The following is a 63,002-nucleotide window of genomic DNA, read 5'->3' on the forward strand; positions in this document are numbered from 1 at the left end:
CGGCAGCCATTTCTGTGGCAGTTAATTCACCTTCTACAATTGAAACTTTGTAGCCTTAAGCGGGTGAGCCCGGCCAGGGTGTGCAGAAAGCTTTGCTTCCCCTGTTGCCGCCGGCAACCCTGGCCTGCTCTCTCAAGCTCCATTCTGCCACCATTTGTTTCAATTTGTTTACCTTCTACAATTGAAACTTTGTAGCTTGAGTGGAGGCTTAGGCCTGCAACGGCTATGGAAAGCTTGGCTTGCTCTGTTACCTGGGAAACCTTGCTCTCTGTGGCTGTAGCCATCTTGGATTGGGGTTAATTTGCATACTCGCCCTGATTGGCTGGTGGGCGTGGCTTGGCTGGTGGGCGTGGCTTATGTAGCGGAGTGATGGTTAATTTGCATATTACCATTTTATTAGAGAGGATTTTTCCATTGATCTTTTAGAGAGAGGGGAAGAGAGAAAGAAAGACAGAAATATCAATGTGAGAGAAACGCATCCTGCACCAGCCCCCACCAGGGCCCAGGGACGATAGGAGCCTGCAACCAAGGTAAGTGCCCTTGACCGGAATGGAACCAGGGACCCTTAGGTCAGTAGAACCACACTCTATCCACTGAGCCAAACCGGCTAGGGCCTTAACAAGCATTTTGTTGTGATTGATCAGTGAGGACAAACAGACCATCTAAGCGTTTATGAGGTGAGAATTGGAATTTGGAGTCTGTCTATTGTCATAGGTAAACAAGGGGGTGCCCATAAGTTTCATCTGTCACAGAAGGGTGTTTCTTTGCAGTAACCTATGTTTCAGAACCCAGAAGGGTGGGAGGGGCTTCATAACCTTCCCTATTTTCCAGGATCACAGGGTTGGTAAAGTGAAACAACGTTAATAGATGTCCTGATAAACATAAGCAAGAATTTATTTAAAGTATCCTATCTAATAAAAGAGTAATGTGCAAATTGACCATCATTCCAACACAAGAGGGCTGCCCCATGTGGAAACAAGATGGCCACCACAAGATGGCCAGCAGAGGAGGGCAGTTGGGAGGGACCAGGATTGTACAGGAGGGAAGTTGGGGCGACCGGGCCTGAAGAGAAGGGCAGTTGTGGGGGACTCAGGCCTGCAGGGGAGAGCAGTTGGGGGTGACCAGGCCTGCAGGGGAGGGCAGTTAGGGGTGACCAGGCCTGCAGGGGAGGGCAATTAGGGGTGACCAGGCCTGCAGGGGAGGGCAGTTAGGGGTGACCAGGCCTGCAAGGGAGGGCAGTTAGGGGCAAACAGGCTGGCAGGGGAACAGTTAGGCATCAATCAGGCTGGCAGGGGCGTGGTTAGGGGGTGTTTAAGCTGGCAGGCAGAAGTGGTTAGGGGCAATCAGGAAGGCGGGCAGGTGAGCAATTGGGAGCCAGCAGTATTGGATTGTGAGAGGGATGTCCGACTGCCCGTTTAGGCTCGATCCTACTGGGATGGAGCCTAAACGGGCAGTCGGACATCCTTGAGGGGTCCCAGATTGGAGAGGGTGCAGGTTGGGCTGAGGGACACACACCCCTGTGCACAAATTTCGTGCACCGGGCCTCTAGTATACTTATAAGTGAATTGCTGGATCAAAAGATATGTGTAACTTCACTTTTATTGGGCAATGCCAAATTGTTTTCAAAGTGGTTGTACCAGTTCACACTTCCACTAACAGTGTATGGTATCTCCACTTGCTCCACATTATCACCAACACTTAAGGATTAAAATATTTTTTGCCAATCTGGTGGATATGACGTGGGTCTTATCGCCTTTCCTTGATTAATGAGATTAAACATGTTTAAGTCTCTTCTGTGAAGTGACTTCGGCCCACTTTGCAACTGGATTATCTTTTCTTACTGATTTGTGTAGGTCCACTAATATGTCTTGGAAGATAAATGGATGAACGACCTTAAAGTCTCTAAAAGGAGATTAGGTTTGGAAGATCCCCAACAACTAAAAATCTTGAAAACTACGCGCCTCCCACAGGCTTCTAATTTGATTCTCAAGAGTTTATGAAAATCACCCCACTTCTCAGGTGATCTTTCCCATCATCATCGTCTTCTCTCTGTAGAAAAAGTACCCGAACAACTTATCCGGCACCTCTCCAGTTCCAGGTTCCACATCCACATCCACCTCCACAGCCTCGGCAGCCAGATCGGGGATTACACAATTGTGACACAGATCCCAGCGTCACTAGTGCCGTTCTCGCGAGAATTGGTTCAGTGGATCATGTGACAGTCCAAGATGGCGGTGCCCGGCGAGGCGGAAGAAGATGCGGCAGTTTACTTAATAGTGAGTGGCATCCCCTCGGAGTTGCGCTCGGCCCAGCTACGGAGCTACTTCAGCCAGTTCCGGGAACAGAGCGACTGTGGCTTCCTTTGTTTCCATTACCGGCATCGTCCTGAGCGGGCCCCTCCACAGGCCACTCCCGCATCTGCCCTAACTCCTATCGGCCAGAGTCTTGCCCAGACTTCAGTCACCGGTGGCCGCACTCGGGACGCTGTCCCGGTCCAGACCCGCACCTGCTGCTGTGTAGTCTCCGTACGAGGGACCGCTCAAGCCCAGAAGTTTCTTCGCATGTATTCCGGCCGCCAGTGGCTAGATTCTCAGGGGACTTGGTTGCCCAGTCGTTGTTTCATCCGCAGACTTCGGCTACCTACTGAGGCAGCAGGTACGGTTGGGAAAGATATAGACTGGATCTGGAACGCGGGCACGTTTCTCTCCTTCTTTTTAAATATATTTTTATTTATTTCAGAGAGGAAGGAAGAGGGAGAGAGATATAGAAACATCAATGACGAGAGAGAATCATTGATCGGCTCCCTCCTGCAAGCCCCACACCGGGGATCGAGCCCGTAACCGGCCATGTGCCCTGACCTTATTATGTCCCCTTCCAGACCCCTTTCTCTATCTAAGGGGTTGATTTTGCACTGACACAGAAAGGTAAAAAGGAAGTCAGGTTTCCAATCCTCTTATTATCTTTATCTCGCTCTCCTCCTGCTCCCCACCCAGTCCTCTCTTGGCAAGATACAAATGAAGAGACAGTTTTTCTCAGGACAGCTCCCATTTTCATTGGAAATCACTTCGATGGGGAACAGGAAACAGTGCGGAGCCTTTAATTCATTCAACAAACCTAGCTTATATCGTTAGGCCTAGTGTTACTCTAGCTGGTAGGCAGAGAATTGGACACGTTCTTGTGCACAGAGTCCAGAGATTTGTAATAAGGTAATTGTCACAAAGATGCCATTCTCGTTGTTAATATTTACTGAGCACTTCCTGTGTACTTCTTATGCACTGTTCTAAGCCTTTCTTTTTTTTTTATTGATTCCTCACAGCAATACTATAAGGTAGGATCTATTGTTACTCCTGTTTTATATGTGAGGAAACGGGGGTGCAGAAGTTATGTTGCTTGCCTAAGGTTAGAGCTAGTAAATGGCAGAATCACAATACAAACCCAAGCATTTTACTTCAGAGCCTATGCTGTTTGTCACCAAGTGCTATGAGAAGATAGAGGAGGGAGAACCCGATTTCCAATAGGGATCAGGCTTTTCCTCTGGATCTTGAGAAAGATAAGTTTGTGGGGAAGAATGGTGTTCAAAGTAAATGGTATTTGCAAAGACACAGATAGAGATGTGAAAGCCCATGAGACTTTCAGGGCGTGTTAAACTGTTTCATGTGGCTGGAGCACATGATAGGAAGGTGTGCAGGGGCTGATGGTTGGTGGTAGTTGAGGATCAAAAGATCAACAGGAACCAGATCAGGAAGAAACGTGTGCTCAGCTGAAGTGATGAGAAATAGCATGAAATTACTAGTTGGTTCTGGTCAGGGAATGGAGGAAGGGATTCTGGGAATTTGAAAGGGACGAACAACATTGGACTAAAGGATTTAAACCTTGACCGACTTCTGGCTCAAGTGTTCCTGGAGGCTTCTAGGTTTCAAGCGCCATTCTTCTCTCTGCTTCCCAAGGTTTGGGCTCCTTTCCCTTCAAGACCCGGAAGGAACTGCAGAGTCGGAAGGCTAAGAGTGAAGCCTTCACTCTCGATGACCTGAGGCAACTGCCAGAGCTGAACCCACCAGTGCTAATGCCCAATGGGAATGTGGGGACGCCCCTGCAGGTCTTTTTGGAGTTGATCCGGGCCTGCCGCCTGCCCCCTCGGATCATCACCCAGCTGCAGCTCCAGTTCCCCAAGACAGGCTCCTCCCGACGCTACGGCAATGTACCATTCAGGTATGAGGACTCAGAGACTGTGGAGCAGGAAGAGCTTGTGTACACGGCTGAGGGTGAGGAAATACCCCAGGGAACCTGCCTGACATACATACCAGCCAGCCTCTGTGGAGAGCCCGAGGAAGAAGGGGAAAAGGAGGAGGAAGAAGAATCACACTCAGATGACGTGAGTACATTGAGCCATCCTTCCTTGCTGGCAGCTTAGAGAGGCCAAGGCATTAAGAATATCACTCTCACCCAGTGTGGCTCAGTGGTTGAGCATCAACCTATGAACTGGGAGGTCAAGGTTCAATTCCCGATCAGGGTACATGCCCGGGTTGCAGGTTCCATCCCCATTAGGGGTTGTGCAATAGGCAGCCGATTGATGATTCTCTCTCATCATTAATGTTTCTGTCCCTCTCTCCTTTCCTCTCTGAAATCAGTTTAAAAAATAATAATTCATCTATGTCCCCAAAGCTCCAAGCAGTGTTGCTAACACATCTGGACCACATCCTTGTGTGGTACTGTCTTGACTTTTCTCCAGCACCTGTTCTGCAACAGTGATTCCTGAGGTCTCTTGAAATTTAACCCGGACAGGGCCCCCCAAGATTTCAAACCATGAGTCATCTTATCATTCTATAAGTCCAGTCAAGCAATTGTAAACATAGCAACTATCATAGGATTCCAAAGTTAGTCTAAGACCATTTCCTGCCTTCAAAAAGCTTGAAATCTCCCTGAAAAGAGAGAGGCAGCATCTGGAAAGGCTGTATGGGGTGGCAAGCTGGGTTTGAATGCTGGCTCTGCCACTCTCTTGGTGTATCTTGGGCAAATCACTTTATTCCTCTGAACCCAAGTTTCCTCATCTGTAGACTGGGGATAATGGTACTTACCTCACAGCGTTGTTGGGGTGATTAAAGGAGCTAAATTATGTGAAGAGCCTGACACACAGTAGATAGTAGGTATTACTTCTTGTCCCTTCTTTCTTTGTGATAGCCTATATAAGGCTAATATGCAAATCGACCTAATGGTTGACGCTATGATGCACACTAACCACCAGAGGGCAGACGACCAATGAGACTGCTGTGGGCCTCAGTGTGGCCAGCTCCATGTAGGCTGTAGAACTTGAGGGATGAGGAGGATTTTACCAAGTAAAGAGAAGGTGGTGAGAAAGAAGAGCAGATATTTCAGGCAGGGGGAACAGTATGACCAAAAACACAGAAATAAGAGTGAATTAGGTTTGTCAGGGGAAAGAGCCATGTTGAGAAACAGATGGAGAGATGTGTTTGTCAAGACCTCAAGGGCCTAATATGTGTTGCATCTTGGAAAAACTTGGAGGAATGATGCTGAGGGCTCATCTCATGGGCCTCCTGTACCTTGAGCTGCCCTCCTTGTGGGCATAAGGTCAGGAAGCTAAACAGGCAAGTCACCTCTCCCCTTTCTCCAGGACGATGACCGGTGTGAGGAGTGGGAACGGCATGAAGCGCTGCATGAGGATGTGACCGGGCAGGAGCGTACCACTGAGCGGCTCTTTGAGGAGGAGATCGAGCTCAAGTGGGAGAAGGGCGGCTCTGGCCTGGTGTTCTACACAGATGCCCAGTTCTGGCAGGAGGAAGAAGGAGGTAATGCTGGCACCAGACTAGGGCAGGAGTGTTCCCTGCTGCATTTGCTCTGGGCTTTATGTTCCACAGGGTGGAATCCCTGACAGTGGGTCCAATAAAAGGCTAGGAAAGTGGCTAACCTTAACTGTATCTGAGACCAGTCATCCTTTTTAGGGGTGGGGGGATCAGTGGAGTGGAGAGAAAGTACCCTCCCACAATCAAAAGCCCCAAGTTCTTGAACATATGTCTAAGTCTAGATTTAACTCTCAACAGAACTGAGAGTCCTTAAGCTGACTCTGCTTGATGCTTTTATACCTGCAGACTTCGATGAACAGACAGCCGATGACTGGGATGTGGACATGAGTGTGTACTACGACAGAGGTACTGGGCCAGGGGTTGCGTTACTGGGAGGTGGAACTGGTGGTCTTGCAGTGCCACTTTATCAGACCTGCTTAGCAAAGGCTGAGACAGAACATCAGTTCCCTTGGGGTAGCTCACTGAGAGGGTTCCTCTCTTAAGATATCTCTAGTTGAGTGCCTTAAGTGCTGGTTGTAGGCAGAGCCTTCTTTTTCTTTGTGGAGCAAGGACAAGTAGGGATAGCCCTTAGGGAACTCTGCTTCTGGTAGGCAGACCCTGGAATTGTGGGCATTGGTAAGAATTTAGATTCTAGAGTCAAAAATGACCTGGTAGGGAGAGGAGGGGAAGACCTGGGCTCTAAATCTCTCTCTTTGTTGGCTCTATGACTTTTCTGCACCATAATTTTCTCATTTGTAAGATGGGAGAACCATGGTTCTATTCTGGGTAAGCTCCCATCTAATGAGAGAGAGAATTTATAAGGTAATAAAATCATCATAAAGATGAATATGTAAATCTTGTGAGGGTCTTAGACACCTGATTTCCCCCCTTCTGCAAACTGGGCTCTGCTTCTTCAGATGGTGGAGACAAGGATGCCCGAGACTCTGTCCAAATGCGCCTGGAACGGAGACTCCGTGATGGCCAGGAGGACGGCTCTGTGACTGAAGGCCAGGTGGGCACCTTTGAGCGCCACACCAAGGTGAGGATTTTGCCCAATCCATTGACCTCTCTTTTCCTTCTCTACCCCATTCTTTCTCTTCCCCCCCACCCCTGCCCTCCATAAGAGCTCTATCTCTTGAGTCTTTTCCCTTTCCTCTGCAGGGCATTGGACGGAAGGTGATGGAGCGACAGGGTTGGGCTGAGGGCCAGGGCCTGGGCAGCCGGTGCTCAGGGGTGCCTGAGGCCCTGGATAATGATGGCCAACACCCCAGATGTAAGCGTGGACTGGGGTGAGTATGACTGGGTGATTTCCCTGGGGGTCCAAGCTAGCCTTTCACCTGGTTCCCCCTTCCCTCTGGCTTTGGGGTGGATGCTGGAGTGTCCTAGAGAGTGAACTTCAAAGTAGAGTTAGAAGGAAAAAGTAGGTCTGGATCTCCTGGTGGGATCATTACTCCTAGTCTGAGGAGTTAGGACTTGATGATTGCCTTTGGGGAGTGACTGTAAGTCACAGAGTGGTGACAGTTGTTCTAAACTTTGTGCACTATTTAAAATGAAAGCATTGAGGCCCCTGGTTACTGCCACTGTCAATGAATGGATAAAGCAAAAGTTCAGATTTAAAGGCTCTGTCTTGGGGACAAACCAGATATGCAGTAGCTATTTCCCTGTCCTTTCCCAACTCCTTAACTGGGGTTTGAGAGAGAGCAGTCCTCTCACCGAGGGCCTTTTTTAATCCAGGTACCACGGAGAGAAGCTACAGCCATTTGGGCAACTGAAGAGGCCCCGTAGAAGTGGTTTGGGACTCATCTCCACCATCTATGATGAACCCCTGCCCCAGGACCAAGGGGAGTTGCTGCTCCGACGCCAACCACCCACCAGCATGAAGTTTCGGACAGATATGACCTTTGTGAGGGGTTCCAGCTCTGCCTTTGACAGCTTCTCAGAGCCTGAGTGACTTCCTTAGTTAGGATCACGCATAACTGCCCTGGCCTTTTCTCCCACCGAAGCAGGAAGAAGTCTGGGAGCAGTAACTTGCTGCACTCCTTCAGGGTGCTTTGTTCTGAACTTGCCTTCTGGCTTTCTACCTCAGGGGCATTTTTCAAAAAGCCCCCTATTCTCTCCTTTGATATTAGGGCTTAATGACCGCTCTTCGTTGATCTCCTAATCCTGGTCCGTTTGGGCTTGCCCCTGTCACCTCCCCCAGTACCTTGAAAAGCTGGATTGATTGAGGTTATTAACGCAACCTTCTTTGGGTGGTGTCACCTTGAAGGCCAGAAAGAATGAGAAAGGGACCTGGAAGAGAAGAGGATTTATGGTGCTCGGAACAGATGGTCTCGGGACGGGCCTTCCACTGCCTGTCCCCCTGACAGGCTGGGACTAGACGGCAGAGAATCTGCGGGAGGTGGTCCGGATCTGCGATTGAATGGTAGAATAAAGAAGTTTATGCCCTGACTGGTTTGGCTCAGTGGATAGAGCATCGGCCTGCAGACTGAAAGGTCCCAGGTTCGATTCCGGTCAAGGGCATGTACCTTGGTTGCAGGCACATCCCCAGTGGGAGGTGTGCAGGAAGCAGCTGATAGGTGTTTCTCATCTATGCTTCTAACTCTCTATTCCGCTCCCTTCCTCTCTGTATAAAATCAATAAAATATATATATATATATATATATATATATATATATATATATATATATATTTATTTATTTATTTATTTATTTTTAAAGAAGTTTATGACCGGATTTCTTTGTCTTCTAATTTGGGCCTTAGAGGAAGGTTGGGTAAATCCCGAAAGTTTCCTTGCCCCATACCCCAACCCATCTCCTCGCTGGTGGTGAAATGCAGCGCGCCGCCACGACCTTCGGCGCTAAGCTGTGTCGTCACCGTGAGGGCGGGACTTCCTCTCCGGGACCCTATCATTTCTGACGTCTTCCGGAAGTTGCTGGTTTGCTCAGTACCGGGCGGTTTACTCGGCGTTGCTGAGCTCCCTGCTATTCCACCGTAGGCAATTCCGGGGCTCCGCCACCGCGCCACCCCCCAAAGTGCACGTCGGGAATCCCGTCGCCCTTGGCTCTCGTCTCTGGCGCGGTCGCCCGCCTTGTTTCCCCGCCGAGTTTTCCTGCTGCGTACGGGGCCGAGTGCCACCCATGGCGGGAGCCGCTCGGACCCCGGCCTTTGGACAGGCTGTGATCGGCCCGCCCGGCTCGGGAAAGACCACATACTGCCTGGGCATGAGCGAGTTCCTGCGCGCGATGGGCCGGCGCGTGGCGGTAGTGAACTTGGACCCGGCCAACGAGGGGCTGCCGTACGAGTGCGCCGTGGACGTGAGCGAGCTGGTGGGTTTGGGCGACGTGATGGACGCGCTGCGGCTGGGGCCCAACGGCGGCCTGCTGTACTGCATGGAGTACCTGGAGGCCAATCTGGACTGGCTGCGTGCCAAGCTTGACCCCCTCCGTGGCCATTACTTCCTCTTCGACTGCCCAGGCCAAGTGGAGCTCTGCACGCACCATGGCTCCTTGCGCAGCATCTTCTCCCAGATGGCCCAGTGGGACCTCAGGGTGCGTCTTGGGTCGGGCAGGCCCATTTTGCAGATGAAGGAACTAAGACAGGGAGGGCATGCCACACCCCCATGTCACACAGCGAGGCAAGGGCAGAGTTGCTTTGGACTATAACTGGTATAATTTCGAATTCTGGCTCTGACACTGTGTGATCCTGGGCAAGTCAGTTGATCTTTCTGAATCTCAGTTTTCTCATCTGTAAATGGATGTGTTAGCACCCAGTTTGGGATTATTAGAAGTATGGAAGGAGTTATGTGGAAAATAGCATGGCGATTGTTGTTGTGAGTTGGGGGCAAAAGTAAGTGAAAGATTGTTGTCAGATGTAGTGGGAATTGAACCAGTTGCCCACTGGGAGGCTCAGCACAAGGCATCTTCTAAGAAAAATGCCCATATCTCCTGGGAGAAGGAAATGAGTTGTGGCCGTTAGAACGAAACAGAAGGAAAAGACTAATGGGGAAGACAGGCATCCCCAATCTGATGGGGGAGGTATATAGGCCCTGATGTTCCCTGCCTCCCCAGGCCACTCTCATCCTGTCTCTCCCTCCCCTCCCAGCTGACTGCTGTCCACCTGGTAGATTCTCACTACTGCACAGACCCTGCCAAGTTCATTTCAGTACTATGTACCTCCCTGGCCACCATGCTGCATGTAGAGCTGCCCCACGTCAACCTCCTCTCCAAGATGGACCTCATTGAGCACTATGGGAAGCTAGGTAAGTGCTCCTGTTTGGGCCAGGCAAGGTGTAGGGCAGTGGCTGGGCTGAGTGATGCAGAGATCTGAGCTGAAGGAAGCTTCCTCAGGGACCTGGTGATCATGGCCTGGTGATCATAGCCACAGTCAGGTGCTGACCCCTCCCCATTTACTTTGTTCCACTTACTGTTCTGGGTTTTGGGGACAAGAAAACTATAGATGGTAATATGTATTATGAAGGAATTAAAACGAAATGATGGACAGTGAGTGGTGGGGAGTGAGCAGTGCCATCTGAGCTGAGACCTGAATGGTGAGGTGCTAGCTAAGGGAGAACTGTTCTAAGCAGAGGGACCAGTAGTGAGTAAAGGCCCTCAGGTAGCAAAGCGTTTATTTGTTTCCAAGGAAGGTGGGGGCAGGGTAGCTGAGATAGCGTTTAGGGGAAGGGTGGTAGGAAATGAGGTCAGAGAGGTTGGCAGGGGCCAAAACTTGTACTATTTAAACACAGGAAAATCATTGATGAATATTAAGCAAGGGAATAGCACGAACTGAAAAGGTCGTTCTGGCTGCTTTGGGAATGAATTGAAAAGGGCAAGAATGAAAACAGCTCCTTTCGTATTTTTGCAGCAGCCCAAGCAGTGGTGGTGGGAATGGAGAAAGTGAGATTCAAAACTTGCTCAAGAAATAGGATTTATTTGTGGATTGGACCTGGAGACAGAGAAATTAAGAATGACACTCAGGTTTTTCTGACGGAGCCAGTGTACAAATAAGGGTGCCATTTGTCAAGGTGGAGAAGATTGAGGGAAAAGCAGGCTGCTGAGGCAGGGGAGTTGCATAAGGACCCTATGGCTAGCATTTCTTTCCTGCAATGTTAGTGCTCTGCTGAGCTGGGGCATCAGTTCCCTAAATAGCATCTCTAGCCACAAAGAAGAACAGCTGAAGTGAGCAGTAAGGGAAGTCATTGGGAGAGTGATTGTAAGGGCCTTGTCCAGCGAAGGCAGGACATGGAGGAATGGCAGCACTTCCTGGTCAATCAGAGTCCTGGTCCATCTCTGGGCAAGCCCAGAAGCCCCATTTTACCTATGTGCAGATTTGTAGTCATCCAGAGCTTCTCACTCCCTTCACAGCCTCCACCAGGTGGCTACATGGTGGTCTTGAACCTTCCTAGCCCTGACTCTTGATGGGCGTCCTCACAAAAGGCTGATCAGCAAATCAGATGAGGCCATTGAGGCCCAGAGTCCTTACATGAATCACACAGCTAGTATGTTAGTTGAGGTGAAATCTAAACCCAAATGTATCTGGCTCTAGTTTCTTAATTCTCATTGAGAAACCTACCTGTCAAGCAACCCAAGAAGTTTGTTGGAATGCTTAGACATTCTTCCTTGTAGGGGTGTCAGTTTCTAATTAGAGCTGATTAGAGCGTGGAAGTCAGAGCACACGAGTGAGTTGATCAATCTCTGACAGCCTGTTTCCTCAGCTCACCTGCCGAATAGCCCAACCACTTGAGTTTTCCAGGCTGAAATGGACAGTGCAAGCCCACTTTACTTCTCTTAGTGGGAAGTTTGTAGACATAGAACTGAGTCAGAAACCCCAGAGTCATTTAGTCTGGTTTGCTCGTTTTACATTAAGAAGGAACTGGCCCAGAAAGGGAAAGAGATTTACCCAGATTCCACCCTGCTAAAGTCCTTACAGTGTGTGCTGGGTCTTGGGGGTACTACCTGACTCTGAGCTTCATGAGGGCAGCACCAAGCACTGTACTTGGTACATGTTCGGTATTATTATTTGCTACCACTGATCAAGTACTTCTTTGTACCAGGCACAAGGGTTCATAGCATTTAATCCTCACAGCAGCCCCATGAGGTGGGTATCTGTCCATAGAGCTAGTAAATGACAGAACCAGCCGGTGAGAGAATGAAGGCAGAGGAAGGAAGAAAAAATATGGTCTCTGTCCTTGGGGTTTTAGCCTGATGCCACCTGCTCCTGACTGGTTTCTCTCCTTAGCCTTCAACCTGGACTACTACACAGAGGTCCTGGACCTCTCCTACTTGCTTGACCACCTGGCTTCTGACCCTTTCTTCCGCCACTATCGTCAGCTCAATGAGAAATTGGTGCAGCTCATTGAAGACTACAGCCTGGTCTCCTTCATTCCTCTCAACATCCAGGTACCATGGACTAAGAGGCCTATTCCCTTGGTATAGGCTCTGACAGTGCCTTGGACCTCTCCAAGCCAAGAGTACAGGAGGCTTTGAGGCTCAAACAGTAGTCTTTATCCTAGGTCATGCTATCATTCGGTCCTCCTTGGTTTTGGTAGCGGGGACTCTGGTGGGCAGGATTCCACTAAAGAGGTTGGACCAAACTTTGGCCCTATCTATTTTGTGTTGTTGGGTCCTCTCCACAAATGTTCCCTGAAAGTCACCAGCAAGGGACTGGACCAAGGTCAGGGATAAGTCTGTCGGGCTCCTTCAAGATGAGCAACTGCTTATTGACTTTGCAAAGTAGTATCAACCCCTGTGCCTCTCACCTTCACCCTGCAAAGATAACCTGGGAGACACCCGTGCATGTTTGAGTCCTTTCTGCAGTATGTGGACTTGAGCAAACTTGTCTCTTCCCTTTTTAATGCCACACTCTTCTCTAAAAATGAGGTTAAACCTATGATATTAATCTTAACTACCACTTACTGCAGGTTTTCTTTTTTTTTAAATATATTTTTATTGATTTCAGAGAGGAAAGGAGAGAAACATCAATGATGAGAGAGAATCATTGATCGGCTGCCTCTTGCACACCCCACACTGGGGATTGAACCCGCAACCCAGGCATATGCCCTTGACCAGATTCGAACCTGGGACCCTTCAGTCCACAGGCCGATGCTCTATCCACTGAGCCAAACAGGCTAGGGCAGTTTTTTTTTGTGTTTTTTTTTTAATACTTTCATTTATTTTTATTGATTTCAGAGAGCGAGGGAGAGAGAGATAGAAACATCAATGATAAGAGAGAATAATTGATCAGCTGCCTCCTGCATGCCCCCTACTGGGGATCAAGCGGCAACCTGGGTATGTGCCCTTGACCAGAATCGAACCCGGGACCCTTCAGTCCGCAGGCCAACGCTCTATCCACTGAACCAAACCGGCTAGGGCCAGGTTTTCTAAACTAGGCATTGTGGTAAGAACTGTAATACCTTGTTGTTATTAATCATCACCCAAGGATATTTTTTCCATTGATTTTTAGAGAGAGTGTACGGGAGGGAGGGAGGGGGAGACAAAGCGAAACATCAGTATAAGAAAGACATATCAATTATTTGCCTCCCGCACACCCCCCAACCGGGGCCAGGGATCAAACCTGCAACATGGGTATGTGCTCTTGCCCCAAAATCGAACCTGTGACCCTTCAGTGCGAGGGCTGACTCTCTAACAACTGAGAAACACCGGCCAGGGCTTTAATGCATTATTTTGATCTTTCCTTCCTATCATGTGATGTATGAATTGTTCTTATTACTTTTATGTGGATAAATAAATAGGTTACATGCATATTTATTCGGTGCCTACTGCTAGCTAAGTACTGTGCCAGACACTGGAAATACCTCGACCTTGAAGATCAGTCGAGTAGGGGAGGCAGATGAGTTAATAACTTACTAGTAGTTAGTAAGACGGTAGGATCAGAGCTACAATAGGAATAAATCCAGGGAACTATGGTTGTGCATAGAGGAACTTACCTGTTCTAAATTCGGTGGGGTGGTAGCCAGGCCTCTGGGAACATGTAGAACTACTTCAGGCCAGCGAAGCTGCATATACAGAGACTTCATGAGGCAAGATTGAGGTGGGGGTTGGGGACTGAAAGCAGTTTGGTATATCAATTCCACACCTCTGTTTCACTCACAGAGCTGTTTTCTCTCTTCCCTGCCCAGGACAAGGAGAGTATCCAACGGGTTCTGCAGGCTGTGGATAAAGCCAACGGCTACTGCTTCGGGGTCCAAGAGCAGCGAAGCCTGGAGGCCATGATGTCTGCTGCAATGGGAGCTGACTTCCATTTCTCCTCGTATCCTTGCTCTCTAGCCTCTTAGCCACAGCCAGTGGGGGTGGGGTGTGGGTAGTGTATGGGACTCAGGAATAGCTACTTATACCTTTGTAGATGACTGATTCATTTTGACCAATTGGGCCCCCCGGTGACTGTCTTTCATGTTCAAAGGCTGGCCCCTTAGACAGCTTCAGGGTTAGTTGTACCTTAGGACAAGGGAAGATATTGATCAGAAGGAGCAAAAATACAGAGACCAGGAATGAAAGGGCATTGGTCACTTGAAAGAGAGGTAAGGGGTTCAGTTTGCCTGATGTCTTGAGTGTGAAGGGGAAAGGAGGAGGTGCAGGCTGGCGATGGGGGTGCTTGAGTGCCCTGCTAAGGCATGTGGACTTCGGCTCATGGGCGAGCAGTAGGAACAGCATAGTGGTGTTGCTCAGGGCATGAACAAATGTACATTTTTGAAAAGCCTCTCCAAGTGTGGAAATGCATTTAAGGGATGTGATTGGGGGCAGGAGAGTGTTTACAGTTTCTAGAAAAGAAGAGATGAAACATTAGTAGTGAGAATAGAAAGAAGTGTGTGAGTTGGAAAAATATTAAGGTGATAGATGGTTAAAGGTAGAGGTAGAGCAGAATTTGGACTCTCGGTTTCCGGCTTAGATGGTATGGGTGGTTGTGCTAGTCACTGAGGTAAGAAAAGAAAGAGGAAGGTTTGTCAGTTTGTCATGGAGATGGAAGGGATGGGAGCTAGCAGGTGTGCTATGTTTGAGGGGGATCTGGGACCATCGGAGCTGTCTTGGAGGCAGCTAGACCTTCAAAACTGGGCCGGTGATGGTAGAGCTGAGGTCATGTGTAGGTGTCTCTCATGTCACAGAGGCTACTAGTACATGTGAGGTAGGACAGGCTTTCTAGGCTGGTTTCAGAGATTTGGCATCTACACGGGATTCTGGAGACAAGGCAGGGGTGGGGGAGGTACACTCCAGAGTCCTGTGTAGGGAGGAAAATAGTTCCAGCCAACACTTACTGTCAGGCCCTTTCACACGTGGGGAACAAAGTTCACAGGGAAGCAGACTAGTTACAGATGATGGCACTAGAGTGTGCAATAAGTACCTGAAGAAGGGATGAGGACCTGCCTCACACAACATGCTGTTAATGGCCAATTCAACTGCACGTACTCAGCAAAAAAGGGAAAGGGCACTTTAATAGGGCTGTGATATTTTGCACACTGTACATTACTTTATGCAGTCATATTCTCATAAAACCATGTATACCCAGCATGTCAAACTCAAAGGCTAACACGGGCGAAATAAACAAGGTTTAAGTTTATGTGGCCACAAAAAAAACAGCTTCAATCTTCATAGAAACAGTTTTATTTTATTAGAGACATGCTGAATACAAATGGCTGAAATAAAAGTAATTGTTAACATAAAATAGTAGAACATTTTAATAAAAATTAATATTTTTCTTGAACATTAACTTATCAGACACTGACTAACTGCACAAATTAATAAGTGTAATGCAAATAAAACTATTTTTCTTGTTCTCCGAAAGCGAAGTATTTTCTGTTGCGCACACCAAACAAGTCAGTACAGGACTAATGACTTGGCAATCGGTTGCTAAAATATTCGCTGCTAGTATTAGTGGAGAGAAATGGTGCGCCTGCGCTTAAGGCACATAAGGGAAATGAATGCAACACAATTATAGTAATCAGTCATTAGTGAACGTTGTAGTTCGTTAATAATTATGTATAACAGGATATTATAAAAATTAAGTTACAAAATTTTATTAAAACGTTTCTTACATATCATTATGTTGGCTGGGCCACAAAAATATTCATTGTGAGCCTCATGCGGCCCGAGGACCACAAGTTTGACATGCTTGATGTATACTGTATTTAATAAGTGATTTAAGGAATTTTAAGGTTTTTTGTTATTTTTCTGATTCCCTGAATTGCTTTGGTTTTTAATTTTTCAGTTACCGTTTACTTTCAATATTATTTTGTATTGGTTTCAGGTGTAGAGCCTAGTGATTAGATAATCATATACTTTACAAAGGAATTTTAAGGGTATTTCTCACCATATACATTTATGCTGATTTTAGATTCTACCCCCCCACCCTAATCTTCTTAAGGTTCAACTTTATTCTGTGTATAGGCAATTAGGGATTGGTATAAACATGGGAAAGTCAGTTCTGCTGAGGAGTGAGTCGGTAAAGAAAGCTTCAAAGTGGTAGTGACATTTGATTTGCATCATCTCAAAGTGAGGGTTAGCCAGGTTGATTAAGAGGAAAAGGGAATTCAAGGCAAAGAGAACAATGTATACAAAGGCATAGGACTTTAAGACTGAGACATGTCTTAAGGGGGGTTGCAAGTAGAATGGTGACTTGTGGGCAGGACAGGACTTCTGGCTGGGGAGCAGTGATAGTGCCAGGAGATAGGCAGGAGAACGCAGGGTTCATGTGCCTTGCTCAGGAATGTACGCTTCAGGCCAGAGATAAGACAGGTTTGATGTTATTCCAAGTCAAGCAAATGATCCTCAGGACTGCCTGGCACAGGAACAAAGCATTACCTCCTGAGGAAAAGTGAAGGGAAGAGGGCACAGGTTCAGAGTCAGTTTGTGTCGGGTTGAGATGGATTTGATGGATGGATCCATGAGATGGTAAAGAAAGGTCTAACCCAGTGGTCGGCAAACTCATTAGTCAACAGAGCCAAATATCGACAGTACAACGATTGAAATTTCTTTTGAGAGCCAAATTTTTTAAACTTAAACTTCTAACGCCACTTCTTCAAAATAGACTCGCCCAGGCCGTGGTATTTTGTGGAAGAGCCACACTCAAGGGGCCAAAGAGCCGCATGTGGCTCGCGAGCCGCAGTTTGCCGACCACGGGTCTAACCTGAACATCATTTGGTGGGCTACATACTCCATTTGCAGGATGTTATTTAATCTTTATTCAATCCCCTTTTATAGATGAAGCAGTTGGAGCTCTGAGAGTGATGACCCCAATGTCCCTCAGCATGTGTTAGAAGAACCATTCAAATCTCGGTCTCCCTGGTTGTAGAGTCTCAGTTGCTGACACTGGAGTCATCTAGTAGAGCAGCCATGGTGGCCAACATGGTCAACCCCTATCTCCCACTCAGACCCCAGTCCCCGACCTCAGGCCAGCCAGTCTTACAGGGTTCCGTCAGCAGTGTCATGGTCTTTGTCCTTGTGAATCTGGATTGTGTCTTACTGCTGTCCCAGAGAGGTAGAAGGCACCCTAGGGCCCAAGCAGAAATTTGTTTTCTTTGAGCTCACTTGTGTTTTCTCCTTTGGCAGAAGAGAAGTCACAAACATTTCTTAAGCACCTACTGTGTGCCAGGTGCCATGCTAGGCACTCTATTCATTATCTCATTTGATCCTCATAACAACTCTTGTTTTACAGATGTTGTAAATGTTAAATCAGGATTTAAATCTCCATGGTCTGGCGCTGAGCATTTGTCATAACAACAGAGTTGAAGGGTTAGCATTCTGGTTTTCTGATCCTCAGCAATTCGAGGAAGAGGAGCATTTGAGTCTCGTTGCTTTGATAGGCTTCTCAGACCCTATTGGTCCCTGTTGCCTGAAGCTATAATTATGAGGAAGGGAAAAGGATGGAATTACTCTGCCAGACATGGTTGGAAGATGGGCATCAGTAGAGGTCAGATTCCACCCAGACCAGTTTCCCATCCTTGCCCATGCTATCATCCTTGACGTGCCCTCTCTCAGCACCCTGGGAATCCAGGAGAAGTACCTGGCACCCTCAGACCAGTCAGTGGAGCAAGAAGCCATGGACCTGTAACAACAGGCTGGGCTCTGGAGAACAAGACATGTAACCCAGTGCTGGGGAAAGCTGTAGCCCCAGTGAACAGTGGACAGCTCAGCAGGCTGCAGACCCAAGAACAGTCCTCCCAGCCAGATGGAAGGCTGATGAAGAGACACCCAGCCCTGCAAAGGACTTCTGACCAAAAGTCAGACGTGGTGCAAGCAGAGCACCCACCACACCCTCGGTGCTCATGAGCTCTGGGTACTGCCACCTGGCCCCACTCGGACTATTGTGGAATGTGAATACAAGAGTTTATTTTCTCCTACATGTTGTGACTTTTAACCTTTCTGCAACCATCCAGGGAGCTGGGGTAGAGTGAGTGAATGTCACTTTCCCTCAGAAGAGTTCTATTTCTTCATCTAGGGCAATATTTCCCCAAAGAACAGGATAATACGGAGGTTTAACACTTATTCTCCAATGGTGCACTCCAGTTTTAACTGATCCTGAAGCTTGAGGTTTACAGGGGATACTTCTTAGCTAGATCTTAATGTTTTATTTTCACTGTATTCATTTTACGGTTTTCTATTTTTGGCAAGTGCTAGCTAGTTTCCATTTATAGTAGTGATTAAAAGTTTACTTTAAAATGAAATTATTTATACAAAATGCATTGTTTAAAGAAAAATATTAAGTATATAATATGACATGAGGGGCATGGCAAAAATTAAGGTGGTTTCAAGTTGGAAATACTGGTGATACTGGAAATACTTTCTTTGCTCTTCTTGCAACTGGTTGGGTGCAATTTATATTGGCAACCAATAGGTGGCACTCCAGGCTTAGTTTTGCAGTCGTAGCTTGCAGCATAAGAGGGACAGATGGCAGTTGTGCCAGAAGTCTTATTTGCAGATACTTGGTCCTGTTAATACACCATGAAGGGCTTGGCATTTTACAAAGTGCCTTCATACACATGGTCCTCATGTGGTTCACACAGCAACTTCTAGAGGTACAAACAAGATTGGGACTATTACTAAGCCCCACTTTACATAAAGGAAACAGATGTGTTTGAACTTCAGTCAGCCTAGCTCTCTCATAGTTCACTTTGCTGACTTCTTAATTGTGGATACTAATGGTGAAACATTATGGCCCATATCCCACAGGATTTGAGGCCAGTTGGAAGAAAGAATTTCGACACCTGTAGAGTATTACTGAGTCACAAATCAGGAGGAAGATAGGTCACTGGTGGTTTGGGCAGTTTAGGGGATCTATTCAGAAGTAGCCTTGAGATGGCGATGACCGCTCTTGCTTTCCAGCTTTGACAGCCAGAGCAGAGTGAAGGGCTATGAGGAGGCTCCTGTGGCTGGAACAGTATGAAAGCTGCCAACCTCCGCTCCCACGCCTGGCCTTATAGAGGATAATAATTGGGTGCTGCTTCCCCAGCCTCTTTCATCTGCAGAGTTCAAAGCACCTCATTCCTATTAATACCCTGCACAGTAGGTAGAGAGTATCAACAAAGCAAGCCAGGGAAACTGAGACCAGGAGTCCCAGCCTTCGGCTGGCTGTGAGTCACCTATGGGGCCTGGAGCCCAGGAATCCTGACGCCCTGGCCACTGAACAAATCCTTCATCAGAGAGTGAGGATGCATGCTGTGTTTTTGAAAATAGTACCAATAGCTGTGGTCATGGGTGTTTCTTTTTTAATATATTTTTATTGATTTCAGAGAGGAAGGGAGAGAGAGAAAAACATTGAGAGAATCCTTGATCGGCTGCCTCCTGCACGCCCCGATGGGGGATCAAGCGCACAACCTGGACATGTGCCCCTGACCAGAATCGAACCCGGGACCCTTCAGTCCACAGGCCGACACTTAATTCATTGTGCCAAACCAGCCAGGGCTGGTCATGGGTTTTGATGCTTACTCCATCATGGAGGCCACAGCCATCACCAAAACAAACCAGTTGGAGAGAGCTGTCATTAGAACTTTATGGGCTCGTATCCAAGCACCATGAGCATTTATTCTCTGCAGTCATGGAGTAGACATGGATGGGATAATCCAAAACTTTACTTTCAGGCATTGGTATGACAGCAAGGATGTTTTCTCTAATAAACGTATCTCTCCACCTCCCACTGATAGCAGAATGATTTTCATGTTGGGGAGGATATAGCACAGTGTCGAAAGGACTCTGGGTTCCAGGTGAGGTCTGTTCATCATGAAATGTATAGGGTAGGAGAAAGACTCCTCCAATATGGCTGGGATATGGCAACCGTCCTTAAGATTTCTTTTTTTTTTAAATTTAATTTCCTGATAAAAATAGCAAAGTGAAAAACTTGGAAAATAAAATTAGGCTCATAATCTCATAACAAATAAAAATACAATCTATAATAAATTTTATATTGAAATGTATATTTTGTTTATTTTTCTATACATACCGAGGGATAGTTATAGCATTTATATAAGTGAGATATGTTATTGCTTTGTAACCTGCCTTTTTTAGTTGACACTTTTATATAATTAAAAATATGAAGACCTTTTAATGTTTACATGATAATATTCTGTGGTATGGCTATAATATTGTTTACTTACTCAAATTCCCATGGTTAGCCATAAGTCATTACCAATTTTTTGCTATTGGAAATAGTGCTGTCTGAATCTTTAACTTTTTTTTAATTGATCTTAAAATGGGAGAGAGAGAGAAACAGATGTGAAAGAAATACATGGATTGGTGGCTTCCCGAATACACCTGGACCAGGGATCAAATTTGCAATCTAGGTATATGCCCTGACCAGCAATCGAACCCACGACCAGCCAGTCTGCTCTCCATTGTTTCTGAATTAGCAAAAAGCTCTCCTCCAGTCGGCTGAGATAGGAAGCCTGATCCCAGTAGGGTGTGTGGGAAGGTTGATCTTGGAGAGTCTCGGTCCTTTCTCAAGGCTCCCGAGAAGGGAAGGGGAGTGATTTCAGACCCATTCCAGCATTACCAAGGGCCACCCAGTTTTTTAAAATATATATCTTTATTGATTTCAGAGCGGAAGGGAGAGGGAGAGAGAGATAGAAACATTAATGATGAGAGAGAATCATTTATCGGCTGCCTTCTGCACGTCCCCCACTAGGTTTCAAGCCACAACCCTGGCATGTGCCCAGACTGGGGATTGAACCCGGGACCCCTCAGTCCTCAGGCCGACACTCTATACACTGAGCCAAACCAGCCAGGGCCCCACCCAGTTTTTGAAAGTAGTGGGGAGGCCCAACTGCCCCAGACACCTGGAAGGAAATTCTCTAGTAAGCTGAGTAGCCCCCTTCCTATACCTCCCCTTTTCTTCTTTCTTGCCCCTGGCCATTGAGCCTTTACCCAGCCTGATCTGGTATGCCCACCCCCACTTCCTATCCCCTGAAGAAGGAAGAGTTCCAAATTAGCACATACCTCAATGGCATTGGGCCTACTGAGGACAGGGGAAGTCATAAGTCTCATTTACAACGGACTGTCCTTCATTTCCTGCCAGGAAGCCAACTTCAGACAGCCCCAGAAGTTCAGGTGTCCAGGAGGCTTAAGACTGAGGAGCTGTGAAGGGATGGGCTGGGGATTTGGAGCCCAACCAAGATGAAAAAGAAAAATGAGTATTGTTTTTTCTTTTACTTTTTTATTTTTTTTTTTTTACTTTTTAAAAAAATATATATATTATTGATTTTTTTACAGAGAGGAAGAGAGAGGGATAGAGAGTTAGAAACATCAATCAGCTGCCTCCTGCACACCTCCCATTGGGGATGTGCCTGCAACAAAGGTACATGCCCTTGACCAGAATTGAACCTGGGACCTTTCAGTCTGCAGGCTGACGCTCTATCCACTGAGCCAAACCAGTTAGGGCGAAAGATGAGTATTGATAAAAATGTGCTGAACTAAAATACAGAGCAAAGCTGGAAATTTTCTGCATCCAAAACCCTGAAGCAATTGTGGAGGAGGGAGGTGAAAGGCCCCTTCAATCTATCCCAAATGAACGCAAAATCTCAAGAAGTGTGCTTACTGTGCAAGTACGGCTCCCTTCACACTGATTGGTGGCCTCTTCCTGTATATTCATCCTGGAACCTCCACATTGCTCTGTGGAATCATATAAACTGCACAGAAGGGATATTGGGACATGAGTAAGATTTCTCCCAACTCATAAAGAATACCAGTGGTTGCACAATCTATTCTGAGTTAAACATCAGTCCCTTGTACACTCAGAAAAGGAAATTTTCAGGATGACTTTATTCTGGAGGAAGAAAGGGGGGGAAATGTGTCTTCCTCCTTCCCTCCATTCTTCCCTCCCACCTTCTCTTTCAACATATATTTCTTAAATGCCATAATCTGATATATGAAGTACTGTAGGTAGCCACAGATTGAAGACTCCATGAGTTCAGTGTCTGGGATCTCCCTCTTTTATCTCTAGACAAATAAAGAGTTAAATTTCCCAGAGAACAGTAAGTAGAAAATTGGGTGGAGATGAGAGATGAATCAGCCTTTGACATACCTGTCTCCTGCCCCCACAGACATTCCTGGCCCCTGACTCACTGTGTAGGTGGGGCTGGGGGGTTCTGAGAGGAGGGGGGCCTACTCTGCAGAAACCTGCTTTTCTCCCCCTCTCCTGGCCCCTCCCCCCCCCCCCCCCCCCCCCCGCCACACACACACACACAGAGCAAGGATTGGGGGATGAGTAGACCCTGTGAACAGGTGAAGAATTGAAAAGGAACAAAGGATGTAACCAGATTAAGGAAATCTTAACTTGGTCAAGAGCAGGAAATTGGTCCACTACAGTTTTTTTCTCACTTAAGACAATTCCTTTCTGCTGGGCCCTAGGGTGGCATTAGATTGAGAGTAAGCCTTTCTTGATTCTTAGAAGCAGGGCAGCATAGCATAATGTGGTTCTTTTCAAGCTTATTTTTAACTCACAATACAGACACATGTGTGGCTATTTTAGCCATATGTGGAAACGGGAAACCCTGACCACTGGGCTCCTGCCCTGTGCTAGTTTCTGGGGAACCCCTCTGAACACAATTTGAAAACAGCTGTTATAGTTTAAAAATCATGGACTTTGGAGTCCGATCCATTCCATTCCCCAGGCACATTATTAGGTTATTTAGCTGCACTGAGCCCCATTCTCTTCATCTGCAAAACAAAGATGATGATAGCAGTCATGTCTGTTGCTATTTTTTAAAAAAATTATTTTGAGAGAGAGAGAGATTGATTTGTGTTGCACTTATTCATGCATTCATTGGTTGACTCTTTAAATGCCTGACCTCAGAATCTAACCTTGGCGTATAGGGACAATGCTCTAACCAACCAAGCTGCTGGGCCAGAACCCGCTGCTATTATTACAGTACTCTGTTCTCTAGGAAGAAGCAGGAGTGGGGCACTGTTGGTCAGAACAATCTTGGTGAAAGCATCTGAAATCAGGTTTCCCCCCAAAGGCACTGGACATTTGGACCTTGGACGTGTGTGTATAGGAGTATCTTGCCTTTCTAGAAGGAGCCACAGTGGCCTGCCTAACCCTTGGCCTCCCTAGGGTGCCTGGTTGGTTCTGAGAAGGCACTTTGAACCCAATGCCTTGCCCTCCATCACCTGTGGATCTACAGAGCCAATTAAGAGTAGGTATCTTCCCTAGAAAACCTTAAGTTGCAAATTTTCCCCATATCAATCAAATTCTTTTTAAAAAATATATATTTTATTGATTTTTTATAGAGAGGAAGGGAGAGGAATAGAGAGTTAGAAACATCCATGAGAGAGAAACATCGATCAGCTGCCTCCTGCACACCCCCTACTGGGCATGTGCCCCCAACCAAGGTACATGCCCTTGACCGGAATTGAACCTGGGATTCTTCAGTCCTCAGGCCGATGCTCTATCCACTGAGCCAAACCGGTTAGGGCTCAATCAAATTCTTGAGAGACGAAGATCTTTGCAAGCCCTGGGCCTCCATTTCCTGGAGGATAGATACTCTGGCCGTGCAGAAAGAATAGGGCTGGGATTATTTGAATCTTTGTGAGCCAGTCTCTGTCTAGATAGCCCTGCCTCTTCTCAGAACCAGCTATATTTCTATTTCCACAACTGAGGACCTGGCACTAAACCGGATTTCCAGGCATTTGGGAGGATGGTTTTAAAAGTAAGTTCTGAGCACCTTCCTGTACACAAAACCTTGCTGGAGACACTGGGGGAAGAAAGGATGAATAATGGGACAAAGTTACTTTTTTTAGAGAGCTTTCTGAGGAGACAATAAATAAACCCAGGACATAGTTACAAACCCAGGGGTAGAATCAAGTAGTTATGAAATTATAACTGAATAAATGCATTTAATAAATGAAAGGAGTTGGTAAGAGAGCACATATCCAAAGCTCTGTATATGTTGAAGGGAGAAGGAAGCTGGTTAGTCATGTTTTGACCTGAAGCTGGGCTTTGAAATTTAGAGGTTATAACAGGTGCTCAAGTGGAAAGGATAATGTGAAGGGGAAAATGGCCACCATGAAATTTCCAGTGGAACCTGCTTTGCCTTCTGAGACTGATTTTTTTTTTTTTTAAGATAGAATGAGAGAGAGAGAAGAAGGGAGAGGGAGACATTCAGCCAACTGAGCCACACTGACCAGGGCTTCTGGGACTGATTTTTAAAACAGTTATAATTCACACACTATAAAATTTATCCTTCTAAAGTGTACAGTTCATTGTCTTTTATTTATTCACAAAATTGTACAAATATTACCTCAGTTTAAATCCAGAACATTTTGTCCTGGCTGGGTAGCTCAGTTGGTTAGTGTCATCCTGATACATCAAGGTTGTGGGTTCGATCCCCAGCCAGGGCACATACAAGAATCAACCAATGAATGCAAAAATAAGTGGAACTACAAATTGATGTTTCTCTCTCTAAAATCAACTTAAAAACAAAATAAGCCCAGAACATTTCATACTCAGAAAGAAACTCTATACCCATTAGCAGTAGAACTAAAATTTCCACACCATATACTTTTTAAAATATATATTTTATTGATTTCAGAGAGGAAGGAAGAGGGAAAGAGATAGAAACATCAATGATGAGAGAGAATCATTGACCAGCTGTCCCCTGCATGCCCCCTACTGGGGATCCAGCCCGAAACCCCAGGCTTGTGCCCTTGACTTGACAGGATCAAACTTGAGACCCTTCAGTCCGCAGGCCTACGCTCTATCCACTGAGCCAAACCAGCTAGGGCCACACCACGTACTTTTGAAATCCTTCAACACCAACATGCTCATTTCTTTCCCCATATAGGGCAACCATGAGTGGTGTAGGGAGGCTGAGAGAAAAGAAAGGAGTTCCTTTCCCAGGACCTACCCCTTTAAGAGAAAGTTACCAGACCTGTCTGGTAAGAGAAACCGGGTCACTTTCAGAGCTGAGGGGGAGTCGCTTGCCCTAGCCCAGAGTCTCTGCCAGGTTTGGAAATCCAACACACTTCCAGGAAAGGAGGGGAGAAAACAGGGGCTCAGAAGGCATCGCTGTGGTCTTGCCAACTTCCCCTGTAGAATTACTACTCTGATAAGAGCCCTTCAATTTTGAGTCTCATGGGTGTGGCCAAACTTGGGCTCTGGGAACCCGATGGGGCTGGACTGAGTTCCCCCAATCATGCCAGGTGAGGAGTGACCACTTGAAGTCAGGCCAGCATCCTGGGGTGGCCCAGTGAGCATGCAGATCAGCTGCTCCTCAGTACTGGGTCTGACTGATGATTCTGCTTTTAAAAATATATATTTTTTTATTGATTTCAGAGAGGCAGGGAGAGGGAAAGAGAAACATCAATGATGAGAGGGAATCATTGATCTGCTGCCTCCTGCACGCCCCCTACTGGGGATCAAGCCTGCAACCTGGGCATGTGCCCTTGACCAGAATCGAACCCAGGACCCTTCAGTCCGCAGGCCTATGCTCTATCCACTGAGCCAAGCCGGCCAGGGTGATGATTCTGCTTTTGGCACAGAAATGCTGGGTAAATCCTAGACTACTGATGCTAGAAGGATTGATAATAGCTAACATGCACTATGAACTACTTTAAGTGCATTTATTTTCTCAAACTTCATAGCAATTCTTAAGAAGAGGAAGGTACTGTTTTTTAATCCCCACTTTATAAATGAGGACACAAAAGTAAGCAAGGTAAGAGCCTTGGCCGAGGCAGGCTGGGAGTCAAGCCCAGGCAGCTTGACTCCAGAACCCAGATTCTTCAGTGTTCGTTAGAGAGCCTTTAGTTCAAGCCCCTTTGATACAGAAGGGAAAACTGAGGCGCAGGGAGGTATAAAAAGACTTTTCCAAGGTCGCACAGCCGTCTTGGGACACAATCTAAGCCTCCCGGCCACCCGTTCAGGCTGCCTGGACTTTGGTGTGTGGTGGAGACGCCTTGGTGGCCTTTTCCCAGCCGTCCAGTCAGCCGGGAGCCGTCGGTTAAGCAGATGACTCAAAGGGAGGGGACTGCTTTTTCCACACCGCCCCGTCCCGCCGCTCTGCGCTCTGCGGATGCCTAGCTCTCTGGCCCGGCGGGTAGCAACTTGTCTGAGTGAAACCGGAGCGCGCCGCCCCTGGCGCTCGGGGTGGTGGGGGCGCCTCAGCCCTCCAGGCCCGGCGGGCGTCGGGAAGACGTGCAGCAGCGCGCGGCCGCCGCTCACGCTCTCATTGGCCAGTATCCGAGCATCCCCCGCCCGTGATTGGACGCTACCTGCCTCGGGCCCGCCTCCAGCCCGGGCTTTTAGGGCGGGGCCGAGGGAGGCGCCGGCTGAGCCGGGAGTGTTGCTTCTGGGACTGAGGTGGCGGGTGGGCTGCCGGGGGCCGGCCTCCGCTCCCCGCCACCGGCCTCCGCTCCCCAGCTCGCGCCTCCTCTCCGCCAGCCCGTTTCATTTGGTCCCGTCTGCGCTCGCTGGGGGGCGTTCCCCTCGCTTCAGAGCTGGGCTTTTCCTGGCGGCGTCACGCCCCTGCCTCAGATCGGAATTCCCGCCTCAGATCTGCGTGTCTAAGGGGACTCCCCTCCCCCCCCCCCCCGCCCCCGCGCTTTCAGACCTGGTGCTCAGTGCTGCTCACTACAGCGTATCCCGGCGGCGCTGTCCGCGGACCTCAGAGACTTCACTGTTTCCTGTCCCCTCAGAGCTGAGGAGCAGAGGAGCCGCCTTGGCGCTACCCGACCCTCCGGAGACCAGACCGGCTTGTTTGGGGCCCGACGGGGAGAGCCTGTCCCCGAGCCGCTCGCCGGGAGTCACCGGCCCCAAAGTCTGGCCTGCGGGTCACTGAGCCAACCCCATGGGAGGTTCGGGCCCTAAACCAGAGGTCCCAAGTCAGGCTTTCTGTAAATCACACACCAATCCCAGTCCCAGCCCTCTGCCAATAACTGGAAAAGACAAGGGGGATTGTCACAAGGGAACTTTATTGAGAGGAAACATGGTCACACCCAGCAGACATGCTTTCCCTCTCATTCTGGTCTCTCTGTCTCTCTCTCTCACTCTCTCTCTCTCTCTCACACACACACCACACACACACACACACACACACACACACACACACACACACACAACTCACTCTCATCTCCAGCCTCTGCCATACGGTCCAGTTCTCAGCCACTGGGTGGGACACTCCTCAATTCCTAAGATCCAGAGGCAGCAGGGGCAGGAGGGAGTCAAGAGGGGGGAAGAGGCAGAAGTAGCCGGGTTCACGGGTAGGGTGTGGAGGGGGCGCAGAGAGCAGGGCTGAGTGGAATGACCAGTGGTTAGGAGAACCCGACAGCTGCAGGAAGAGTGGGATCCAATGGCTCCAGGGGGCCTCAGCTCTGCTGCTCCCTCTCCATGGAGCCTCCCTGAGCTGGGGCAGAGCATTCAGGGAGAGAGTCGGGCCTCCCACCCCATACTAGTCCTCTCTGCTGGGGGTGGCGGGGGCTGGAGCGGGCAGGGCAGGGCAGGGTGGGTAGCAGCATGGCTCAGCTCTGGGGCTCCTCAGGTGCCTCGCCCCCCTCTTCCCCAGCGTTGTCGGCCGTCCACAGAGTCAGGTTGTCTCGCAGCAGCTGCATGATGAGGGTGCTGTCTTTGTAGGAGTCCTCACTGAGCGTATGCAGGTCAGCCATGGCCTCATCGAAGGTGGTCTTGGCCAGTGAGATGGCCTCCTCAGGGCTATTTGCGATCTCATAGTGGAAAACGGAAAAGTTCAGGGCCAGGCCCAGGCGGATGGGGTTGGTGGGCGGCATCTCCTTCTTGCTGATGTCCATGGCCTCCTGGTAGGCTGACCGGGCAGAGTCGATGATGCGCTTCTTGTCATCGCCGGTGGCCACCTCGGCCAGATAGCGGTAGTAGTCGCCCTTCATTTTCAGGTAGAAGACCCGGCTTTCGGCGTCACCGGCCTCCTTGATGAGGTGGGAGTCCAGCAGGCCCAGCACGGTGTCGCACACGCCCCGGAGCTCAGTCTCCACCTTCTCCCGGTACTCTCCCACCTCTGGGCCCTTCTCCTCCGAGCCCTCCTCATGGCCTTTCTGTTCAATACTGGACAGGACCCTCCAGGCAGCCCTCTGGCCACCCACCACGTTCTTGTAGGCCACGGACAGCAGGTTTCGCTCTTCGCAGGACAGCTCCTCGCCCTTCTCCACAGCACTCTTCATGAAAGCTGCCATGTCCTCATAGCGTTCGGCCTGCTCTGCTAACTTGGCCTTCTGGATCAGACTTGCTCTCTCCATAGCTCAGCTCTGGGGACAGACAGACAGGCGGCAGGCTAAACGGCTGCCTCGGGACCAAGCAGGATTCTGTGCTTCCCCAGATCCCTACCTGCCTTTTGGCTGGATGGCCTGGCCCAGAGCAGGGTGGGGTGGGGAGGGGCAGAGGGCGGGACTGAGGCTCTGGACCTACCGCCTCTCTTCTCCCCACACCCTTTCCGGCTCTTCCTTAAAGGTAAAAGGGCTGGGATGTGGGGTGAGTCATCGGGACAGTCAGCAGGAGAAATCTGGGTGTTGGCTCCACCTGCACAGGCACCTTTCCAGGCTCCAAGCTGCCCCCTCTTGTTCAGGGCTTCCATTACATGGGTGCCCACATGAGGTAGCTGCCCCAGTTTCTCAAATCAGATTCTCCTTCAGGATGTCCTTCCAGGGGCGAAGGATGGCTCAGCCACCAGGCTGCATCAGCCTAGGCAGACCCCATAAAGCCAAGTGCAGGAGGATGGGGTTCTTATTCCTGCCAGATAGGTTCCCCCCTTGGTTCAGGTGAGAGGACTCATGTGTAGCAGGGCTCCAGTTACCCAACCTTGGTATCCAGTATCCAATCTAATCCCTATGATGTCTCTGTGAGGTGGGCAGGACTATGACTACTACCCCATTTTAGAGACAGGAATACTAAGGCTCAGAGAGGGATGAGATTTGCTCAAGGTCACACAGCCATTAAGTCCCCTGCATCCTACTTCCTTGCCTTCTCTCCCATCAAGCCCTCTGGTTTGTGAGCTCCAGGATGTATTTAGAAGTGTGATCCAAGCTTCTTGAAATGGTTCCGTCCCCCATCCTCACTCTCCCTCAGGATCCTGTCCCCTCTGAACTCCCAGAGTGCACAGGTGGCAGCTTTCAGGGTGCCACTTAATGAGGTGTTTAATGAGCAGCCTCTGACGCTCCAGCCCAGCCGTCGTAATTAGTCACTCAGTAGGCTTGCTGGACACCTTTCCCATCACAGCACAATTTTCCCTTTCAAGTTGGTGGCCTGTTGCCACTTGTTTGAGGACTTACCCTCTGGCTCTCCATGCCAGGTCACCTGCCCCCTCCAAGTCCCCAGCCATCCTGTACCAGTGGGGCTCACAGAGGGTGGGGGCCCAGATGCCTGCTGGCCCACTTTCCTGCCTGACTCAGCTCACCCTCTGCCAGAGGCTGGGAAGCAGGCCACCTGGGTGCTCAGCCCAGTTTGGTTCCCCAGGGGGGACGCTAGCAACCGGGGAGAGAGACAGGGCTAAGAAAAAGGAGGTGACACATACCATTTTGTTTTATGGGGCAGTAGTCCCAGCTGAGGACTGCCTCCCAAAGCTTGACTCTCAGGAGTTTTCCTGCCCCTTCCCTTTGACCTTGGCCCCACCTCTGACCTCTGGCATGGATGGAGAGGTCTCTGTTGTCAACCTTCTGTCCCTGTTAGCTGGGTGGTAACTATTATTGTTAGCTGTCCTCGTGTCAGTCAAGGGTTTCTTTCATCTAAAGGTGTTGGCACTGTGCCCATGAAGGTGGGTTCCTGCTTATCTGCTCCACCCCTAGCTCTAGCTCAGATGGGGCTCAGGGGTGGGGCTCCCCTCACTGGGATCTAGCCAGCTTCACCCTGGAGCCAGGACCATGTCACAGGCCTGTCCTTCCCTGGGTTGTTCTTGGTGTCTGAACACCCATCCTCCCCTTCTGGAGGGAGGGAGGCCTAGGCCAGAACTCTGAGGCTCCAAGATGAGACCTGCCCCTTAGAAGGAAAAACAGGGACATATCTGGGCTAATGCTGTAGGTTTTCCAAAGAAGCAGAAGGGATTTTAGGCTTAATATCTTGAAGGCTTTGCTCAATCCAGACAGAAAATGATGGAAAGGAAATACAGTACACTAAAATACAACTTACTGAGGGTATCTTTAGGGAGTGAAACTGACTTTTTTCCTTTTCCTATTCCACTCAAATCATCAATCATGAATGTATATTATTTTTCTGAGAGATAGAATAGCCAGTATATTTGGAATCAGACCAGCCAGGTTCAGTTCTTACAAGCTGTTGTGGCCTTTGCCAAATGACTTAATAACCTCTGTGCGCCTCAGTGTTCCTAAGTATAAAACGGGGTTGTGAGGATTAAATAAGTTGATGGAAAATACTTACTTGAGTGGATGGTAACTATTATTATCATGTAGAAAAAAATCCAACTTTATTATAAAAATATACATTCACAGCATGAACATTGATCTGAGGCCTATGAAATGAGGAAGGCCCATCACCAGGCCTCAGCCAAAGACCAGAGCCTACCCAGCTGGGTGTCCACATGGGAAGGAAGACGGATGAATGGTCAGATACGCTCACTCAACACTGCCTCCTCCTTCTCCATCTTGGACATTCCTCTGGCCTATGAAAACCCTGGGCCCTCGAGGACCTTCTTTTGATTAGTCACCCAGCCCAGGCTTTCCAAGTCGTGAGGGAAAGCTAGAGGTCCCAGAACAACATAAACTTGGGACCTGGCAATTTTGGAGCTATTTCAGTCTCTAGGGAGGGAGTATTCTCTTTTCCATCACTCAAACCTGGAGACCTGGTGGCATCCCCTCAGCACAGACCCTGGGCAAGAGAAAGGAAGCCCCTCACTCCCCTTTCCCTGCTGAATCTGGGAGCCAGGCTGCCTGACATCTCCTGCTGGCTCTGGCCTGTCGATTCTGAGATCCTGAGATCCTGACTCAGATCCTGTCTGATGCACCTCCCTTTGCCTCCAGGCTTCCATTTCCCAAGTCCAGAAGCCCAGGCAGGCAGGAGGCAGCAGGCAGGAGGCGGCAGGCAGGAGGCAGCAGGCCCCGGCAGGGCACTGAGTTCCACAGTCAGCCGCCTGAGTCAGCAGGACAGGAGCTGGGGCTACAGCCCAAAGGGGCTTTCCTCATCTTGCCTACCTCCCACCCTTCTGTATAACATCCATCCTACCAGCATGCTTAAGGCCTCTGGTCCCAGAGACAACCAACCCTTAGCTGGTAAACAGGCTTTCGAGGGTTGTAGCAGAGAGAGGAAGGCAGCAACTAGTTGTCTATCTCTACTGGGAACAGAGGACAGGGCTCTGATTGCAGCAGGAAGGACTATTAAGATTCCAGGAAGCACTTCCTAGGACATTTTTCCGGTTTTAGAATGATCAAACTAAACAGGTGATCATCTTCTCCCCCTAATTATAAACTAGAGTTCAGTTATCCAGTCAAGAGCTCACTCTACTAGTTGCCTTTGGTGGGGGGATTATATTTTAAGTGAATCAGCTGTCCTGAGACTTTTCCTCCACAAGACACTGCTATTTAGAGTATCCCACATTTCCTAGACCAGTCCAGTCTAGAACATGGTGTGGAATTTTTGGAAAGAAAATGGAATGAGTTCAGGGTGTGGGACTGCATTCCAGCTCAGTTATAAAGCCTTGGGCAGGTTCCTTACTCTGGGCCTGTTTCCCCATAGGTTCAAGGAGGCCTCACAGATCTTCTCTAAGCTCCCTGCTGGCTATGAATGACATTCTCTAATTTTAGGGTTTCTCCTCTTGAGATACCCTTCTCCTGAAGCAGCAGTATTCATTCTTTGGGTAGTGCAGAAGGGTTAGAGGTCAGGGCAGAGATCAGGTTCAAATACTGAATTTGCTACTTTATCAGCTGGGAGACCCGGAGCAACTCCTATGCCTTCCTTGAGCCTCAGTTCCCTCATCTGTAAAAAGGCTGACAGCACTTTCCTCATAGGTTTAGGTGAGAAAATGGGCCTGGTACTTGGCAAGTCCTTGCTAAATGGCCACTGTAGTTATTATTATTACTATTATTTAGCTCCTAGCATACTGTGTGTGTATTTTGATGTAGGGAAGCATCTGGGAGAGGGAAGGCTCCATGAGAGTGCTACCCTGGGCTAAGCTCAGTTCAGGGGTGTGACAGTAGTCCCAGACTGGAGTCAAACCCTCTGTCCCAGCCAAGGCTGGGACCTTTCAGAGTTCAGAGGTCAGTTAAGGCTTAAAGGTCTCTGGAGCTGAGACCAGGAGTTCTGGAGGGGTACAGTGAAGAGGATGCTGGTCATTCTTCCTGTGTCACTTCTGGCTTTGTTATGTCTTTTTTTTTTAATTTATTTTTAGAGAGAGAGAGAGAGCAAGAAACATTAATTTGTTGTCTACCCATCCATACATTCATTGGTTGACTCTTGTATGTGCCCCGACTGGGGATGGAACCCGCAACCTTGGCATTATCGGGACAACACTCCCACAAACTGAGCCACCCAGCCAGGGATGCTGTGCCTTTTAAAAAATCTCCAAACAGCACTGACCAGCTGGAACAAAGCTGGCAGCTGTAAGCAGTGGTTCTCCTGCACACTCGTCACAGGCCCCACCCCCAGACCCCCAAAAAGGGTGGCACCAGACAGCCAAAGATATGGCAAGAAGAGGGAAATCTTTATTTTGGTTTAAAAAAGGTACAGGACAGCAGATAAGCAGCCCCCAGCCATGGGCTAAGCAGAGTTCGGAGGCCCAGCCCGGTTTCCTTTAATTCCTCTGAAGAACAAGGGGCTGCCAGAACTAGCTCAGTCCCTCGGTGCCTGGAGCAAAGGGTACAAGCATCTTCCTTGCAACCTTTCTACTCAAGTGCTGGGGTGGAGGGGGCCGTGGGAACAGTGTCAAACCAGTTGTGCTTAAAACTGTTACCAAACTTGTTCAGCAGCGTCATCAACCATAACACCCCAGACAGCTCCTGAAGAAACCTGCTCAGCTCGACTATGGCTATGCCTGATTCTGGGGGGCAGGCTGTAAGGCAAGATTCCTAAAGAGTCTTGACACCTTACAAATCTGGGGAAGGGGAAGTAAGGTGGAAGAGGGGGGCGAGTTTCAGCATAGTATTACATCATTGTGCTGACAGCTGCGTTATGGCTTTTCTACACTCTGGCCAGCGTGGAGTGGGGATGGGGGCAAAGAGGTCAGTCCCCTGGCCCCTTTGGGGGGACCCGAGAGAGCACACATGTGGGGCAGGCTTGGGGGTAGACCCTGTAGGCACAGATGGTGGCAGATGGGCCACAGGTTAGGCAGGTGGAGGTGCCAGGTGCTTGGCTCCCCCCAGGCCACTCCTGGAGAGGAAGAGAGCGGCGGTCCTCAGGAGGTCCTTAAGCCCCCGCACACACTGGAGATCCCGGGCAAGACAGCAAAGAAGGAGAAGAGAGAGGGTTAGTGGATTGGGAGGAAAGAGGAGGCCTATAGGGGTTCCACAGCACCTGCCTCTTCCCCACAGAAAGGCCTCTTCCCCACAGGAGGACCAAGGCTTGGGCAGCAGGCAACGAAGCAGGAGAGAAAACGGGCAGGTGAGAGCAAGCTCAGCAGGGACAGAAAGCCAGGACACAGTGTTAGTGATCAAAGGCCCCTGTACACCAGGACACCACCAGAATAGGCCCAGGCATCTGAGAGCAGGTACACCATCCTTTCCCCACCCTCACCCTTCACCTCCTGCGTCAGTCGGAGAGCTGTTGTGTGCGAAGCTACTTCCTCATCCGGAGCGGGGGCTGGGCTCTTCGCCCTGACCCCATCCTTCTGCTCAGGGGGGAGCCCTGGGGACCCTACCACCAACAGCATACACACCACACCACACACCAGACAGATGAATGGGCTCCATGGGGTTGTGAGGCATGCGATGAGGATGAGATGGTGTGTGAGGGGAGCGGGCAGTGCTGGCTGACAGGGGAGAGATGGTCTTACCAGCTAACCCTCTGCAAAGAGGACTGTTAGCTCCCCTCAGGCTGTGCAGGAGATGGCAAAATCCTGACAGGTGTCCTCCTGGAGGAGATACCAGAGAGGTGGGCCAGTGTTATGAGGTGTCTGGCTGGGCTCTGCTGCCCAGACGGAGGTGAGGGCCAGGAAGGCTCCAGCTCTCAAACTGGAATCTACTGTCTCATAAACATTTTCTTAGCTGAGCAGTCACGGGAGGTCAGAGTAGAAAGAGAGCAAGGAACAAGAACCTGGGGGTCTCCAAGCCCCTGTGGCAGGGGAAGGTGGAGGGGACAGGCGGCCTCTTCTTACACGCCTATCCCTAGCCGCAGTCCTCTCTGTTCTGCCTCCAGCAGACAGACTCCAGCCAGGAGAGAACTTTAGCCAGGTCGGTGGGCTGCCTGCCTTCTCTCTGTATCCCCAGGAAAGACAAAGTTTGACTGAAAGAATAGACGGCTGCCATTTGGGGCCTCAGCAAAGAAGAGCAAACAAAAACCAAACCAAAGCAAATCAACTCTTAAAAACAAAAGTTTTATTACAAGCAGGAACAAAGAATACTAGCTTAAATAAAAGTCAGATGGGAGTCGACCTCCTCTAGCCAGCTTCCTGCTCCCCTCCCAGTGCCACTGCAGCGTGGCGCGGGGCACTAAGGCTGGGTGAAGGGAAGCTATTTTCCCAGAGGAGACCTGTGGCTGCCACTTCTCAGCTGCCTGTGACACACTAGCCTCCGGAGCAAGGAAGGGCAAGATAAGGGGACTTCCAATGTCATTTTCCAAGGACTTCAGCCATTTGAAGGGCCAAGGAGGGGGAGAGAAGAACAATTTCCTATGTATTTTGACAAAAAAACTATAGTTCCCAGCAGAGGAGGGACATCCTCTGAGTTTCTGGCCTAGATTTAGGCCAATTTCACTCGCGTTGGCCCACCTTGTTCCTTCATTCCTTCCTTCCTTTTCTCTGGACGGAGGCCTCCAGTTGGCAGAGATTCCCTGTCCTTTAGCCCTTGGCACTGGGTCCCATACTCGGGGCTTGGAGGTGGGGGTGTGGCTTGTAGGGTGGCAGCCGCTCCTCCCAGCCATTACCCCATGCACCACACCCAGCCTCAGCCTGTCTAGGCAGATCCGAGCCGGAAGCCTGACCTGGGGGCTGGGTGGCAGGGGTGGGGTTGGGGGTGGCTGAGTCCCCAGCCACTGGCTGTCTGAAGTCCCTCGAGGAGGGGAAGGAAGGAGGATGTGGGCTGAGCCACAGCAGGAGCCCAGGGGTCTCTTGTAACCACTGTGCACATTCCTTGTCCCCATGGCTCAGGCCGATACTGCTGTTGCAGGCTGACACTGGAGGGGGATGGTGAGGAGGAGGGTAGCCCAGGGGATGTGGGGAAGTGGGAGCCAGCCACATTTGTACAAGGGCAAGCACACACACACACACACACATACACACACACACACACACACTCACAGTCAAAAGGTCTCTTGTAATAAACTTAGTAAAATCAATTTGCCTTCCGATAACCCTTAACCTGGCACTACACAGACAGAAAAATGGCTGACTTTTTAAGAATTCTTCTTCCATTTAAAAAATGTAGAAAAGAGGTCTATAAAATTGTGCAAAATACCCAGCATTAATAAACCCGTTTCAAGTATTGCCAGCATGAGTATTACCTACCCATCCCAGACCTGACTTGGGAAAGAGATGGGGGGGCCAGCCTGGGATCCCATAGAGAACCCTCTATGGGCGGAGAAATGGCAAGGCCTCACTTCCTAGTGTGCTTCCCAGGAATCATGCTGGAGCTGAGGTCTTGGGTGCCTGGCCAGCTGGTTTGGCTTCCTCTGACACAGGCTACCCTGCCCCCCTTGCCCCCATCCACCTCCAACTCTGCCTTCTCTACCTAGAACCCAGCTCTATCCTATTGGCCAACTCCATATAAAAAAAATAAAAACCGAAGAAAAACAATGATCATCACAAAAAGAATGAAGGAGCCCTAACCGGTGTGGCTCAGTGGATAGAGCGTTGGCCTGCGGACTGAAGGGTCCCAGGTTTGATTCCGGTCAAGGGCATGTACCTTGGCTGCGGGCACATCCCCAGTAGGAGTTGTGCAGGAGGCAGCTGATTGATGTTTCTAACTCTCTATCTCTCTCCCTTCCTCTCTGTAAAAAATCAATAAAAATATATATTTATATAAAAAAAAATAGAATGAAGGAGCTGGCAAACCAAAGTAGCCCATGGAAACATCCTGTCCCATAGCCCACTGTCCAAGGCCACTGCTCCTGGGTCTTGTTTCACCCCAGAACCCCAGCTCAGCAGGGCTCAGCAGCTTCCCCAACTGGGAGGCATTACACTCAGTCCGCACCCTCACTCACACAGGGCTCGCCCTGGCACAGAGACTTGGTGTGGTCCTCCGGGCACCTGGCCCTGGCCTCTATCCTGTCACTCCTGCCACCGAACAGCTGGGGGGATCTCACGCCTAAGGCCGTGGGAACCTGGGTTTGAGGAGCAGAGGGTACAGCCATGGAACGGTGTGGGGACAGCACGCAGGGTGGGAAATAAATACGAAAAGACTTGAGTCTTTGGTGGCTCTACTTCCCTTGGGTGGATTGGGGAGGGTCCCGGCAGGTGTGGAGTGCGGCAGGTGAGTGCGGAGGGCAAACAGGCCAGCAGGTGGCAAGTACTGAGCCAGGTTCAGGGGTGGCCTCCTACCATGCTGGCATCGGCCTTGGCTCCACAGGCTGGCTCGTCGCTTCTGATGGGCGAGGGCAACAGGGTGTCAGGCTGCACAAATCCCCTCCGGTCAATCAGGCTTCAAAAACACAAGGTGGACATGTGAGGGTGGCTGACACCAGGGCTCCAGACTGGGGGGCTGTTTTGGTGTGGTCCTCTGGGCACCTGTCCCTGGCTTCCCTATCCTGTCCCTCCTGCCACTGATCAGCTGGGGGGATCTCACACCTAAGGCCGTGGGAACCTGGGTTTGGGGAGCAGAGGGTAGAGCCGTGGAACGGTGTGGGGACAGCACACAGGGTGGAAATAAATGGCCCCACTAAGGGAAGTCCAAGACCTAGAAAGTCTGAGGAAAAGGGAGCTGTCTTCCCTCTGGGAGCTCAAGACTCCTTCCTTCCAGAAGGGCCCTCTCTCCACACTCTGGACACCTAGCTTTTGGCCACAGAATTTATTCACTGTTAATTCAAACTAGCTCACCTTTCTGTGTGGCTGCCAAGAAGCCAGGCTGCAGGCGAGAGGAAAAGGATGAAAGGGCATTTGGAGATAGTGCGACTCCTACTGTCCCTTTTCTGGCAGAATTGGTGGGAGGAGAAGGGGACAGTGTGGGAAGTTTTGTTCCCAGTGTCCACTGCCAATTAGCTCCCATCTGGCGCCCTCTGCTGTCAGGATGGATGGGGCGCTTCTTAGCAGGGCTGAACCACCAGGGCTTTCTCCTTCTAAGGGAGAATGGAGGCCCCCCCACCCCCCAGTCTGGCCAGCAGCACCAGAAGGGCAGCGTTGCTCAAACATGGCCAAAACATTAATTGTGGTTATCCCTGGGGAGTAAGCTTACATGTGAGACCTAATACTCTTCTTTTTCATATTTTGTACTTAATTTTTATCTACAATGAGCACATGACTTAAAATTACAACTCTCCATAGAACTCCTTTATATGACAAATGCCCTGAGAGCATTCAGCAGGGGGTGGGGACAGAGGAGTGTAATGTGGGGAGAGGTCTGCTGATTCCAGAACCTCTTTGAGAGATGTGGACTCACAAGGTCACTCGGTCTCACCTGGGAGGTAGGGGGCCGCAGAGCACAGCACAGCAGTTGGTGATAACACTTTTATGGCTGTAGGGATTGACAGAGGCCTCGCCACCTCTCTTGCTGGACCACGAGCCTTTGATCTGCAAGTAGAAGGTCTGGGTCAGATACCTATCTCCCTTTGCTTGCTTTTCTAAGAGGGGGGTCTAGAGGCATGGGAAAACTGGCAAATTCTGAAACCAGTTCCAACTAGACTACTGGAGAGGACATGTCTTTAACTGGGGCCATTCAGAGAGAATGTGGGGGACTTCTGGATGGTGGGGGGGGGGGGCACCTAGCAGAGAGGAGGAGGCTCCAAACAGGAGAGAAGCCTCCAAAGAAACTTTTTGGGTGCATCCTCCCTTCTCTGGCCAGCCTCCTAAGGTGGAGGGCAGGACAAGGGCACAGGGCTCAGGCTGCCTTCCCTGCCACTGACTCACTGCATAACCCCGGATACATCACTATTTACTTCTGTGAATCCTCATTTGAAAAATAGGGAACTCTCTGATACCAACTTTCTGATAGCACTGTTGGAGCATCAGACGAAATCTTGCCCATCTCTAGCTCTGTGAAGCCTACTATCAAAGGCACTGAGGAGTTTAGCAGTGAAGGACACCTGCTTAACTTTAACCCAGAGATTTCCAAATTTATTTGGCTATATCAGTGCTCTTTACTTAACCCCCTAGTAATATCCTACAGGACCAGCACCCAGGAAACCACCTTAGGAAATTCTGCTCTGTACTAATCACCCAGCACATGATACCCTATCATGCGTGTTAAGTTTTGTTTCACTAAATGAGAAGCTGAGGTCACAGAAGGTATTTTCTGTTGGTCAATGGGCCCCTTCGTATCAGATAGTGACCCTGGAATGGACGCTCTTGTTGGCTTATTTGTTATTTGGGAGAACGGGAAGGGGAGGTCAGGTCCCTGGCCCAGGGTTGGGCACACAGTGAGTGCTCAAACAATGCTTGTTGGTGAGGGTCTCTAAGGCAGCAGGTAGGGAGGACTGATGGAACCTCAGGGTCCTGTCCTGGCTGTCCCCCTCAATAAGGAAGCCCCGGGGAGCCTCAAGGTCACCTCAGAACAGTCACATCTCTGCTGTCTACAATTGCAGCGGGGGACAGTGAGCATGGACATGGCGTCTGGGTGAAATCCTGGCTCTATCCCTTCCCAGCTGCATAATCTTGGGGCAAGTCACTCAGCCATCAAATGGAGAAAAAGCATCCCTCAGAGTTGGCAAAAGGACCCAAAGAGATGATGGGAACTGAAAGAACCCTGGACACAACAATGTGCTGGCCAAATGTAATGACTATTATGGTGCGAGTGCTGCTTTTCTGGGGTTAGGGAGAAAGCATCTTGGGGACCCCGGGAGCCTGCACTGAGCGCCAAGACATGTGGGGGCCTCAGAAGCCTGCCCTGGGTCTCAGGGCCAAGCCAGGAGCACTGAAGGCGCTGCCTGGCGGCCTGTCATCTCCACCCACGTCTCCCCAGCAGGCTGAGAGGCAGGGCTGCACTGCTGCCACTCCAGCTCCTTCAGCCCTGCCTCTTGCCCAGGGTCCTGCCTGGAACCAGGGGTTGCTCCGGCCTTACTCACATCTTCGTTAGTTGTCAGGTTGGAGGCGACGAGGTAAGTGTGAAACCCTGAGAGGCCCAGGATGGACCAGATGGAGAAGAAGCAGATCACCAACTCCAGCACAGTGAGCAGGCGGTCAAGGACCTACAACCAGGATCAGGGCTGGGAGCCTCCCCTGCGCCTGGGATCTTGCCACGCCCAGCCTTTCTCCCCTCTCCTTCCCCAGAAAGGAAATAAGTGTGTAACCTTCCTATGGCCAGTCACCACCTCTCAGCAGGATCACCTCCGGGGCCTCAAGAAGGGTTGAAGAGCTCCCCTCAAGAGCAGGATGAGCCCAGGGTGATGGGCAGTAGTTGGAACTGAGGGTTCCAAGCACCAAGAGCTGTGGACGTGGTCCAGGGAGCTTGGCGCCTTAAGGGAAGACAGGGACTGTGGCTCCTGAGAGTTCCCGGACACCCCGTCCCACAAGAGCCCATTTGAGATCAGCTCAAGCCTGGGTGTATATTGGATTCTAGAGGACAAACACCTGCTCTACATCACTGCCCTCTGTTTATAGGATGAGGTGTGGGAACCCACCCCAGTGACGGGGCCTCCGTTCCCACCAGGCTGCCCACTAGCAGACAAAGGCAAAGGATATCTTGCTGGTGTCTCCTTCAGAGTGGAGAGGAAATTGCTTCCCTGAGAGCCTGGAAGAAACAGGAGAGGACACGGCTCAGAGGGACGGTGACCACAGCTCCTCAGCCTGGCTGAGCTGGCTGGCCCGCCCTCTGCCTGTCCCTGCTCCCGCTGCCACTGCCAACTCACGGAGCGTCAGGTGGGTGACCACGCAGGCGAAGATGAAGGCCGTCAGGAATGAGAGGGAGAGAATAAACGCATAGAAGAAGCGGTAGTTCCGTCTCCCCACACAGTTGCCCACCCAGGGGCAGTGATGGTCAAACCGTTCTGGAAAAGGGCCGGGGGAGAGGGGTTAGTGCAGGCCTGGCTGGCAACCAACCAGCACAGGTGTTCAGAGGCCTCACACCTTGGCTGGCTTTCCCACCCCCTCACTCTCTGCACCAGCAGCTCCTAGTTCCTCAGACACTCCCTGCTTCTGGTCCTGTGAGAGCTCACACATTCTTTCCCGGTGAAGGGAAATTCCTCTTTCATGTCTTGGCTGCAAAGCCACTTCCTTAAGAAAGTGTCCTCTGACCCCAGGCAAGGTAAGGGTTCCTGTTATCTGCCCTGTTTCCCTGGCACTTATCTTTTGCAGCACTTTGTCCATGGTGTTCACATATTTATTTACAATTAGTGGACTGGCCAGTGTCCCCTGCTCAATTGTAAGATCCATAAGGGGGACCTGTGTTGGCCTCACAATGAGCTGAATACCAGGGCCCAGGTGTGCCTAGTACAAGGAAGATCCACAAAAAGTACTTGTTGCCCAGCCTACGAACCCTGCCACACACCAAAAGCTAATGACCCTTGTCCCTCGAGCTAGAACTAGAGGCCCATGGAGGGGCTAGACTGCTATGTAACTAGTGGAGAACTGGCACCAGAGGCCTGGTCAGAGGGCTGATCTCACACCAGCACCACGTCCCCGGGGGTAGGGTCACACCCAGACTGGTGAGGAAAGTCCCCTGTGGGAATATGGGTCACAAGCCCGTTGCAGGCCTCGCACCAAGGCCAGCACCCTTCGCAGGGGGTGGGTGGGGCTGATTCTCATGGATGAATGACGCCCACTGAGTCACCCACTTCACTGCCTGTCGTCATGGGGTGTTCCTCACTATTCTCTTGCTCAGCGAATGCTGAGCCAGCGTGATGAGCTCACTGCCCTGGGGACTGTGCACAGTCACAGAGGCACAGCTCACCGGGCCCTCTTGCATAGCATTTACCTTATGATACCTCCCAGGGGCACACCCTTGGTCCCCATGAGAGTTGCCAGCCTCTGGAAAGCAGGGAGAGGGGACAAACAGTCTCTGGTTCCCCAGCAACCACTGCAGTTGTGGGTCAGCAGCTCAGCTTCCAATCCTGGCTACCTCTTCTCCTCCTCACCAGCTTAAACCCCTGTTCCCAGACTCTTGTCCCTCCCAAACCCTGAGAGTCAGATCAAAGTATTTCAGTATAACTGGTCCCGGGCACTGGGTGGTAAATAATTTCCCTTCTAGCCCAAACGCATCTAGAATGTTATTGGTCCAAGTCTCTGGTTCCTGGGACCTTGGACCTCTGAGGACCAGGCTGAGGCCTAAAAGAAGAGTTCAGGGCCTCTCTGTGTCTGCCCCACTTCAGAGCTGCGGGGAAGGAATCCACTGATCCCGGGCTGAAGCCAAGACACAGTGATCACACTCAGAGCCCACTGGTCATCCTCAGGTTACTCCTTGGTCAGAGCAAATCTGAGTGAACCAGACTTCCTGCCCAGCCCTGGATATTTCCAACACGCCACTCCGCTCCAGCCCCACACGAGTGACTCCCTTTTCTCCAGTCTTCATCTCTCTCAGGGTTCTCCACATCCCTCCCGGTGGCCCCTCACTTACCCACACAGTTGTCGCAGACACTGCAGTGTGAGGTCCGGGGTGGTCGAAACATCTTGCAGGTGAAACAATACTTCAGCTTCACCATCTGCCCGTTGATCATCACCTCCTGGGTCCGAGGGGGTGGCCGGTAGGTGGAACTGCCTGTGTTGTCTGAGGGTGGGAGAGAAAGATGGGGGATGTACAAGCCTGGATCCAGGAGCCCCAGCTAGGGAGAAGCCACTGCTTCCTGGCTGGGACAAGAGAAGCCTTGGGGAAACTTTCCAGGGAACAAATGTTAGAGTAAAATGCCAGCCTAAGAACTGCTACCACTTACTAGGACTGGGAAGTGTTAAAACTTTACACGCTTGCTCACACACGGAGACCCTTACACAACTCTGAGAAGGCCCCGGAAAGGCGTGGTGAGGTTTATCTGCAGGAGGTTCAGGATGTGGAGGGACAAAGTAAACAATGCTATGAGAAATAGTCAGATCCAAAATGTGGGGCACCTACAAGACCACTGGCCTGATCGCCAACAAAAGTCAGTCACTTACAAAAAGAGAGGGGGAATGGTTCTAAGTTAAAAAAGATTTAGGAGCCTTAACCGGTTTGGCTCAGTGGATACAGCGTTGGCCTGCAGACTGAAGGGTCCCAGGTTCGATTCCGGTCAAGGGCATGTACCTTGGTTGCGGGCACATCCCCAGTAGGGAGTGTGTAGGAGGCAGCTGATCAATGTTTCTAATTCTCTATTCCTCTCTGTAAAAAAAATCAATGAAATATATTTTAAAGCCCTAACCGGTTTGGCTCAGTGGATAGAGCGTCGGCCTGAGGACTGAAGGATCCCAGGTTCGATTCCGGTCAAGGGCAAGTACCATGGTTGCGGGCACATCCCCGGTAGGGGGTGTGCAGGAGACAGCTGATCGATGTTTCTCTCTCATCGATGTTTCTAACTCTCTATCCCTCTCCCTTCCTCTCTGTAAAAAAAAATCAATAAAATATATTTTAAAAAAAAGAGTTAGGAGACTTAAGCAATGCATGATCCTAGCTTGGATCCTGTTTTGAAAAACAAAATAAAACACAGCAACAAAAGACAGTTGGAGGGTAACTGGCAGAAAATGACTATAGGTTAGAAATTTGGGAATTATTAATTTTCCTATATGTGGGCATGGAATTGCGTTTATGTTGGAGGCTGCCCTTAAATTTTGAAGATACAGCCTGGCCAGTGTAGCTCAGTGGTTGAGTGCCGACCTATGAACCAGGAGATCACGGTTTGATTCCCAGTCAGGGCACATGCCCAGGTTGTGGGCTTGATTCCTAGTGGAGGGCGTGCAGGAGGCAGCCAATCAATGATTCTCTCTCATCATTGATGTTTCTATCTCTCTCCCTCTCCCTTCTTCTCTAAAATCAATAAAAATATATTTTAAAAAAATAGGAGAATGACTTCATGACTGTGAAGTAGACAAATATTTTTTAAACAAGACACAAAAGGGCTTGCCTGGCTGGGTAACTCAGTTGGTTAGAGTATCGTCCCAATATACTAAGGTTGCAGGGTCGATCCCCAGTCAGGGCACATACAAGAATCAACCAATGAATGCATAAATAAGTGGAACAACAAATCGATGTTTCTCTCTCCCTCTCTAAAAATCAATAAAAAAAAATTTAAAAGATACAAAAGGGCTAATCATAAAAGAGCAAGTTGCTAAACTGCATATGTCACAATTAAGAACTTCTGTTCATCTAAAGATATCATTTAAAGAATGAAGAGGTGACCTTCAGAGTAGATGATATTTATAATATCTGACAAAAGACAAAGGATTTATATCCAGAATATATAAAGAAGTCTTATAAAATCAGTAAGAAAAAGTCAGACAACTGAATTCAAAGTGGACAAAAGATTCAAAAAGGCATTTCATAAAAGAAGCTGTCCAAATGACTAATAAGCACATGAAAGGGTCCTCATACTCCTTAGTCATCAGGGAAATGCAAATTAAAACCATAATATGCTACCACTACACATGCACCAGAATGGCTAAAAAAAAAAAAAAAAAAAATTAAATTAAATCCAGTGTTGGCAAAAATGTAAAGCAACTAGAAATCTCATATGAGCACTTTGGAAAACTGGTACTAACTATGTAAGTTCAACATAGGCACCCCAGCAATCCCACTCCTAGGTGTCTTCCCAACAGAAATGTGCATGATGTGATGTGAGCCAAAAGACATACACAGAATGTTCACAACAATTCTCCTAATAGCCAAAGGCTGGACCTACCCAAACGCCCATCAATAGTAGAATGGATTAAAAAATATAGTATATTCACACAATGGAGTTCTAATACAGCAATGAGAATGAATGATCCACAACTACACACAGCAATACAAATGAATCTCATCAACATTGTGTAAAATGAAGAAATCACACATGTAAGAACACAAAATGTTCAAAAACAGGTAAAAGTAATCTATGGTGTTAGAAGTCAGATCGTGGTTACACTTGGAGGGGTGACAGTGATCAGAAAGGGGGAAAAGAGGACTCCTGGGACACTGCTCATACAGTGTTTCTTTTTCTTTTTAAAAAAATATATTTTATTGATTTTTTACAGAGAGGAAGTGAGAGGGATAGTTAGAAACATCGATCAGCTGCCTCCTGCACACCCCCCACTGGGGATGTGCCCACAACCAAAGTACATGCCCTTGGCCGGAATCGAACCCTTTAGTCTGCAGGCCGATGCTCTATCCACTGAGCCAAACCAGTTAGGGTAAGTGTTTCTTGATCTATATGCTGATAACATTCTATATTAGCATATAGACACTTATGATTTGTACACTTTTGGTAGGCCTGTTACACTTTAGTAAAAAGCTAAGAAAAAGAAAGGACCAAAGTCTCATCTGAGGTCATGTAGCTGGAATGCTGGCAAAACAGGAATCTGAAACCAGGTCTGCCAATGCAAAGCCCACAGTTCTACCCACTGAGTCTCTTGGTACCCAGGCCATAGAGGACCAAGTCCCCAGAGTAGTGGCTCCTTCCTGGACAGACTGCCTAGTCACATGGGGCTGCCTGTGATCCCCAGCACTCAGCCACCACTTCCACTGGACAGACTCCCCAGATATCTCCAATTTGATGACTTGCCTCCAATGATTCTTCACTGAGTATGTACCATGTGCAGGCACTATTCTAAGCACATGGCAGGCATCGGTGAAGCAAACAGACTCACATCTCTCATTTCCAGCTGCCAGAGGCTGTTTCACCAGCACCTCAGTGTGCTTGAAATGGAACTAAGTATCTGAGCATCCATTTCTTTCTTAAAACCCAGCAGCATGGTAAAGGGCAGGGGGATTGAGGCCAATGGACACACTCTGAAACCTGGTTTTGCCACTGAATGGTTGTGTGTGAGGTTGAAGGCAAACTTCTCTGAGCCTCAGTTTTCTCATTTGTAAAATGGGAATAACAGGTAGACTGGCGCATGAATCCTGGCTCCCCCTCTTACTAGCAGGGTTTCTCCTGATGATACATACCATTGGCTACCTGTGTGGCAGGGCAAATCATTTAACCTCTTTGTGACTCTGTCTCCTCAATCACTGAAATGGGGATAATGGTATCCTCCTCATCAGGTTATTGTGAGGATTAAATGAGTTAAATATGTGACGTAGCACAAAGTAAATGCTTAAGAAGTGTGCCTTGCCGAAACCGGTTTGGCTCAGTGGATAGAGCGTCGGTCTGCGGACTGAAAGGTCCCAGGTTCTATTCTGGTCAAGGGCATGTACCTTGGTTGCGGGCACATCCCCAGTGGGGGTTGTGCAAGAGGCAGCTGATCGATGTTTCTCTATCATCGATGTTTCTAACTCTCTATCCCTCTCTCTTCCTCTCTGTAAAAAATCAATAAAATATATTAAAAAAAAAAAAGCGTGCCCGTTATTACTGGCTCGTAGAATAACTGAAAGAAAGAAGGGGAAAGACGCCCTAGCTGGTTTGGCTCAGTGGATAGAGCCTTGGCCTGCAGACTGAAGAGTCCCGAGTTCGATTCCAGTCAAAGGCACATACCCAGGTTGTGGGCTCGATCCCCAGGAGGGGCTGTGCAGGAAGCAGCCGATCAATGATTCTCTCTCATCACTGATGTTTCTCTTTCTCCCTTCCTCTCTGAAATCAATAAAAATATATATTTTTAAAAATGAAGGGAAAAGGCAAGGGACAGAGAACACTTCACTTAGGGTCTACGGTACCAGGTATGCTGAGCATTCTGTATACAGTTATCTTCTTTAACCCTGATAACATCCCAAGAGGTTAGGTTATCATTATCATCAGGTTACGGAGACTTTAAAGTGAGCTTAAGTGACTTGTCCAATGCCACACAGCTAGTAAGTGGCAGAACCAGGATGTGGAACAAAGTTTCCAAAGCTTGGGGTTGAGGTTTCTTTGTGTGTAAAATTTAAAGTGTCATAATGAGTGTTATTTATCCCTGCCTGGTTCCTTATTTCTGCCGGTGGCACAACCTAAGAGCTGGCAGGAACCTCAAAGAACAGAATACACAGCCCCAGCACATAGCAGATCATTGATCAATGTCCCTTTGCTCACTGCCTCTGTTCTAACCCATTCAGTTTATAAATAAGAAAGAGGCCCAGAGAGGTTAAGGGATTTGCCCAAGGTCACACAGGCAGGGACAGGGGAACCCAGTTTGGAGTCTCTTTAAAAAAAATAATTTTTATTGATTTCAGAGAGGAAGGGAGAGAGAGAGCTAGAAACACCAATGATGAGAGAGAATCATTGATCAGCTGCCTCCTGCCCATACTGGGGATCTAGTCCGCAACCCGGGCATGTGCCTTGACAGGAATTGAACCATGACCTCCTGGTTGTATACAACTGGAACATTCCTCTAAATAGCCCCTTTTGAGCCGAAACCGGTTTGGCTCAGTGGATAGAGCGTCGGCCTGCGGACTCAAGGGTCCCAGGTTCGATTCCGGTCAAGGGCATGTACCTTGGTTGCGGGCACATCCCCAGTAGGGGGTGTGCAAGAGGCAGCTGATCGATGTTTCTCTCTCATCGATGTTTCTAACTCTCTATCCCTCTCTCTTCCTCTCTGTAAAAAATCAATAAAAAAAATAAATAAATAAATAAATAAATAGCCCCTTTTGAGTCACCTCTCAGCTCAAAACCCTTCATTCGCCTCCCCTAAAAAACAAAATAGAAGAAAAACTTCTTGTCATGATATAAGGGCCCTTCACAATCTGGTCCAATCTCCATTCCTGGCTTTTCTCCCACTTCTTTTCCCTCATGAGTCACTGGAGCTTAGGGCTTCCTGCCCTTACTCCTACCACGTCCCAGCTCCTCCCTCGTAGTTGCTCACCAGGATTTGCTGGAGGCCTGTCTAATCTCTAACAGCTTCTTTGACCACTTCAGCCTCAGTGCTCTCATGCCCTGCCCACAGCACCTAATCCTGCTCACGGCTGTGTTGAGGTGTGGCAGGACTGCTGTGTGTGCACACTGTCTCTCCAAATCGACTATACATCCCTTAAGAGCTGGGAGAGTGGAATAAACAGGCAGCCCCAGGCCTATGAGCTGTGAGACAGCAGGCAAAGAAGAAAGAAAATATGCTTTGGACTTAGGCAGGCCTGAAGTTCAAATTTTGACCCTTCCATTTATGAGCTGGTGTCCTTAGGGAAGTTACTCAACCTTTGTGAGCCTGTTGTTGCATCTGTAAAAGCAGACAAATAAGAACATCTACCTTGAAGGGATGTAAGGACCAGACGAGTACACATAAAGGAACTGGCACTTGGTGAGTACCTATTAGAAGCTGTTTGCAAAAGGGGCAGCAAGGGGCAGGCTCTGGAGTCTGAAACCCTGAGTTCAAACCCTGGTTTTGCTAACCACTTGCTACGTAAGGAATTCCCTTCACCTCTCTGAGACTCAGAGTCCTCATCCATATAATCGAGATAAGACAGTCTCAATCTCAAAGGGTTGTGGTGAGGGCTGAGTGAGATGCCGCTAGGACAGCTGAGCACAGCACTAGATTCACGGGAGCCTTGGTCCTGACAAACAGTTCATGCTGTGGCTGTGCTCAGATGTGTGGGTATGAATCTTGACCCAACCACTTACTAGCTGTGTGATGTGGGTCAAGTTGCTTAACTTCTTTGTGCCCTCATATGAAAATGGGACATAATAAACTCCACCTGTTTTTTAGTGTTGTTAGGAGTATTAGGTGAAAATTCATTAAATGGGTTTAGTCAACTGTCTAGCACCTGGCAAGAGCTTAAGAAATATTAGTAAACCTGGCCGGGTAGCTCCATTGGTTAGAGGGCCGTCCGGATATGCCAAGGTTGTGAGTTCGATCCTTGATCAGGGCACATACAAGAATCAAACAATGAATGAATAAATATGGTAAGTGGAACAACAGATCGATGTTTCCCTTCTCTCTTCCTCTCTCTCTAATATCAATTTTTTTTAAAAAGAGCCGTGGCAGATGTGGCTCAGTTGGGCAATGTCCCATGCACCAAAAGGTTGCTGGTTTGATTCCCAGTCAGGGCACATGCCCGGGTTGCAGTACAGGGCGTGTAGGAGGCAGCTGACAGATGTATTGCTCTCACGTCAATGTTTCTCTCTCTCTCTCTCTCTTTCTCTAAAAAAATAAAAAATAGCCCTGCCAGCATGGCTCAGTGGTTGAGCGTCGACCTATGAACTAGGAGGTCACTGTTAGATTCCCAGTCAGGGCACATGCCCAGGTTGCGGGCTTGATCCCCAGTAGGGGGCGTGCAGCAGGCAGCTGATCAATGATTCTCATCATTGATGTTTGTCTCTCCTCCTTTCCTTTCTGAAATCAATAAAGATATATTAAAATATATATAATCAATCTTTTAAAAAAAGAAATATTACAAAAAGCACAAAAAGAAAACCAAACAAAAAATACAAAAGAAAATAAATTAAAAAAAAAGAGAAATATTAGCATTATTGCTTTTTCTATGTAACACTATATTCCAAACAACTGATTTACAAAAAAAACTTCAGAACACAACCCATCGTAAGTGAAGGACAGCCACAGACCCTCTTCAGGACTAAAAGTATGGGTGTCCTTGCAGGGTTCCCACAAGCCCTCCCCAGAGCAGGGAAGAGCCCAAGCCTCTCCTCCAAGGCAGGGAGGGAACTCCTACCAGTATATTCTGGCCTCAGGGCCAGGATTCCTCCTCTCTAGAACTCAGAGAAAGTAAAGCTCTGCACACCCAACTTCCTTAGGCTGCCAAGCGCCAGAGGCAAAGGAGAGACTGTGTCACGCTGGAGCAAGGAGGCCACCCAGATGCTGAATGAAAGTCACCAACCGCAGGGCCCTAAATAAGTTGGACCAAAGGAGGCTCTGTGGGGATGCCCCTACAGAGGCTGGACCCCATGCGGGGGTGACAGGGTGGGGAGGAGGCAAGCAATGGTTCCACTGCTTGTTCTCAGGCCAAACAGTCTGGCCAGTCACCACCCTGGATTTGGCCTCAGAATTCTCCTCAACCCACTCCTCCCAGCAGCCACTACAATGGTAGCTTGTTAGTGCCCGGAGCACGTCCATTTGCCATTCTTACTACAAGGTTCAAGCCTCTTAAGTTTCAATAGAGGAAAACAATTTTCAAAGTATACTGACATTCCCTGTCTCACCTGATGCACAAAAAAGTGCTCTGGGCTGGGTAAGGGGATTTGTGCCCACATTTTATAGATGGGAAAACTGACTTCACTCCAACAATATAAGATGGGGCTGAAATAAAAATCTTTGTCTTCCGATGCATTCATTTGTTCATTCTTACAAACATTAACATCTACTATGACAAGCTATTGTACAAGGCCTGACTGAGGGTGACAGGTGAGGGGAGAAGAAGCAAGTACATATAGATGAGTCAAACATGTTTTCTTTGGTCACCAGTTCAGAAAATAATTTGTTGAAGAAATGAAGAGAGCCTGGCCAGTGCGGCTCAGTAGTTGAGCGTCGATCTATGAACCAGGAGGTCACAGTTCGATTCCTAGTCAGGGCACATGCCTGGATTGTGGGCTCCGTCCTGTGTGGGCAAGCGGGAGGCAGCCAATCTCTCTCATCACTGATGTTTCTATCTCTCTCTCCCTCTCCCTTCCTCTCTGAAATAAATAAAAATATATATATTTTTTAAAAAGCAATGAAGAGAGTGATAAGAGATGCTATCCCTACCTAAAGGGAATCTAAGCTCCACTCCAGGGCTCTTTCTACTTTAGGTTCTTCCCCAAGAAGTCAAAAGGCACCCTCCTGCAAGTGAGGCCTTCCTGCTGCCTTCCTGGTGGGACACCAAGCCCCTGGGGAAGTGGCAATGGGGAGAAGACTCCTTCCCACTGAATGGCCATGAGAAACAAATGGGTCTCCAGACATCTTTCTCCTGACCAAGGGAAAGGGCCTGCTACACCCCAACCCCAACCCACAGAGAAGAGCAGGCAGGTGTCCTGCAGGTAGAACCTAAATGGTTGGGGCTGTGAATGAAGCCCAGTGGCTTGCCTGAAAGCCCCCTGGGGCTGGTCATGACCTTCTCAGAAGGCTTTAGTGAGGGAAAGCGGGGATCTCTACCCGCCCTACAGGGCCCTGTTGCCCTTCTGTTGTTCCCACCTATGGAGGAAACAGCTGTAGGTTTGCGGTCTCCCCAACTTCTGTTTCAGTTCAAGGTCAGTCACAGCGCCCAGGCTGTGAGTGCTGGGTCACACCCTGACCCACCTGACCACTTCTGTTCATTCCAGAGGTTTATGGAGCCGCTACCACAAACAAGCTTAGTGGTAACCTGGGAATACAGGAAGAGCTCAACCTGAGGGCAGCATGAACCAAAGTGGATAATTACAGAGTCCGTGTAAGAGGCTCTGTGACTCAAGCGTGGTGACTCTGGGGCCAGCCTGATCTCATTTTGAAACCTACCCTGGCCACTTGTTAGCTTGTGACTTTGAGGAAGTTGCTCAACCTCTCTGAGCCTCAGTTTCCTCACTGGGTAATAGTATCAACCTTGTAAGATGATGATGCAAATTAGAGATGACATAATGGAAAAGTCTAACCCATAGCTAATCAATTCATGGTATTACTGATGTCTAGATTCAATACTGTGAGAATACAGAGGGAATATGTGGGGTGGGGCAGGAAGCAGCATTCAAGAAAGCAACAAAAGATGAAGGGGCAATTACTAGTAAGTTGGATCAGGAAAAAACGATTCCTCGGGCTTGCCAGGGAAGGAGGGCATGGCAGTGAGCAAAGGCTCCAAGGCATTAATTGCACCACGTGGCTGGGGGCACGGGAGCGTGGCAGGAGATGGGAGGAGGAGGGGGCTGGAGCTTGCCTTGATCCTGCAGGCAAGTGCGCCTCTGCGGACAGGCACGTTTTCAGGAAAGTGGAAGATAGTTTGTTTACTGACCATGACACTAAGCAACCTTGAATCATGTGATGAGAAAGTTAATTCCCTTTTAATTTATTTTAATTTTTAATTTTTTAAACCTGGGCATGTGCCCTGACCGGGAATTGAAGCGTGACCTCCTGGTTCGTAAGTTGATGTTCAACCACTGAGCCACCTTGGCCGGGCTATTCCCTTTTCTTTTTTTTAAACAAATCCATTTTAGATCTTTACTTTTCAATAAGTTTAAATTCTTTAGGGGTGCAGCATTACATGGATTCTGTGTCCAATGGCCTCAGTGGGAAGGTTGCTTTGGAATTTAGCACGAACCATGCCGCTGTTTCCGTGAGCACAAGTTCCCTTTCCCCAGATTACTCTGGTTTTACCCCTTTTGCCACCAGGAGTCACTGTCTTGTTCTTTGCTTTGTACACATAAGCACATCTCTTGCCTAGATAGACTTCAGTTTCATCTTGAGCATAAGCACCTTTAATTTTTTAAAAATATATATTTTTTTATTTCAGAGAGGAAGGGAGAGGGAGAGAGAGATAGAAACATCAATGATGAGAGAGAATCACTGTTTGGCTGCCTCCTGCATGTCCCCTACTGGGAACCGAGCCCACATCCCGGGCATGTGCCCTTGACTGGAATGGGACCTGGGACCCTTCAGTCCACAGGCCAATGCTCTATCCACTGAGCCAAACCAGCTAGGGCAGCACCTTTCATTTTAAGAAGAGCTGTGTGCTCCCTCTGGTTCTGGAGACCCTGCTTAGAGCCAACAAAAGTGGCCTTGAACCACAACCTTCCAGACATATGTGTTGTTACAGAAGCCCTGCTCCCATCAGGCCTCCACAGGCTCCAAGATGGCGCAAAGAAGAAGGCAACGTTATTCCCTTTTCAGTTCTCTTTCAAGCCTTTCATCCCATCAAGGGAAAGTCTCCACTTTTATTACCTAACACCTGTGATCCTCATAGGCCTCAAAGCGGCCGCTCTCAGCAGGCAACTGCAACCACCAAAAATTCCATTACATTATGTTTTGGTTTTATCTGCTATGCAGAACAAGTGGCTTTCTGCTTACAGGGGTGATATAAAGTTTCCTTGTAAACTACATTTAAAAGCAAGCCATTTGAAGGAAAATACTAAGGAATGAAGATACAAGGTACAATTGCAGAAAAGGCAAAAGTCACAAAGGTTGTACTCCAGTGACTGAACTTCAGGAAATGCTGCTGAGGGCTCTAGGAAGTCACCCAAATTCTGAGCCTGGGAGGGCCAGGGCCAAATATGAGTCTTGGAGAGACAACCATGACCGAAAGGAGAGGCCAGGTGTCCAGGCCTGGTCAGCAGAGCCCATCGGGATGGAGTCAGTCCTGGGACTATGGAAGGACCTGAGAGCAGACATCCTGGGGACAGCATGGCGTTTGTGACCTGTTATGTGCTGGCAGAGGAAGAGGCCTTCGTGTCTGTCCTATGAGTTGTGATTCTAGATGAGTGTCTGTCCATGGAATTTAGATGTTTCTATCATCTCCCATCACAGCAGGAGGTTATGGGTCAATGTTACAACCTCCTACCCCTTTGCCAACTGCCCAGTGCACCTGAGCTCTGTGTGGCCCTGCAGGGTGATCCAGCTGCATGACCTGCCAGCTGACAAGTCAGAATCTCAGACCAGGGTGACCAAGGGCCCGGTGTGCCTGCAGCTGAGGGGTTTCCCAAGACAGGAGACTTCAAAGTGCTAAACGAGGGACAGGGACAGTTCTGGGAAAACTGGGAAGCCCTGGTCATCCAACCTCAGACAGTGCTTGTGGGGTGGGAGCGGTGGGAGCCCTAGGCCAGATCCTGTTGGGCTGCTGATCTAAGGGCCAAAGTAAGATGCCCACAGCCTGCATGGAACCAGGCCGAGTAATCAGTTCACGTTTATATGAACAGCACCACCACCTCAGAGCCAGCCTCAACCTTTTCAAAAACACTCAGTGAGCTGAAACCGGTTTGGCTCAGTGGATAGAGCGTCGGTCTGCGGACTCAAGGGTCCCGGGTTTGATTCCGGTCAGGGGCATGTACATTGGCTGCGGGCACATCCCCGGTGGGGGGTGTGCAGGAGGCAGCTGGTCGATGTTTCTCTCTCATCGATGTTTCTAGCTCTCTGTCCCTCTCCCTTCCTCTCTGTAAAAAAATCAATAAAAATATATTAAAAAAACAAAAACAAACAAACAAACAAAAAAACACTCAGTGAGCCCTGGCTGGTTTGGCTCAGTGGGTAGAGCGTCGGCCTGCAGACTGAAGGGTCCCAGGTTCCATTCCAGTCAAGGGCGTGTGCTCGGGTTGTGGGCTCGGTCCCCAGTAAGGGGCTTGCAGGAGGCAACCGATCAATGATTCTCTCTCATCATTGATATTTCTCTCTCTCTCCCTTCCTCTCTGAAATAAAAAAACCAAAAACAAACAAACAAAATGCTCAGTGACCTTAGTCCTTTTCAAGAAATGTTTCACCCTGATTGGAAGCCTCCTGTTCAAGTTTGAGAATTCAGAGCCCCCAAAGATGCCACTTTCTAGGCTTGGCAACTGTCCTCAAAGGAAGGTCTCCAACCCTGACATGTGGGCCCCACTAGACTGCCATCACCCCATCCCATCCTCCAATGAGAATTTCCCAAATTCTCTGAAGTACTCTCTGTGTTCCAGCCAACATGGCCTGATCAGGGTCCCCCACCTGTCCCCCTTCCTCCCAATCTGTCCTTTCCTCCTTCTGTTCCAGCCTGGAGGGCTTCCCTCACACATCTTCCTGTGCTTGAACTCGACCCAAACTTTACAGTTTGGCTCAATGCACCCCTCTATGAGGCCTCCCCATATCCTCTGGACAGAAGGTACTCCTGGTTTCCCTGATCCTCTTCCAAAGCCTGATCTCACCTGTGGCAGCCAGTCAGGCCTACCTTTGCCCACCGCCCCCCACCCCTGCCCCAAAACACACACAGTTAGTAGTCAGCATACAGGATCAACACATAAATGGTCAAACCCGTAATGCCTAATTGGGAGAAGTTCCACTGTCTCTCCACCGTCCCATGGGGACAGCAAGGAGGCTCAGACATTGAGCCCAAGCCACTCAGCTGTCCAGGCGGCTGACAGGTGAAGAAGAGACTCACTGGGAAAGGCTATTGGGCCTGCCTGACAATTCCATAATGATCATCAAGCAGCACAGGACCAAGACGGCAGGAAAAGGTGTTTTGGGAGTGTGTCATGGGAGGTCCTCAAAGGAAGGTCTCCAACCCTGTCCCTCTCCCTTCCTCTCTGTAAAAAAATCAATAAAAATATATTAAAAAAACAAAAACAAAAACAAAAAACACAACAAAAAACACTCAGTGAGCCCTGGCTGGTTTGGCTGGGGTCACAAAGGCTTCCCAGAGTACAGGACATTTGAGCAGAGACATTAGGATAAGGGGTTTGGGAGTCAAGGCACACACTCAATCTCTGCATGGGCACGGCCGGCTACCGTGAGGATTTGTGGGGATAATGGACGGGAAGCCCTCAGCACACAGTCAAGCTCTCCCCAAACATGGGGGATTACTGTCGTCAGCATTACCCTGACAGCTCACAGGAAGCAGAGGACTCCAGGCAGCCAGGCCTCTGAGCTCAGGTTGCGCTGGATAATAATCCTGCCTCCTGATTAGCCCGACCAGGAGGGAGGAGAAATGGGGCTGCAGCTGAGCCTCCCCGCTGCCGGGTGGACTGGCCCAGGTCAAACCTTGGGGTTCTGACAGAGCAGAAACCAAGCCAAGTGGCTCAGACGTGCAAGAGGAAAGGAAGCTGGATGCAGGCAGAGGAAGACAGCAACCAAGGGCGTGACTGAGGACGGGCCTGGGAGGAGGATGAGACAAGGAGCAGACAGAGAGCAAGAGACTATCCTCTCCCCTCCTACCACCCTCCCGAGCTGCTGCAGAAAATTAGTGGGATGACTCCTGTGATGGGTGCAGCAGGCCTCTGCATTTATAGGCCACGAGGTCTTTTCAGGGCCAACTGGGTGTTTAAAAGCTTGTCTAAAAGTCACCCTGTTAGGGGAAGGAGCCAACCACGAACCGGAAACCTGTGAGGTGTACAAATACTGATGTCACTTCTCAGCAGGAAGGAGCTTGGGTGGAGCAAGCTGAGATTAAGGCCCTGCCTCCCTCCCTGCACCCCCTGCTGCCCAGCCACCAGGGGGACCCACACTGTGAGGAGTCAAGGGCCATGTGAGGTGCCTGGGAGCACACACCTTCTGCCATACTGGCTTTCCTGCCATTCCTCAAACACACCTATTTATTTGCAGCTCCAGGGTTTTGTTTTTATTGTTTCCAAACCACGTATTACTGGCTCCGTTGCACCATTCAGGGCTCATCTCAAGTGCCACCTCCTCCTAGAGGCCTCCCCTGACCACCTAACTAAATTAGCCCACTCCCCAACCTACTGTGCTCTCCCCTCAGATCCTCACAACTCAAACCCTCATCTCCGCAGGATTTTGTTTCTTTGCTCAGATGTCATCTCATTCACAAAGCCTTCCCTGACCACCCTATTTAAAATCAAACACTCTCCCCCAGCTCTCATCCCACCTCCCTGGTTTCCTCTTCTCTGTCTCACATCCTGGATCAGTGATGGGCAACCTTTTGAGCTTGGTGTGTCAAACTTGGCCAAAAAACTGAGCATAACTCGGGTAGTGTGTCACTTTGAGGAAAAAACTAACTCCAAGACTCTAGTCGCAAATGTTTCATCCTCAGGAGCAGCAAATGTTTCATCCTCGGCATGCAGCCGCGTGTCATCAGAAATGGCTACGCGTGTCAGTGCTGACACGCGTGTCATAGGTTCGCCATCACTGTCCTAGATCTTTCTTTAATTGCTGTTTAATTCTTTCCGCTGGAATGTCAGCTCCAAGAGGCAGAGATTATTGTCAGATTTGTTTACTGATGTATTACCAGCATCTAGAAAAGTAGCTGGCACATAGTAGGGACTCAATAAATGTTTGATGAGTAAATGGATAAGTGTATATAAATGTTTAAGAGCAGGGGCTCTGGTCAGACTGCATGGGGTCTCATCTCAGCTCTTCCACTTGTGTGATCTTGGACCATTTACTTAACCTCTCTGAGACTCAATTTAATTAGTGAAAGGAGAGTAATAACAGTACTTACCTCAGAGGATGATTGGGTGATTAAATAAGAGCATACAAATAAAGAGGTAGAAACAGTGCCTGGCACCCAGAAAGCTGTCAGTACTATGCTGGCTGCCATGACAGCTTTCACTTGCTAGCACTTCTTGTTTATTACTCCCTTATTTATCATCTGTCTCCTCCATTCTAGTGTCAGCTCCCAGCATAGTGTGGGGAGAGAAAACCAAGCCTCCTCTCAAATCGGGGAATGTGGACCTGGGGGACACAGCTTCAACTGAAGTAGGAGCCTCACCGATCTGCTTCTCCAGGGCGGCTGCTTCACAGACGGTGGCCCGGGGCAGAATCCCAGGGTCGGTGAAACTCGTCTGTAGCAGGCAGCTCATGACGAAGAAGAAGAGGATAGCAGCGATGATGGGGATGGCAAGGGTCAGTTGGCGGGCCAAGAAGGGACAGCTAGAAAGAGAGGGAGAGAAAGATGAGCAGTTACCCCACAGGCTCCCTGGGGCACAGGGCTACAATGCTAGGCAGCTATTGCCATCCCAGCAAACACCCCCGCATACGTGAATAGAGCCTCTCCCAGAGGCAGCAGCCACTTCCCCATGAGCGCCTGACATCACTAATTAATCCTACACTTTCGCCCTGAGCCATGGCAGATGTGATCAGTAGATCCCAGCACTGTACACTTAGCTGCAGCCTCAGAATCCTTCTAAACACAGAGCTTCAGGCAGCTACTACCAATTAATTGGAATGTCACTTGAGATGAACCATCCATGACAATGTTCACTCATTCATCTAGTCCAGGGGTCCTCAAACTTTTTAAACAGGGGGCCAGTTCACTGTCCCTCAGACTGTTGGAGGGCTGGACTATAGTTTAAAAAAAAACTATGAACAAATTCCTATGCACACTGCTAAGTCGGCTGCTAAGCAGGACAGGCAGCGGCGGCAAAAACACCAGGCGGGCCGGATAAATGTCCTCGGCGGGCCGCATGTGGCCCGCGGGCCGTAGTTTGAGGACCCCTGATCTAGTCAGTCAGTCACTCACTCCACAAATATTTACTGAGGCCTTCTACATGCCAGGCAACACCTTCAATAAGAAGCAGGAATACTTGGCAGAGAATAAGACAAGAGTCCCCTGTTCTCTCAATGAGGCTTATGGTCTAGTGAGGAGAACAGACATGTAAACAGAGAATTGCCACATGGCCCTGCATAGTATAATGGGGAAGGGAAAGGCAGTAGAACAGTCAGGAAAACAGACTGGCTGAAGGAGACGCCTAAGCTAAAACCTGAAGAATGAGTAGGATTAGCCCTGGCGGTGTGGCTTAGCAACCGAGCATTGTCCTATGCACTGCGAGATCGCTGGTTTGATTAGGGGTCAGGACATATGCCCAGGTTTGCGGGCTCAACCCCCAGTAGGGGGCGTCCACTGCTGGGGGCAGCCAATCGATGTTTCTCTCTCTCTCACTCTTCCTTCTCTCTCTCTTAAACCAATAGAAAGCACATTAAAAAGGAAAAACAGCCTGACTGGTGTGGCTCAGTGGTTGAACATCGGCCTATGAATCAGGCGGTCACGGTTTGATTCCCAGTCAGGGCACATGCACGGGTTGCAGGCTCGATCTCCAGCAGGGGGCATGCAGGAGGCAGCCGATTAATGATTCTCTCTCATCAGTGATGTTTCTCTCTTTCTTCTTTCTTCTCTGAAATGAATAAAAATATATTTAAAAACAAAGAATGAGTAGAATTAGCCAGGTGAAGGGGGTCAGGAGAAGAGCATGGTCCAGCCACTAATACTGTTACCCAAAGCCACTAATACTGTGTCCCAAGTCCGTTCTGTCAGGCCTCTGACCCCAGCTGGCTTGGAGGACACCCCGTGCGCAGGTCTGATTTTGAGGCCCACCTATATTAAAAACCACTGTCCTCTGCTGCCTTCCCTCCCAGAGCCATAGTGAGTGAGGAGCTGCTATTTGGGAGATGACTGGCCACTGGGAGGCCCAAATCAGCCAAGATTCCAGGAACTGGCATAACAGCAGGAAGCAAACCTGTGGGCACCTACATGCTATTTCTGGAGCTTCCATCATTTGAGGTTCTGGCTTCCAGAGAGGCCCACACCTTGAGGAGCAGAGACTGCCAAGGCCAAGGGCTCCAAACATCTCAGTGCTCCCCAGGTCCAAACCTCAGAGCTGAGCCCTCCATGGCACCCACATGACAACTCGACCAGTTCATGTCCAACCAGACTTTTTGGGGGGATAGAGAAAACTTGAGGTCTGAGAGTTATAGAGCCCTCAAAAACAGCAAGTCCCATCCCCAGATTTTACAAAAGGGGACTCAGAAACCCACAGCCATATCCAAGGTCACCCAGCCAGTAACAGGACTGAGTCTCTAGGGGCTCCCAGCAAATGCTCTGTCCATTCATATTCAACAAATATATATTGTACTGAGTGGCCACTACACACCAGGCCCTGTTCTAGGCACTAAGACTACAATAGTGAGGAGAATAAAATCCTGCTCTCCTGGAGAGAGGCCCGAAACAAAATGTATACATATGGTATGTCAGATGAGAACAATAAGTCAGGGCAAAGGGACTGGTTTGCTATATTATAGGGATGGTAAGGGAAGGACGGGAGAGAGTAAGGGAGTGAGCCATGAGGCTACCTAAAGATGCAAAGACCTGGGGCAGGAGTGTGCAAGGAGGCCCATGTGCCTGGAGGGAAATACACAGGGGTAGCGGGAGGAGATGGAACAGGGAGAAAGTCCTTTATCAGGGCTCTGGCCCTAATCCAGAGAGCCAGGGAGGACTTACAATTAAAGATACACCACCTGGGGTGGGAAGCTGGGCAGAAGCTGGGAGCCCTGCTTGGAGGCCTGTGCAATAATCCACCAAACCAAACAACGAAGCAAAACCATTCTCAGCAGGAAGGCCCTGGAGAGCCACTCTGCCTTTCCCCAGAGCAATAGGCGAGCATGAGCACCTCTCATCCTCCACACCCTCACCAACAGCATTCCCGTCATGCCAGCTCCCTACTGAGTTTTCACCCCAGTCCAGACTGAGGGGAGCTCCTGGCCCCAACCCCAACCCCCTGCCAACTCCACTACCCCAAGTGGGGAGGAGTAGAAATAGACGAGATGTTTCACAAGCTCCCCCCAATCCCAGAAGTCCTCGCTTCCTCCCATCTGGGGACAACTCTGTCACCAGTGAAGACACCCACTCAGCCCACAGAAAGTCCTGCTTCTGAACTGACCACACTGCAGGTCACAGGGCCAACCCACGGCAAGCACCGCTTCCTCCTGCCCTCGCTGCAGCCCTGGTGGGAAGACCCGGGCAGGATACTGGAAAAGGAACTTTCAAAACATCCCCGTGGGCAGGCCCGACGACATGGATCTGAAACTCAGCCAGGGGCGATGGAGGGGGCTCTGGGGGCTCCCCAGAGCTTCTGTTTGCTAAACTATCCCAGAACTTTGTATCCACCCTGACTCAGAAGGGAAGGGTGAAAGGGAGAAGCTAAGCTAAGTGGTAGGAAGTCCTCACCTTGCTTCAAGGGGAAAACCAAGATTGCAAATACATGACCTGGCAGCCCAAAAGGTTACCTGGGGGCTAGTGTCTTTGTGGCAGCCTCATTCATCATGGCCCCAGGCCCCAGGCCCCAGGGAAGAGTTTTTGGCAAAGATAACAGTAAGAGCAGAAGCAAGCATTAAGTTCCTGTTATAGGCTAAAAGCTACATGAGTGACCATGCCACCCTCATGACAGCCTGAGGGAGTGGGTACTGTTATAAACCCCATTTTATAGATGAGGAAACTGAGGCTCTGAGAGGTGAAGTGACTGCCCGAAGTCCCACAGTTAGTGTGTGGTAGATCCAGAATTTGAACCAGGTCTCTTGGCTCCAGAGATGGCATTCTTAATTACACTGTATAATGATGTAAGACCACAAAAGATGGGGACAACTAGGAGGGAAAGTGGAGCTCATACAGCATGGCGTGGGTGTGTACATGTGCGTACATGTGTGCATGCAAGGAATCATGTAGCAGGTAGCTGAAGCTAGAGACCAAGGGTAAGGTGGAAAACTTCTGACACAAATATGTGACCCTAGTAAAATGACAGGTGCTCCCTCCTCATCCATAAACTGGAGTTACCATGTGGGCCAAACCTGGGGACATGAAGACTTTAGAACTCTCAGGAGCAAACATGACCTGTCACACAAAGCACTCTGGACTCTCCTGAAAAATAGAGGCACTGCAGCTGTTCCTGCCGTGGAACAGCCAGAGGGATGCTCCACATGCTGAGAGGGGAGAAAGCCAGGAGGTTAGGAGGGGGAGGGGCTTGGGAGATGTCTCGAGGGAAACAGGAGGAGATTGAGTAAGGAAAAGAAGCTCTGAAGAAGCTAAGGAAAGTGCTGGAGAGGGAAAGGAGGTCGGAGAGGCCCAAAAATGTTTGGGGGAAGATTGCCCGAGGACCCCGGCAATGGGAGAGAAGCAAGGTGAGAGGGTCTGAGAGTAGAGAGATGACCAAGGGGGTCCTAGAAGGTCCCTGAAGGTAATGGGAGGACAGCTAGGAAACCTGTGGTGGGGAGTATATAGCCAAAGGCCATGGAAGAAACTCAGAAGTTATCAGGAAGGGATATCAAGAAAAGATGACTCAAGGGGTCAGAAAGAACCTGGGGGGCGGGGGACAGGGCCAGTCCTGGGGATAGGTAAGAAGAGAGATCTCCAAGGAGGGGGGGGTGGGGTGGGGGGGGTGCAGAGTCTGAGATGGCAGAGGGAGGGGGGTCGGGGGTCAAGGGACATGTGAGGGCGGTGTTCCTGGCAGAGGCTGGCAAAGGCAGGGTGCCAGGGAAGGATGGGGGTGCTAGGGAGGGATCACAGAGATTGGGGTGGCTAGGAGGGTGGATGGGGACCAGGGAGGAAGGATAAGAGATAGGCAAGGAGGAGGGGCCTGGAGGCAGACTCTAAGGCACAGGGAGGATGCAGGCCCCAGAGCCAGGGATCCGAAGGTGCCTGCAGGTGCTGCGAAGGGTGGAGTGAGAGAGGACGGGTGCCCAGCGGGGACCGGGGGGGGGGCTGGAATGCCCATCAAAGGCTGGCGAAGGGGGGAGGGGTGTGCAGGGGTCGGAGGAGGCCGGAGGGGATAGGGCGCCGGAGGGGATGGGGATGGGGGCGCCGCAGAACTCACTCGAAGACGAAGAAGAGGACGGTGGTGGTGAGGATGAGCAGCAGCGTGAGCGCGAAGACCCCGCCGTGGCCGGCCAGCATGAGGCGGCCCCCGCAGTAGAAGCGGTTGCGGCCCGGGAACACCTCCCACTTGCGCCGCGGGCGGTGGCCGATGCTGCCGCTGCCGCTGCTGCCCCAGCGCGGTGCAGCGGCGGGCGGCTGGGGCCCGGGGCCCGGACCCGGGGGCGCGGCGGGGCCGGGGCGGCGCGCCCCTGGGGAGGCGGGCGGCGGGGCGGCCCCGGGGCTGATCTGCTGGTACTCACAGTCCTTCATGCGGCCGCCGCGGGCCTCGCCTCCGCGCCCCGCGGGCCGGCCGCGCCGCACCGGGACCCGGCCAAGCAGCGGAGCTGGCGGCGGCGCGCGGCGCTCGCTCACTCGCTGGGGGCGGCCCCACCCCACCCGCCCCCGCCCCCGCCGGCGCGGCCTCCCGCCGCAGCGCCCCCTCCGCCTGGGCCGGGGATGGCGCTCGGGCCCGCGCCCGGTCCTGCCCCGGTGCCGGCGCCCGCCAGTCCCTCCGCCCCCAGCTGGCCCGGCCCCTTCTGCACAATGACTGGGCAGCAGATGCGTACTCAGGGCTTTCCGTTCCCTTTCAAGCAAACCATTTGTTGGGCGGCCCCTGGGTGCCGCGCACCGTGCCAAGCGCCGAGATTCGGTGGTGGACTTCTCAGTCTGTAATTCTAGGGCCAGGCTTCACCAGTCTCAGAGGACTGACTGGAAAGGCATTTTGCGGGGCAAGCAGGGGTGGGAGTGGGGACACAATCTTATTTGAAAGCCAGGGGCCTGTTAACCACTGTCTTGCAGTTCAAAGTGCCCAAGAGTTGTGCTCTGGCCTTCCTTACCCAGCTCTGTGATCTGGACCCAGACCCAGGGATTCCAGGTATCACCTCATGTCATAGGTCCCACTTTAACACAAAAGGAAGATTCATGCTTCAGGGACGCAGTGTCTTTCAGGAATTCTGGGTATATTTCTATTGGTGTGTAACAAATTTAGCGGCTTACAACAACACATTATCTCACAGGTTCTAGGTCAGGAGCTCCCGCACAGCTTAGCTGAGTCCTTAGAGTCTCAGAAGGTTACAATCAAGGTAAGGTGTCAGCCAGGCTGCATTCTCCGGTGGAGACTCAACTGGGGAAGAATCCACTTGCAAGCCCATTCAGGTTGTTGGCAAAACTGATTTCCTTGCGAATGTATGACTGAGGGCCTGTGATTTTTGCTGGCTGTCAATTGGAGGTGCCCCTCAGCCATCTGCAGTTCCTGGAGGTTACCACAGTTCCTTGCCATGTGGGCTTCTCCAGCATGGCACTT

The 63,002-nt window shown here is 49.8% G+C and overlaps 5 protein-coding genes across 8 annotated transcripts; 2 read left to right on the forward strand and 3 right to left on the reverse strand.

Annotated features, from left to right (window-relative positions):
• Positions 1-2,222: 2,222 nt before the first annotated feature.
• Positions 2,223-8,405, forward strand: GPATCH3 (G-patch domain containing 3). The gene is made up of 7 exons (XM_079776132.1): positions 2,223-2,655; positions 3,948-4,372; positions 5,630-5,804; positions 6,105-6,164; positions 6,716-6,837; positions 6,960-7,087; positions 7,533-8,405. The coding sequence occupies exons 1-7, from the start codon at positions 2,229-2,231 to the stop codon at positions 7,747-7,749; spliced, it is 1,554 nt and encodes a 517-aa protein (XP_079632258.1). The 5' UTR covers positions 2,223-2,228; the 3' UTR covers positions 7,750-8,405.
• A 130-nt stretch (positions 8,406-8,535) lies between these two features.
• On the forward strand, positions 8,536-20,290 carry GPN2 (GPN-loop GTPase 2). Of its 2 annotated transcripts, none has more exons than XM_079777991.1 (5): positions 8,536-9,346; positions 9,900-10,056; positions 12,033-12,193; positions 13,933-14,063; positions 17,783-20,290. In XM_079777991.1, exons 1-5 carry the CDS (start codon positions 8,936-8,938, stop codon positions 17,853-17,855), a joined length of 933 nt encoding a protein of 310 aa, XP_079634117.1. In that variant the 5' UTR covers positions 8,536-8,935; the 3' UTR covers positions 17,856-20,290. The 2 variants fall into 2 exon arrangements, with proteins under 2 accessions (XP_079634117.1, XP_079634118.1); XM_079777992.1 differs by having other exon boundaries at positions 8,536-9,124.
• Positions 20,291-27,183: 6,893 nt separating this feature from the next.
• On the reverse strand, positions 27,184-28,619 carry SFN (stratifin). The gene has a single exon (XM_079778033.1). It carries the CDS (start codon positions 28,493-28,495, stop codon positions 27,749-27,751), a length of 747 nt encoding a protein of 248 aa, XP_079634159.1. The 5' UTR covers positions 28,496-28,619; the 3' UTR covers positions 27,184-27,748.
• Positions 28,620-32,748: 4,129 nt separating this feature from the next.
• On the reverse strand, positions 32,749-62,085 carry ZDHHC18 (zDHHC palmitoyltransferase 18). 3 transcript variants are annotated; one of them, XM_079776066.1, is made up of 10 exons: positions 61,659-62,084; positions 56,789-56,949; positions 42,050-42,199; positions 40,347-40,484; positions 40,180-40,228; positions 39,564-39,666; positions 37,961-38,073; positions 36,889-36,988; positions 34,189-34,266; positions 33,501-33,619 (listed from the first exon to the last, which is right to left on the reverse strand). In XM_079776066.1, the coding sequence occupies exons 1-9, from the start codon at positions 61,967-61,969 to the stop codon at positions 34,225-34,227; spliced, it is 1,167 nt and encodes a 388-aa protein (XP_079632192.1). In that variant the 5' UTR covers positions 61,970-62,084; the 3' UTR covers positions 33,501-33,619; positions 34,189-34,224. The 3 variants fall into 3 exon arrangements, with proteins under 3 accessions (XP_079632191.1, XP_079632192.1, XP_079632193.1); XM_079776065.1 differs by lacking the exon at positions 34,189-34,266 and having other exon boundaries at positions 32,749-33,619; positions 61,659-62,085; XM_079776067.1 differs by lacking the exons at positions 33,501-33,619; positions 34,189-34,266 and having other exon boundaries at positions 34,288-36,988; positions 61,659-62,083.
• LOC307102534 (large ribosomal subunit protein eL33-like) lies at positions 50,306-52,190 on the reverse strand (the record flags this gene model as incomplete). The annotated part of the gene is made up of 2 exons (XM_079776133.1): positions 50,306-51,864; positions 52,097-52,190. The coding sequence occupies 2 exons, from the start codon at positions 52,188-52,190 to the stop codon at positions 51,635-51,637; spliced, it is 324 nt and encodes a 107-aa protein (XP_079632259.1). The 3' UTR covers positions 50,306-51,634.
• Positions 62,086-63,002: the final 917 nt, after the last annotated feature.

The sequence above is a fragment of the Cnephaeus nilssonii genome (assembly GCF_951640355.1).
Source record: "Cnephaeus nilssonii genome assembly, chromosome: 7".
Classification (NCBI taxonomy): Eukaryota; Metazoa; Chordata; class Mammalia; order Chiroptera; family Vespertilionidae; genus Cnephaeus; species Cnephaeus nilssonii.

What these genes read in the sequence shown, in the direction of transcription:
- GPATCH3 (XM_079776132.1), top strand. Translation starts at nt 2,229, where the DNA reads ATGGCGGTGCCCGGCGAGGCGGAAGAAGATGCGGCAGTTTACTTAATA. An exon ending in GCTACCTACTGAGGCAGCAG is followed by an intron (nt 2,656 to 3,947) that starts GTACGGTTGGGA and finishes CTGCTTCCCAAG; the next exon opens with GTTTGGGCTCCTTTCCCTTC. An exon ending in CTGGCAGGAGGAAGAAGGAG is followed by an intron (nt 5,805 to 6,104) that starts GTAATGCTGGCA and finishes TTATACCTGCAG; the next exon opens with ACTTCGATGAACAGACAGCC.
- GPN2 (XM_079777991.1), top strand. Translation starts at nt 8,936, where the DNA reads ATGGCGGGAGCCGCTCGGACCCCGGCCTTTGGACAGGCTGTGATCGGC. An exon ending in TGAGCACTATGGGAAGCTAG is followed by an intron (nt 10,057 to 12,032) that starts GTAAGTGCTCCT and finishes TTCTCTCCTTAG; the next exon opens with CCTTCAACCTGGACTACTAC. An exon ending in GCTGACTTCCATTTCTCCTC is followed by an intron (nt 14,064 to 17,782) that starts GTATCCTTGCTC and finishes GCCCTCTCTCAG; the next exon opens with CACCCTGGGAATCCAGGAGA.
- SFN (XM_079778033.1), bottom strand. Translation starts at nt 28,495, where the DNA reads ATGGAGAGAGCAAGTCTGATCCAGAAGGCCAAGTTAGCAGAGCAGGCC.
- ZDHHC18 (XM_079776065.1), bottom strand. Translation starts at nt 61,969, where the DNA reads ATGAAGGACTGTGAGTACCAGCAGATCAGCCCCGGGGCCGCCCCGCCG. An exon ending in GTCCTCTTCTTCGTCTTCGA is followed by an intron (nt 56,950 to 61,658) that starts GTGAGTTCTGCG and finishes CTCTCTTTCTAG; the next exon opens with CTGTCCCTTCTTGGCCCGCC. An exon ending in TGCGGCCCCCTACCTCCCAG is followed by an intron (nt 36,989 to 37,960) that starts GTGAGACCGAGT and finishes GTGTTTTTGAAG; the next exon opens with CCTGATTGACCGGAGGGGAT.